Source organism: Phyllobates terribilis, unplaced genomic scaffold (genome assembly GCF_046119375.1).
Source record: "Phyllobates terribilis strain yellow unplaced genomic scaffold, ASM4611937v1 Scaffold_2__4_contigs__length_985480577, whole genome shotgun sequence".
Classification (NCBI taxonomy): domain Eukaryota; kingdom Metazoa; phylum Chordata; class Amphibia; order Anura; family Dendrobatidae; genus Phyllobates; species Phyllobates terribilis.
Genome location: NW_027362762.1, coordinates 131,525,675 through 131,597,763, shown reverse-complemented (window position 1 = coordinate 131,597,763; position 72,089 = coordinate 131,525,675). Strand labels below are relative to the sequence as shown.

At 46.4% G+C, this 72,089-nt stretch overlaps 1 protein-coding gene across 2 annotated transcripts; it reads left to right on the top strand.

Moving 5' to 3' along the window:
• The first annotated feature begins 39,458 nt into the window (after positions 1–39,458).
• On the top strand, positions 39,459–66,272 carry RNASEH2B (ribonuclease H2 subunit B). 2 transcript variants are annotated; one of them, XM_073662653.1, is made up of 11 exons: positions 39,462–39,823; positions 40,575–40,646; positions 48,462–48,569; positions 49,736–49,812; positions 52,892–53,009; positions 53,552–53,616; positions 54,409–54,514; positions 59,773–59,854; positions 63,793–63,835; positions 64,310–64,387; positions 66,098–66,272. In XM_073662653.1, the coding sequence occupies exons 1-11, from the start codon at positions 39,760–39,762 to the stop codon at positions 66,203–66,205; spliced, it is 921 nt and encodes a 306-aa protein (XP_073518754.1). In that variant the 5' UTR covers positions 39,462–39,759; the 3' UTR covers positions 66,206–66,272. The 2 variants fall into 2 exon arrangements, with proteins under 2 accessions (XP_073518762.1, XP_073518754.1); XM_073662661.1 differs by lacking the exon at positions 64,310–64,387 and having other exon boundaries at positions 39,459–39,823.
• Positions 66,273–72,089: the final 5,817 nt, after the last annotated feature.

Below are 72,089 nucleotides of genomic sequence, written 5' to 3'. Positions count from 1 at the left end.
TAAAAAAGAAAGACGGTACCATGAGAATGTGCGTGGACTATAGAAAAGTCAATCGTATCACCCATAAAGACGCATACCCATTGCCTAGAATAGAGGAGTCTTTGGCCGCACTAAAATCAGCTAATTTCTTCTCTACTTTGGACCTTACTAGCAGGTACTAGCAGGTTCCTGTGGCAGAGGCTGACAAGGAGAAGACCTCCTTCACCACCCCGATGGGATTAAGTGAATTCAACTGTATGCCATTCGGGCTCTGCAATGCACCCGGGACCTTCCAGAGGCTGATGGAATGCAGTCTAGGGCACCGAAACTTTGAGACGGTCCTACTTTACCTGGACGACGTGATTGTATATTCAAAGACCTACGAGGACCATCTGAAACACCTGGCAGAGGTGTTCGAAGCCCTGGCAGGCTTTGGCCTGAAGGTGAAGCCCTCAAAGTGTCACCTGTTGAAACCGAAGGTACAGTACCTAGAACACGTGGTGAGTGCAGAGGGAGTAGCCCCCGACCCCGACAAGGTTACAGTAATCAAGAGCTGGCCAAGCCCCTCTAACATCAAAGAAGTGAGGCAATTCCTCGGGTTGGTAGGCTACTAAAGCAGGTTCATCCCCGGGTTCACAAAGATGGCAGCCCCTATGCAGGACCTCCTGATAGGACAATCTAAGGCCAGAAGCCAAAAGCCACCCTTCAAGTGGGATAAGTTGGAAGAGGATTCCTTCCGCCAACTGAAGATGGCCCTCACGGGAGATGAAATTCTGGCCTACGCTGATTATGGCCAGCCTTTTATCCTCCACACCGATGCCAGTAATGTGGGGCTAGGAGCCGTACTGTCCCAAAATCAACAGGGCAGGGAACGAGTGATAGCGTATGCCAGCCGGAAGCTGAGGCCCCCCGAAAGAAACCCGGAGAATTACAGCTCCTTCAAGCTAGAGTTCTTGGCAGTGGTGTGGGCCGTAACAGAACGGTTTAAACATTACCTGGCCTCCGCAAAGTTCACTGTGTACACGGACAACAACCCGTTGACACATCTGGACAATGCTAGACTTGGTGCCCTAGAGCAGCGGTGGATGGCCCGGCTGTCAAATTATGACTTCACGATCAAATACCGAGCGGGCTGAACCAATGCCAATGCAGACGCCCTATCCAGAATGCCTCACTTACCCGACGGGGAAGAAGATCCAGAAGAGCTGGAGAAGGTGGAGCTCCCTGCATTTCACCGGTATGGGGCCACCCAATATTCCCACAGCGTAAGGGACAAGAACGTAACCACCGTCATGTTCAACCCCTTACCTCATCACGGCTGGGCTGAAACGCAGTATAGTGACCCTGCAGTCAGCCTGGTGAAAGAGATGCTGACCCAGGCAGACGCTTACCCTGATCCGGATGCTCCAGAGGAAGCTAAGCAGCTATGGAAGGAGAAGAGCAGACTATTCCTCTACGAAGGTAAGCTGTGCAGAAGACTTGTCAACCACCGGACGCACGAGCTGACCTGGCAAGTAGTGGTCCCAAGACGAGATGCGGCTATGGTTCTGCAGGCCTACCATGACAGAGCGGGACACTTCGGGTGGAAGAAACTAGAGTTACTACTGAGAGAACGGTTCTTCTGGATAGGTATGAGAGGGGCCATATAGAAGTGGTGCAGGGACTGTGGCCCATGTAACCTAAGAAGGAAGGACCATACCAGCCAGAAGACACCCTTGAGGCCCATAGTCACCAGGCAGCCTCTTGAGCTGGTAGCTCTGGATCATGCGAAATTGGCTCCAAGCCAGTCGGGCTACATCTATGCCCTGACAATAGTGGATCACTATTCCAGGTTCCTGGTGGTGGTCTCGGTTAAAGACTTGACAGCCCAAACGGCGGCCAGAGCCTTCCAGCAGCACTTCTGCCGCCCACACGGGTATCCGGAACAGGTACTGACAGACCAAGGTCCAGCGTTCGAGGCTGAAGTCTTCCAAGAGTTCTGCAACCTCTTCGGCTGTAAGAAGATTCGGACGACGCCTTACCACCCACAAACCAACGGGATGTGTGAGAAAATGAATCAGATAGTCATTGATCTCCTCAAGACGTTGCCCCTGGAAAAACGCAGCCTGTGGCCGGAAAAACTGCCGGACCTGATAGACTTATACAATCATATCCCGGTGAATGCTACCAACTGCACCCCGGCTTACCTGATGCGAGCAAGACCAGGTAAGCTGCCTATGGACCTGGAGATGGGAGTCCTGACACCCGAGGACACCTCCCCAGATGCGGACTGGGATACGGAACGGCGGCTACAGTACAAAAAAGTACAGGAGAGCGTGGAGAGGAGCCTGGCTCAAGCAAGAGAAAAGCAAGAGAGGCTCTTCAACCAATACGCCCCTGCTGGTCCCCTGGAACCTGGCGAGCAGGTCCTGAAGCGGAAGAGAAAGCTTCACAAGCTAGATGACCAGTGGGAGAGAGACCCGTACACAGTACTGCCGTCCAACCACGACAACTCGAAGGTATGTGTAATAAGCAAGGATGGAGGAGAGACCACGAACACTGTCTCCAGAGACCACCTAAAACGGTGCCCCGAGCAACTACAGAGTGCAAGTGAAGATCAAGATGACCGGGAGCCCGCAGTGGACAAGGAAGAAATGGTCAGCACCATTCTCGGAGAGTTCCCCTGGTCCTGGACTCGGATAAACGACGCAATAGTGGTACCCATCCTACACTTCCTTCAACCAACCCAGCAAGAACCTACAGGAGGGCAGGAAGAGCCAGAAGATCAAGCAGCCCCGGAGGCAGAAGAACCCATGCCAGCAGCCCAGGAGAGTCAACCCTCTGCTGACAGTGAGCCTGCCATGCCTGCGGTAAGCCAAAGGACCCGCAGACAGCTGCCTGAACTGCCTGTAAACCCATCTAGTAGCTGTACCCTAAATGCTAGTGGGGAAAGCCAGGTTAGACTGACTCACCCCCTGGGCCGTGGGGCACCCGTAACCGGGCTTCTATGCGATGCTGGGGGTAGTAGTGGCAACCCGATCCCGTGGCTCAGGGTGGTCAGACCAAATTGTGGCAGTCTATTTATCAGTGTTTTGAATGTCCGACTACGCCACCCGTGGATTGCGGTCAGAGATAACCGCCGCTGCGAGGCAGACCACTGAGGCTGGTGTTGGTGTGCAGCACAGGGGTAGGACAACTCCCCACGGGAAGAGTGTAGCCTCAGGGCAGTGTAGATGAATACTGGGGGTGATAGTGCAGGCCGCAATAGTAAGAGTTCAGAGCCCGCTTAAAACAGTCCAGGGTCTTTATTGCAGATGTTATAACTGACCCAACAGGAGTACCGGTTAGGAGTGGGCCTGGGTGTCTGAGAGCATTCGGGCGAGCCCCACTTGTCAGGGTGAGTGTGTAGGCCTACCGCTCTCTCTCTATGCTCTTGCTGACTATCCCCCTTTTTGTGGTGTAATAGCCCACGTCCCTGAGCTGGCCGTGTACTTTGCCTGTATGGCTTGCGACTCGGGCCTTGGGTACCTTTTGCTTCTCCTTGCTGTACTGGTCCCTCTGTGTGGCGGAGCCTCCAGGCTTCTTAGGCCAAGGGACCTGAAATCCCTCGCAGGTTGGTTCTCTGCTGCTGGGCTTGCAACCCTGACAGCCTCAGACCCCAATGTCCGGTTGTGTACTTCTCTCAGCCAGGAGCGACTCTCGTCGCCTCTGTCCCTGGCTCACAGTCTCTCCTGTCCCGTGATGGATTTCAGGTCCCTTGACCTAAGAAGTCTGGAGGCTCCGCCACACAGAGGGAACAGTACAGCGAGGAGAAAGCAAAAGGTACCCAAGGCCCGAGTCGCAAGCCATACAGGCGAGAAGTATGCGGCCTGCTCAGGGACGTGGGCTATTACACCACGAAGAGGGGGATAGTCAGAAAGAGCATAGAGAGAACGGTAGGCCTACACACTCACCCTGACCAGTGGGGTTCCCCGAATGCTCTCAGACACCCAGGCCCATTCCTAACCGGTACTACTGTTGGGTCATTAATAATATCTACAATAAAGACCCTGAACTGTTTGAAGCGGACTCTGAACTCTTACTATTGCGGCCTGCACTATCACCCCCAACATCCACCTACACTACCCTGGGGCTACACTCCTCCCGTTGGGATTTATCCTACCTCTGTGTTGCACACCAACACCAGCCCCAGTGGCCTGCACTGCTGCGGCGGTTATCCCTGACCGCAATCCACGGGTGGCGTAGTCGGACATTTAAAGCACTGATTGATAGACTGCCACAATCTGGTCTGACCACCCTGAGCCACGGGATCGGGTTGCCACTACTACCCCCAGCATCGTACAGAAGCCCGGTTCCGGGTACCCCACGGCCCAGGGGGCGAGTCAGATGCAGAAATGCTCAGGAAAAAATCCAGAGCATTTCTGCATCGTGGGCACATAGCCTTCCAGAGGCTTGGCGTCCAGGGGGCACCAAGCAAACTCCTCCTATCTGCTTACTATTCCCCTAAATCCCCGCCTCTGTGCTAAATTACCATATTTTTCCCCCTCCCCTGCACATCACAGGGCCCTGTGACATGCCCTGCTCTGCCTCCCCTCCCGCTCACGCGCAAAGCGCCGCTCCCATGGATAAAGCTTTGTTTCCTTCCGGCCCCGTTTGGCTGCGTACTGCCAGTGGAGTGGAAGTCTCAGTGACTCACCGTCGCTTGCGCAGTACAAGGCTGTGGTGCAGTACGCAGCCAAATGGGGCCGGAGGGAAACAAAGCGTGCTCCATGGTAGCGGCGCTTAGTGCATGCGCAGGAGGGGAGGCAGAGCAGGGCACGTCACAGGGACTGTCACAGGGCCCTGTGATGTGCAGGGGAGGGGGGAATATGGTAATTTAGCACAGAGGCAGCGATTTAGGGGAATAGTAAGCAGATAGGAGGGGTTTGCTTGGCGTCCCCCTCTGGAAAACAGACTTTATAAAACCAGATTTCTCTGCAATCAGACCTCTGCTATGGGCCATACAGGTAAGTATAGATCTACTTTTCTATCACCTGTATGGCCATAGTAGAGGTCTGATATCGCCCAGCGGGGTGACATATTCCCTTTAAGAAGTCATCCTACTCTGCACTCATTACCTGTATTAATTGCACCTGTTTGATTGAGTGTGTGGACAGGTGTCTTTTATACAGGTAATGAGTTCAATCACACTCCAACCTCTCCACCATGGCCAAAACCAAAGAGCTGTCTAAGGACACCAGGGACAAAATTGTAGCCCTGCACAAGGCTGGGATGGGCTACAGGACAATAGGCAAGCAGCTTGGTGAGAAGGCAACAACTGTTGGCGCAATTAATAGAAAATGGAAGAAACACAAGATGACTGTCAATCTTCCTCGGTCTGGGGCTCCATGCAAGATCTCGCCTCGTGGGGTAAGGATATTCTGAGAAAGGTCAGGAACTGGAGTAAGATTTTTGTTGTGGGGCACAGAGGCTCACACCACTGGTCAGATGCTCCTGATTTATTAAGAGGAATGCACTTCTTCATGAATCTGACTCCAACATGCTCCCACATCAAGACAAATGAGAAAATCACTGATCTTGAGGAATCGGACCCTATAACTATAAATTAGTACAGAAAATTCTGTAAACCCAAACAGTCTCATCTAATTTCTTATATAGGTCTTATAGTAGAAATTTAAGAACGTTTTCTAAACTACTTGTGATTTAAAGTTAGTCTGTACAGTTTGTCATTTTGGACACAATTCCATAAGGTGAAAAGACAAACCGATTGATTTATACAATGATCTTTGGACTTATTTGAACTTACATTAATGGGAGGCAAATTTGTGGCATAAATGAATTTTCACCGATAGCACCTAACAACAATGTAAAAAATGCAACATGTTAGATCTGCTTCTCATCAGATATCTGTCATCAAATGGCATCTATCACACGTTATGTCACAAAAATGCACTGCTGGAAAATGGCCCAAAATATTTAGAGCATGGCCAGCTTTAAGAAGTGATTGATGATTGTAATACTATATATTGCTATATATATTTACTTTCATCACATCTATCCAGTCCCTGTACTCTAAAAAAATAAATGTCTATGTATAAGTTACATATTCGTCATATATATTAGTTTTGCGACATCACCATTCCAGTTTCTGTAGGAGTGTCTCACATTTTGTAATATGCAGTCCCTCTCCGTTTGCTATTAATTATTATAGTTCTACATGTGTTGGGTTAATGATACACAATTAATGATGATATATATTTAAATATGCATAAACATAAAAATAGCTAATATGATAAAAACAAGATGAGTGTAATAGCAATGATTGTTATATGACAACACCCTGGGTGTGCACATGAAGTATGAGAATGATGACACAGGAATTTGCTTCCTAATAAAAATACAAACTGAGGTCACGCATTGAACGTTTCCACATTCCACAACGGATCCAGCTTGTGAAGCGAAACGCAGCAACATGGACTTCACTTTACAGTAAAAGCTAGAGAATCCTGCATACAGCCGGGCCTGAGGGTTATCCCTAATTTCTGGGCTATGAAACTGCAATGTAATCTTTCTAAAAATAAATGAACCTCTCCATTGACAATACAAGCTCCAAACTAACCCAACTATTTTGTTTCCAGCCTTCAGCAACCTCATGTGTTTCCCCCACCCAGCGCTCAAATCACTTGTTTCAATGGGGAAAAGAAATAAGCTTCTCACCTGCTCTGATGTTCTTGATGGTGTCTTTTTTCTCTCTCATCTTTTTTTAATAAATATCACCCCCCACTACCTGAGCTTTCCTACCAGACAGTTTTAAAGTTTATAACACAATAGTACTCCCTAATGTCCCTCATGTTGAACGTACTTGGCGGTCTTCCATCGTAGGGTGACCATCTCACAACTATTCTTATTTTTAAAGCTCCCATGAAGCTGACCTGTGCTTATGATACCAGAGCGTTAGAACCAAAGCTGGACTGGCCATCTGGCAATTCTGGCAAATGCCAGATGGTCTGGTCTGGCCATGGGCCTCATTGTCTGGAAAGGATGTTAATAGTATCGGCATCTTCAGGACACCGATACTGTTAACAGTTGTTAATGAGCACAGAGCCCCCGGCTCAGTCACTTACGACTAAGGTAATAAAGGGAATGGAGGGACTAGAATACCCAGAGAGGTTGTCAAAATTAGGCGTATTTACGTTGGAAAAGAGAAGGCTTAGGGGAGACCTCATAAACATGTATAAATACATCAGGGGGCAGTACAGCGATCTCTCCCATGACCTGTTTATACCAAGGATGGTGATAAAGACAAGGGGGCACACTATGCGTCTGGAGGAAAGGAGGTTCCTGCACCAGCATAGAAGGGGATTCTTTACGGTCAGAGCCGTGAGACTCTGGAACTCTCTGGGAGAGGAAGTGGTGATGTCCAACTCACTTAATGAGTTCAAGAGAGGCCTGAACGCCTTTCTTGAGAACAATAAAATTACATCTTATGCTTAGTGATAGTTAATTAATCCAGGGATTTAATCTGACTGCTAGATTGGAGTCAGGAAGTGAATTTTTCTTCAATGATGTAAATTGGCCTATACCGCATATTTTTTTTTTTTGCCTTCCCCTGGATCAACGCTGCGGAATAGCTGCAGTGCACAAGAAATAGGCTGAACTGGATGGACGCTTGTCTTTTTTCGGCCTTATAAACTATGTAACTTACTCGGGCTGGTTTCCATCTGCAGCCTGCCAGAGACACCGCATGTGTGTCACCCCAGGCCTGGATGCCACAAACTTGTAAGGCTGTGTCTGAGAGCAGGAAGGAGGTTCTCTGGTCATGGACCATTTGCATGCAGCACCTCCTGTCCCAGGCCAGTAGGGGGAGCAGGCTGCCCCTATAAAAACTGGTACTGAGGGCAGGGTTAGGGAGACCAGGACCCACTTCTGAAGTATCCAGAAGGGTTCCCAGAAGTGAGGGACAGGTCAGCCGCAGCTGAGGAGTCCAGGAGGCAAAGTAGGAGCAGAAATCCAGGGACAGAGGCGACGAGAGCCGGTCCTGGCAGAGAGAAACTACATACCGGACACTGGGGTCCGAGGCTGTCAGGGTTGCAAGCCCTGCAGCAGAAAACCAACCCGCAAGGGATTTCAGGTCCCTTGGCCAAGAAGCCTGGAGGTTCCGCCACACAGAAGGACCGGTACAGTACGGAGAAGCTACAGGTACCTAAGGCCCGAGTCGCAAGCCATACAGGCGTGGTACACGGCAAGCTCAGGGACATGGGCTATCATACCACTAAAGGGGGAGATAGTCAGCAAGGGCAGAGAGAGAAAGGTAGGCCTACCCATTCACCCTGACCAGCGGAGCTCGCCTGAATGCCCTCAGACACCCAGGTCCATTCCTACCCTGTACTCCTGTTGGGTCTATGATAAGGTCAGTAAAAGACCCTGGACTGCATTATTGGACTCTGTGTGGTTACTGCTGCGCCTGCACCACCACCCCCAGCATCCTATCACACTGCCCTGAGGCTACACTCCTCCCGTGGGGAGTTGTACTATTCCCTGCTGCATCCCCAACACCAGCCTCAGCGGTCTGCCTTGCAGCGGCGGTCCTCCCTGACAGCAATCCACGGGTGGCGTAGTCGGACATTACCTAAAACACATCATAGACTACCACTAGTCTGACCACCCTGAGCCACGGGACCGGGTCGCCACCACTACTCCCAGCATTGCCCTGAAGTCCGGTCTCGAGTGCCCCACGGCCCAGGGGGCGAGTCAGCTTTGGCGTAGTCGGCAGGATTGTGACCAACCCGCCGCAAACGGGTATTGCATGTCTGAAAAAGACTGTACATGTACCTTAAAAAGAAGTTTCCCGCCATCTTCAGCAGTTTCTCGCCATCTTCAGCCGTTTTCCCGCCATCGGACGCCATCTTCAGGACGCCGCGCGGGAAGAAGAGGGGCATGGACGTCCAAACCGCGCGAGACCTGAAGCTCCGCCCCACGCACCGACGCTGCGCAAGGTCCTGGAAGGGAGAGAGAGCGACGCTGACGTCACCAGGACGCGACGTAAGGTCCTCGTCCGGAGCAGCACCAGCGGAGCCGCGGCCTACAGAAGAGGATCGTCAGAAGGTAGGCCACGCTTAACTAGGGGGGAGGAAGATGACGGACACGGAGGGACCTTTTATAACCAGCGGGGCTGCAGCAGCGGTGATGCCGTTCTCTATACATCCCCGGAGCAGCCTGGCTACCCCAATACTCAGAGGACCCTCATACCTTAACTGACTTTAGGAAAAGACTGCACAGTTTATTCAAAGTTTATCCCCTGACAGAAGAACAGAAAGTGAGCATTCTGACGGGGCAGCTCACCGGTGCAGCCCAGCGGGAAGTGAAATCATGGTCAGATGAAGAGAAAAGGACAGTAAAGGACATTCTGACCCGGCTGCGGAGTACGTTTGATACCCGTACCTCAGCAGAAATCAAAATGCGGTTCTATGGCTGTAAGCAGCGGGCCCAGGATAGTATCAGAGACTATGCCTTGAACCTGCAAGAAGCCCTGAGAGCTATCAAACAAGCTGACCCTGGTAGCGTGCAGGACTCTGATAGACTGTTGACTGACCAGTTCATAGAAGGTCTGCTGTCCAGCTCCCACAGAACCCAGCTGCGCCTCATGGCCCTACAAAACCCCGATTTGACTTTTGCGCAGTTCAAGGATCGGGCCATCCGAGTGCTCAGAGAACCCGCAGCAGGTGGCGCTGTAGCTTCCCGGCACCCTGCCATCACTTACCACCAAGGGGCAGCGCCCTACTCTGCAGACCTTGTGGGGGCTGATGCACAGGCCCTAAATCCATCCCAGCCTGCAGACCTGCACCATCAGGTCCAGGAGCTAACAAAGAGTGTGGCCGCATTAACCAGGACCGTACAGTCGTTGCAGGTGGAACCGTCAAGACCAATCGAGCTGTCTTCCAGTCCGGAGGATGTCCCGTGGTGTCGACAGAGGAGGATCCCGCCGTTCAGAGGGAGGCCCGCCGACCGCTACACTGAGGATGGACAGCCGATTTGCCGCCGTTGCAGTCAGCCAGGACACATAGCAAGGTACTTTAAATGGGTCCGACCTGGGGCAGAGGGCCAACCCCCAGGTATAAGGTCATCAGGCCTGTCTAATTGGCGTGATAAGTACGTGGGAGGACGCCAGGTCTTACCCGTAGTGCTGGACGGTATCCCCATGAGTGCACTGCTGGACACCGGGTCTCAAGTGACTACCATCCCCTACGTACTTTTCAAGCGGTACTGGAGTGACGCGGACATAACCCGCTACCCAGACGATTACTTAAGCATCATTGCCAGCAATGGCCAACCCGTGCCGCAGGTGGGGTTCAGAGAGATGAACATCAAGATTGGTAAGGTGGAACTGCCGGCACAGGGAGTGATCATTGTGGACATTGACCGTCGTGAAAGTCACCCTAAAATAACTGTGGGTACTAATGTAATTGAAAACTGTCTTTCAGAAGTAATTGTGATTTTACAGCAGGTGGCGATGAATGCGAGCTCCAGCCAAAAGAGGGTCCTCCAGAAAGAGATAAGAGCCCTGATGAGACGGCAGCAGGTAGAACTGTCTGGTGGTGAGATCGGTAGCGTAAGAATGAGTGACCCATTCCCCATTTCCATGCCTCCCAAAAGTGAAATGATGATCTGGTGTCGGACTGCAATCGGGTTGAGATGCAGAGACTACCAAGCCATGGTAGAACCCGTGTACTCAGACAGCAGGCCCACCATTTTGACAGCCCGGGGCGTGGTTGATGCCCGTCATGGGAGGGTGCCCGTTCGCATTCTCAACATTGGGGAGAGGGAGGTACACCTACCCAGGTACGCTACACTTGCCAAACTGTTTTCTGTCAAGCACAAAGCTATCAGGGCCGTGGAACCGTTGCCTCCATCTCCACAGGCGGAGGGTAATGGCTCCCAGAAACAAAAGGAGGACTGGTGCCAGAAACGCCATGTGGGTGCTGACTCCACTCCCCTGCACCAAAAACAAGGAGTCTACCGGGTGGTTCAGGAGTACGAGAGAATTTTTAGTAAGCACCCGCTAGACTTCGGCAGAGTAAAAGGGATAGAACACCATATCCCCAAGGGGAGCCACCCACCAATAAAAGAGAGACACAGGCCTGTACCCCCTGCACATTATTAGAACGCTAAGGGTATGCTGAGAGAAATGAAAGAAGCTGGGGTCATTAGAGATAGCTGTAGCCCCTGGGCAGCTCCCTTAGTTTTGGTAAAAAAGAAAGATGGTACCATGAGAATGTGCGTGGACTATAAACAAATCAATCGTATCACCCATAAAGATGCGTACCCGTTACCTAGGATAGAGGAGTCTTTAGCAGCTCTAAAATCAGCTAATTTCTTCTCTACTTTGGACCTTACTAGCGGGTACTGGCAGGTTCCTGTGGCAGAGGCTGACAAGGAGAAGACCACATTCACTACCCCGATGGGACTGAGCGAGTTCAACTGTATGCCCTTCGGGCTCTGCAACGCACCAGGGACCTTCCAGAGGCTGATGGAATGCTGTCTAGGGCACCGAAACTTCGAGACGGTTCTCCTTTACCTGGACGATGTGATCGTCTACTCGAAGACTTACGAGGACCATCTAAAGCACCTGGCCGAGGTGTTCGAAGCCCTGGCAGGCTACAGCCTGAAAGTGAAGCCTACAAAGTGCCACCTGTTAAAACCGAAGGTCGAATACCTAGGACACGTGGTGAGTGCAGAGGGAGTAGCCCCCGACCCCGACAAGTTACAGCCATCAAGAGCTGGCCAAGCCCCTCTAACATCAAGGAAGTGAGGCAGGACCTCCTGATAGGGCAATCTAAATCCAGAAGTCACAAGCCACCCTTCAAGTGGGACAAGCCGGAAGAAGAGTTCTTCCCCCAGTTGAAGATGGCCCTCACGGGGGATGAGATACTGGCCTACCCCGATTATGGCCAGCCTTTTATCCTCCACACAGATGCCAGTAATGTGTGGCTGGGAGCCGTACTGTCACAGAACCAACAAGGCAGAGAAAGGGTGATCGCATATGCCAGCCGGAAGTTCAGGCCCACTGAAAGAAACCCGGAGAACTACAGCTCCTTCAAGCTAGAATTCTTGGCAGTGGTGTGGGCCATCACAGAACGGTTTAAGCATTACCTGGCCTCAGCAAAGTTCACCGTGTACACGGACAGCAACCCGTTGACACATCTGGACAATGCAAGACTAGGTGCCCTAGAACAGCGGTGGATGGCCCGGCTATCCAATTATGACTTCACAATCAAATACCGGGCAGGCAGAACCAACGCCAACGCAGACGCCCTATCAAGAATGCCCCACCTACCTGAAGGAGAAGACGACTCGGAAGAGCTGGAGGAAATAGAGCTCCCTGCGTTCCACCGGTATGGGGCCACTCAGCATTCTCACCGGGTAAGACACAAGGACTTAACCACCGTCATGTTCAATCCCTTACCCCACCACAGCAGGGCTGAAACGCAAGATAGCGACCCTGCAATACGCCTGGTGAAAGACATGTTAACCCAGGAAGACGCTAGCACTGGCCCGGATGCTCCAGAGGAAGCCAAGCAGATATGGAAGGAGAAAAGCAGGCTGTTCCTCTACGAGGGTAAGCTGTGCAGAAGGCTTGTCAACCACCGGACGCACGAGCTGACCTGGCAGATAGTGGTCCCAAGGCGAGATGCAGCAATGGTCCTGGAGGCCTACCATGACAGAGCAGGACACTTCGGGTGGAAGAAACTGGAGTTCCTACTGAGAGAGCAGTTCTACTGGGTCGGCATGAGAAGGGCCATCGAGAAGTGGAGCAGGGACTGCGGCCCATGTCACCTCAGAAGGAAGGACCGTACCAGCCAGCAGACACCCTTGAGGCCCATCGTCACCAGTCAGCCTCTTGAGCTGGTAGCTCTGGACCATGTGAAATTGGCTCCGAGCCGGTCGGGCTACGTCTATGCCCTGACAATTGTGGACCATTACTTTCGGTTCCTGGTGGTGGTTCCTGTTAAAGACCTGACAGCCCAGACAGCGGCCAGAGCCTTCCAGCAACACTTCTGCCGTCCACATGGGTTTCCGGAACAGGTCTTGACAGATCAAGGTCCAACGTTTGAGGCTGAAGTATTTCAGGAGTTCTGCAACCTCTACGGCTGTAGGAAGATTCGGACAACGCCTTACCACCCGCAAACAAACGGGCTGTGTGAGAAAATGAACAATATTATTCGGAAGAAAAAGACTCAGGATATATAACCATGCACACCCAATGTTGGAAAAGTGAAAAAAATCTTTATTACATGATTACATTTATAGTGAGAGACAGAAACTCAGATGCAAACAACACAGTGAAGATAAATCTAATCCCAATGAACCCATGTTATTGCATATAGGACTAATAAAGAGAACGGGCCATCATCTTGTAACAATAAAGATAAGGGGGGATTGTTCCTCTGTGAAGCAGAGAAACAAAAAGATGGCCACACAAGTTCAAAATTGTAAAGAAGTAAGAAAATTCCTTTATTAACACATGTAGTAAACACAAATTATAAAGATAAATGCGGACGACAGAGTAGACACAGAGTGCTGGATCCACATGAATAAAACAATGTTAAAAACTGTGACACAGCGCCCGAAAGGTCAGCCTATATAGCAAGTGGAAATATAAGGGGGACAGCGACAGGGTCACATGTATTAATAAATATATACCACCCATCATGAATACCTTTTACAAATAGTACCCCCAAAACAATAATATCCCATCACAATCAAAATACCCAGAAACAAAAGGGTTAAAACCCTTATACAGATGGAAGTAATACAACCAATTGGTCATAAATAAGCTAAAATAGCTATGTACCTGGGTAAGGCCACCAGACAGGCTCTGCTACCGTCACCCCGACGCACGTTTCGGTAGGAAAACCTTTTTCAAGGGGTAATACTGCACACCGACTATCCACCTTTTATACCCCCACATCCATATCTGCAGCGTGCACATGTTGCACAGTAAAGCGGAAGTGCCATGTAACTGACTTCCTGTTTCACTCACTGCATGTAACTGACTTCCTGCCTCACTCACAGCGTCTCCATGGAGAGGCGTCAACAGCCCTGTCATGTGGCTCCAGGCTCCACCCCCTCGCTTCACATGATCAAGCCCAAGTAACTGACTTCCTGTCTCACTCACTGCTTGTAACTGACTTCCTGCCACATTCACTACGTCTCCATGGCGAGGCATAAACAGCCCTATCATGTGGCTGCAAGTTCCACCCCCTCACTTCACATGATCAAGCCCGAGTAACTGGCTTCCTGTCTCACTCACTGCATGTGACTAACTTCCTGCCACATTCACTGCGTATCCATGGAGAGGCATCAACAGCCCTGTCATGTGGCTCCAAGTTCCGCCCCCTCGCTTCACATGATCAAGCCCAAGGTGCCACCCCCATGATCATGGGATATAAACACCACCGCTGCCCGGCCAAAAATGAAGCGGAAACTCCGCCGCACCACAGGCGCACAGCGGCGTCGGCATCACAAGGACGCCGAGAGCCACTGGGCGCATGCGCGAAGCGGAGGGACCGCGTACCGGCCAGACAGCGATGGCGTGCACCGGAGCCACCACCAAGGCACCTGACAGCTGGCAGAAGACAAAGAAAGGGAACGAAAGAAGAAAGATTTAAAGGAGAAGGAGGAGAGGACAAAATTGACTCAGGTGGAACATAGGAGGCAGACAAGAAAGGGAGCAAATAGGAAATGTGTATACAAATAAGTACTGCAATCAAAAGTATTACCATAATAGATGGAAGACATATGTATATCCAAAACTGTTAACCTATATCCATATCAGTACATACAATATAGAGTACATAAATATCAATCCCATTAGAGCATTGTGCAATACAATCTTCTGCAGATTCATCTCATTAGAAAAAATAATACATTGATGTAACAGCAAAAACCACATATATCTCTCAATATATGCTATATCAGTGAATTATGCAATCATCTTCTCATGGTGTCTGCAAGACTACATCATCACCATCCTCCATGGAATCCAGGTAGATAGCTGCATGATGTCAAACAATGGAGAACCGGGAGGTAAGGGCAACTCACTCATCACTGGTAACAGGGCAGACAATATGTCACGGGCAACAATCTAGTGGAGAGTCAATGTGCAGCATTAAAATAAGAACAATGATAAAATCTGAAATGCAAAAAAGAATATAAAAACAACTGAGGACATCACATGCAGACCGGAAATTAAAGAAATGGGACGAAGCTAATACTCTCGTTCAACCCCTTCGGTTGCAGGGTTTTAAGTGCCCATATCCATTTAGACTCCAGCTGGGCCAACCTCTGGGTCACTCGACCACCACGGATACCTACAACTATATTGTCTATACCTCTCACACTCAGCCCAGTGGAGTCGCATCCATGGTATAATTTGAAGTGGCGTGGGATGGTCTTGAGGGTGGATGCATCAGTGTGGCCAAGTGCCGCCTCTATGCCCAGTACGTGTTCCCTTACCCGTGTTTTAAACTGACGAGTAGTCATGCCCACATAGATGAGACCACACGGACAGGTTGCATGGTATATCACGTACCGTGTTTGGCAGGTGATGTAACTAGTGATCGGAAGTCTATTACCATCAGAGTCCCAAAATTCATTACTTCGATCAATGTTGGGACAGGCGACACACCGGCCACACGGACTACATCCACGCCGTACACCACCCACACCACTCAAAAAAGTCTGTCGGGGTACCCCCTCATAATGACTCCGCACGAGATGATCCCCTAAATTTTTAGCGCGTCTGAAAGTTATGCATGTTTTTTCAGACACATATCTCGTTAGAATCGGGTCATTCATGAGCACCGGCCATGCTTTCTCCAGTGCTCTCCTCATAGCCGGTGCTTGAGTGTGGTACTTAGTGATGAACCTAACGATCTCAGTGTTGGTATCATCTCTTGACCCATATAAGAGGTCATCTCGTGCAGAGTATTTAGCCCTATTAAAAACCTTTTTCACAGATCTACGGCTATAACCACGGGCATAAAACCTCTCCATTAACTCCCTGGACTGAGTGAGAAAATCACTGTCCGTTGAGCAGGGCCGTCTTAAACGCAGAAATTGGCCCACCGGAACCGACCTTATCATGTGTTGTGGGTGGGATGACGATGCATGCAGCAATGTATTGGTGGATGTGGATTTCCTGAATATATTGGTCTTAATGCTCTGATTCGCTTCTCTATTAAGAGTCACGTCCAGAAATTCTGCCCTGTTGGGATCACACTGATATGTAACGTGGATATTTACGTTATTGCAATTGAGTTTGTCCATAAATTCAATTAAGCATTGCTGTGAGCCCTGCCAGATCAGGAAGATGTCGTCGATGTAGCGTGCCCAAAAGAGGACACGGTCCATCGACGACCCTAGATCTGACAGGGAGAGGTCTCTCTCCCACAGCCCCAGGAAGAGGTTAGCATATGAAGGGGCGAAAGCCGCCCCCATCGCTGTCCCCTGGAGCTGTAGGTAGAAAGACCCCTTAAAAATAAAAAAATTGTGCGTCAGTGTGAAATCCAACAATTCCACCAGTAAGGACCTCATTTCTTCTGACAGGTTAGACCCCCCCAGGAAAAAAGCCACAGCCCGTAAACCGTCAGCATGCTTGATATTGGTATACAGGGATTCAATATCCACTGTTACCATCATAGTGTCATGATCTAAATAAAGGCCATCAACTCTCCTAAGGAGATCACCCGTATCACGTAGAAATGATGGGAGGTTCTCTACCAAAGGCTGCAATTTGGAATCAATCCAGCGGCTAACATTCTCGAGAAAGTTACCCCTTCCCGAAATTATCGGACGCCCAGGTGGTTTATTAATGTTTTTATGTAATTTCGGGAGTAGGTACATTGTAGGGATGGTAGGCTCAGTCACTCTCAATGCTGACGCTAGTTCACGGGTGATCACCCCCTCTCCACTCGCCCTATCCAAAATAGATTCCAATTGTACACAGAATGCCGACAAGGGGTTGAACGTAAGCTTCTTGTAGCAATTTTTATTGTGAAGCTGGCGGAATGCTTCGCATTCATACATATCAAGAGGCCAGATAACAACGTTTCCCCCCTTGTCGGCAGGCTTAATTACTACTCCTGGAAGTTCCCTAAGTACCTTTAATCTCCTCCTTTCATTCTTGGTCAGATTGTCACCAGATATGTATTTAGGAATTTTATGAAATTCTTTGCTGTCAATCTGAACAAACACGTCCACATTGGTACAGGAGGATAATGGAGGGAATTTCTTTGATCTAGGGCGGATGGAAGGGGGTATCTTACCGCTTTCAGATGTATTATGATCTACTGCCAGTTCCTCCAGTGCCTTTAATGCCATTTGTTCTTTTTCTGAAGGAAATAATTTACAGGTATTATCATTATGAAAATGGCGCTTGAACAGCAATGATCGTGCAAACATATGTAGGTCCTTCACCGCGGTGAACTCATCGAACCCAGCAGACGGCGAAAAGGAAAGGCCCCTGCTGAGAAGCGACAGGTCCTCCGCAGAGAGTAAATGACCACTAAGGTTAACCACCTTATTATCAGAATCACTGCCTATGCACGTATGATGTACAACAGCACTGGAGGAACTGTTTACCTTAGCATTCCCAGAATCAGATTGTTCAGGAGGTCCACCATTACGACGTTTATACGGATGAAAATTGCGGTACTTTCTGGTATACGTCCCAGATATGGATATATACTGATATGGATATAGGTTAACAGTTTTGGATATACATATGTCTTCCATCTATTATGGTAATACTTTTGATTGCAGTACTTATTTGTATACACATTTCCTATTTGCTCCCTTTCTTGTCTGCCTCCTATGTTCCACCTGAGTCAATTTTGTCCTCTCCTCCTTCTCCTTTAAATCTTTCTTCTTTCGTTCCCTTTCTTTGTCTTCTGCCAGCTGTCAGGTGCCTTGGTGGTGGCTCCGGTGCACGCCATCGCTGTCTGGCCGGTACGCGGTCCCTCCGCTTCGCGCATGCGCCCAGTGGCTCTCGGCGTCCTTGTGTTGCCGACGCCGCTGTGCGCCTGTGGTGCGGCGGAGTTTCCGCGTCATTTTTGGCCGGGCAGCGGTGGTGTTTATATCCCATGATCATGGGGGTGGCACCTTGGGCTTGATCATGTGAAGCGAGGGGGCGGAACTTGGAGCCACATGACAGGGCTGTTGATGCCTCTCCATGGATACGCAGTGAATGTGGCAGGAAGTTAGTCACATGCAGTGAGTGAGACAGGAAGCCAGTTACTCGGGCTTGATCATGTGAAGTGAGGGGGTGGAACTTGCAGCCACATGATAGGGCTGTTTATGCCTCGCCATGGAGACGTAGTGAATGTGGCAGGAAGTCAGTTACAAGCAGTGAGTGAGACAGGAAGTCAGTTACTTGGGCTTGATCATGTGAAGCGAGGGGGTGGAGCCTGGAGCCACATGACAGGGCTGTTGACGCCTCTCCATGGAGACGCTGTGAGTGAGGCAGGAAGTCAGTTACATGCAGTGAGTGAAACAGGAAGTCAGTTACATGGCACTTCCGCTTTACTGTGCAACATGTGCACGCTGCAGATATGGATGTGGGGGTATAAAAGGTGGATAGTTGGTGTGCAGTATTACCCCTTGAAAAAGGTTTTCCTACCGAAACGTGCGTCGGGGTGACGGTAGCAGAGCCTGTCTGGTGGCCTTACCCAGGTACATAGCTATTTTAGCTTATTTATGACCAATTGGTTGTATTACTTCCATCTGTATAAGGGTTTTAACCCTTTTGTTTCTGGGTATTTTGATTGTGATGGGATATTATTGTTTTGGGGGTACTATTTGTAAAAGGTATTCATGATGGGTGGTATATATTTATTAATACATGTGACCCTGTCGCTGTCCCCCTTATATTTCCACTTGCTATATAGGCTGACCTTTCGGGCGCTGTGTCACAGTTTTTAACATTGTTTTATTCATGTGGATCCAGCACTCTGTGTCTACTCTGTCGTCCGCATTTATCTTTATAATTTGTGTTTACTACATGTGTTAATAAAGGAATTTTCTTACTTCTTTACAATTTTGAACTTGTGTGGCCATCTTTTTGTTTCTCTGCTTCACAGAGGAACAATCCCCCCTTATCTTTATGATTACATTTAGACAACAAAAGAAAAAATTTTTAAAAGCGTTTAAAACAGACAAAAACATGTGCAATCTTCATATGGGGGAATTCATGATAATATGCATAAAAATAGCAATAAACCCCACTATGTTATGTGCCACAGGTATATTTTACATCACTTATATAACATTCGATTAATGTAGACCTACTAAGCAACCCTGGCTATAAATAGCACGACACAACCAGTCAAAATATGTGTTTATGACAAACCAAACCCCCCTAAATAATATAAGTGAATCAAGGAATGAGTAGGAGAGATGGTCTATTGGCAATGGGGGCCCATATTTTAGAGGTATTGGCCAGATTGTGTCACCAAAGTCATATATGACGTGGCACAGTTGATCACATATAAATAACAAGCCAGGCATTCCTGAGTGGTCAAGTCAAGAAAATAAGTAAATAAAAAATATATGGAAGAATAATGACCTGCTGGCACCAGAGACCCTACGCGTTACGCTGCTCAGACGCAGCTTCGTCAGGGGTATGTTGTCTAAGAGCACATGTGTGTGTTATATAGTTGATCCCAAATGGTGTGACTAGTTTCAGGTGAGTGTTTGTCTCCCTATGGTGTGTAGACAGGCCTGTTCTCATCAGAATGTGTTTCACCCAGTCCACGTGGAACGCAAACGGAAATGGGTTAAACGTCATATCCGGTCCAAAGCAGAGGGCGCCAAATATAGCCCTGAAGCTATTATTGTCAAAGGTGCGTCCCACCCGTACCATACGGTGGAACGGGGGTGGAAGTAAAGTAAACGTCATATCCAGTCAGAAGGGTAAACACGCAGAGCAATGAACTATGCACGCAGTCATAATAAAGAAGAGGCTTGCGTTCCACAATGGAACGCTAAAACCCCAGGAGCAGCGCGTCCGCTGCAGAGAATAATAGTGATCACACAAGAAAGTGCTAGCATTAATCAAAAAAAAAAAAAAGAAAGAAAGAATTGCAGTCCAAACCAGGAATACTAAGAAGTCAGTATATGATCTAAGGACAATCACCAAACATGCATAGATACAAAGATAGATACAAAGATGCATCACATAACAGAATACAGACCTGGACATATAAGACTCACTGACCAGACAGACATAAAACAAAAAAAAAAAAAAAAAAATCCCATTTAAAATAAAACTCTCTCCTTTCCCTCTTTTTCCTTTTTTCTCTTCCTTTCTTTCCACATGGGAGTCGGGTCTATCACAGTGCTCTAATATCCTCATCAACATGTTAATTCAGCATGACAGGGAATTATTTCAGACACTGAAAATCCGAATAAAATCATTGGAAACACAGATGTCTAAATTTGATCTTAATAAATTAGTAATGCCTTTCCAAATTAATTTGAGGGACACTATTGATCGTCTTGATAAGGACACCATGGAGAGAAAAAGAGCCAAACTTAATCGTGATAAGGCTGATTATGACAGGGGTCAAGCTTATAAATGGAAGCACAGGGGTAACCTGCGCAGATTTTCCTCTACAAAGTTTATAGAAGGGGGATCCTCATCAAGTGTAGGGCGTAGTGATCATTTTTTAAGCTCAGAAACGAGCGACACCGACGGCGGACGAGACGGGGAAAACGCAAGCAATGGCAGCAAAAAAACAAGTCTGAACTCTGCAAGGACCATGGCCACCAGGACGTACAGGAAGAGAAACAGGTTTTGAGCCAGAGCTCTGATCAATTGCAGATCATCAATCTCTCTACATATACTCTAAGTGACACTGAAAGGTCTGTATTACAAAAGGGTCTAACATTTTCTCCTATGGTGCCGGCGGACAAATTCACCTTGATAAAAGATTTGTATCTATTTTGTAGGAAAATCATTTTTAGGGTCATTTACAGCAAGTCTGATGTGCCATCAGATCTTTCTTCTCCTACGGATAGACAGGTCTTCTCTGATCTACTTGAACTCCTACGGGACAACCAGGCATACCAGGCATACCAAGGTAGGCAAAAATTTCCACACCGATTACCTTCTAAAATCTTACCGTCCCTGTCCATGGTTCCAGCAGTGTTTACCTTCTTTGAAGTCATGAAGGATGAGATCAGGAGATTACCCGCTAATAATTTATCCCATCAAAATCTAACAAACATGGAAAGACGTGCCCTCCTTTGTCTGCAAAAAAATCAGGAATTCCTTATTAAGGAAGCTGACAAGGGGGGTAACGTTGTCCTTTGGCCCCGGGACATGTATACCACTGAAGTATATAGGCAGTTGAATAATAGCAGATTTTATCTGAGGCTTCCCTCGGATCCGACTCAGATTTTCTCGGCGAAATTTGAACGATTGATACTTAAGGCCTTTTCCATGGGGATTATCAATAAACAGGAGAAGGACTTCATGATGGTGAGGAAACCAACTATTCCTACTTTCTACATATTGCCTAAAATGCATAAAGACCTGGTTTGTCCGCCCGGACGACCCATTGTGTCAGGCATAGGAAGTATCTGTGAAAAAGCATGCATTTATGTAGATTTTTTCTTGCAGCCACTTGCCACCAGCCTTCCTTCTTATCTCAGAGACTCTTCCCATCTAATACAGTCTCTCAACTCCCTAAGTTTACCTGACCAGTTCCTGCTCATTACTGTTGATGTTGAATCGCTGTATTCCAATATAGCTCACCAGGATGGCACTTTCTGAATAACACGAGTGGAGGTAATCGTCTGCATTACTCCTTTATTGTGGATCTTTTGAAATTTATCCTCACGCACAATTATTTTGTATTCGATCATGTGTTTTATCGGCAGGCCTCTGGGACCGCCATGGGCGCACGGTGTGCGCCCGCCTTCGCCAATCTATTCCTGGGTTGGTGGGAGGATACACACGTCTATCCCTTACGGGAATACAATTATGGGGTTTTCAAGTGGTTCCGCTTCATTGATGATATTTTAATTATTTGGACGGGCACGGAGGCGGAGGCAATTGATTTTGTTGATAGACTTAATGTTAATGACTTTAACATCCATCTTACCCATTGTATATCTTCTTCCGCAGTCTATTTTCTGGATTTGGAAATCAGGATAGTGGGCGGATCACTTGTTACTAAATTATACAGAAAATCGACTGCTACAAACAGTCTTCTACATTACCAAAGCTTTCATCCCAGAAATTTGAGAGACAGTATACCAGTGGGACAGTTTTCAAGGGCCAAGAGGAATTGTACAACACAGGATGACTTCAAAACTGAGGCCAGTAACCTAACTACACGCTTTCGTGAACGGGGCTATCCGAAATCCATAATCTCTAAAGCACATCAGAGGATCATCGCCAAACCACGGGAGGTTCTGTTGCAACCACGAGCTGACATGGAAGACACACAGATCAGATTTATTACTAGGTTTAACAATCAATGGAATGAAGTAGGTGGTCTATTCCGCAAACATTGGAATATACTGAAGACGGATCACCGTCTATCCAGTATATTATCAAACAAACCTTTGCTGACGGCTAGACGAGCCCCAAATTTAAGGGACAAACTCGTTCATAGCCATTACTTACGTCCGTTGTACAATACCTCTGGTGGTAATAGGCTCAAAGGCACTTTTCCCAGCGGCAATTGTTCTGCATGTCCATTTTTTTATCTGAAAAAATCTTTACTAACCCGACTGACAATCGTCAATTTCCTTTGAGGGACTACATTAACTGCAGGTCTACTAATGTTATTTATGCTTTGACCTGTCCCTGTCCCAAGGTCTATGTTGGTCAAACATCGCAGGAACTTCGGAGGCGGGTACAGCAACACGCTTCGAATATCCATCTTGCTGAACAGGATTTGAGAAAGGGCAGGACCATCTCCACGGTGGCCCTGCACTTTCTTCAATTCCATTCCAGCAGCACTAATAAATTGCGAGTTACAGGCCTCCAAAAAATGAAGCCTAACCCACGCAATTCAGATCATACTAGGGACCTTTTGAGGACAGAATCCAGGTGGATCTTTACACTTGACACAGTGGCCCCAAAGGGCATAAATGAGGATCTCTCATTTACTGGTTACTTGGCTTAAATTTCCATGGTGTCCTTATAAGCAGTACTCTGTTTATTTTGGGGGTGCATGTGCACCTCCTTTAAATTCCATTCCAGCAGCTTTAATATCAATATTTTTTTAGATTCTACCCAGTTCCCCGGGGTTAGTTTCTTATTGGACCCTAATGTTTGATGTAGTGGCTATGAGGGGCACGAATGAGTATTTTCCACTTCTGACTTTTCCAGACTCCCATGGTGTTCTTATATGTGGAATCTTGCCCACTATTGGGGTTTTGATTTTTTTTTTTTTTCCCTCCCATGGGGTCAACTTGTGCAGTTCCATTAGTTTATTGCTTATTTCTTGTATTTGTGATTGTTTAGCTGTGTGCATCTTTTCACATACTTGCACACAGTCTCATATGCATTTATATGTCTTGTCTTTTATCTTAGTAAAGGAAGGGGAGGGAAGGAGAGGGGAGGATGGAAAGGGGAAGGAAAAGAAGGGGAAGGGAAAGGAGAAGGAAGGGAAGGGAGAAAGAAAGGAAGAGAAAAAAGGAAAAAGAGGGAAAGGAGAGAGTTTTATTTTAAATGGGATTTTTTTGTTTTTTTTTTGTTTTATGTCTGTCTGGTCAGTGAGTCTTATATGTCCAGGTCTGTATTCTGTTATGTGATGCATCTTTGTATCTATCTTTGTATCTATGCATGTTTGGTGATTGTCCTTAGATCATATACTGACTTCTTAGTATTCCTGGTTTGGACTGCAATTCTTTCTTCTTTTTTTTTTTTGATTAATGCTAGCACTTTCTTGTGTGATCACTATTATTCTCTGCAGCGGACGCGCTGCTCCTGGGGTTTTTGCGTTCCATCGTGGAACGCAAGCCTCTTCTTTATTATGACTGCGTGCATAGTTCATTGCTCTGCGTGTTTACCCTTCTGACTGGATATGACGTTTACTTTACTTCCACCCCCGTTCCACCGTATGGTACGGGTGGAATGCACCTTTGACAATAATAGCTTCAGGGCTGTATTTGGCGCCCTCTGCTTTGGACCGGATATGACGTTTAACCCATTTCCGTTTGCGTTCCACGTGGACTGGGTGAAACACATTCTGATGAGAACAGGCCTGTCTACACACCATAGGGAGACAAACACTCACCTGAAACTAGTCACACCATTTGGGATCAACTATATAACACACACATGTGCTCTTAGACAACATACCCCTGACGAAGCTGCGTCTGAGCAGCGTAACGCGTAGGGTCTCTGGTGCCAGCAGGTAATTATTCTTCCATATATTTTTTATTTACTTATTTTTTTGACTTGACCACTCAGGAATGCCTGGCTTGTTATTTATATGTGGATCAACTGTACCACGTCATATATGACTTTGGTGACACAATCTGGCCAATACCTCTAAAATATGGGCCCCCATTGCCAATAGACCATCTCTCCTACTCATTCCTTGATTCACTTATATTATTTAGGGGGGGTTTGGTTTGTCATAAACACATATTTTGACTGGTTGTGTCGTGCTATTTATAGCCAGGGTTGCTTAGTAGGTCTACATTAATCGAATGTTATATAAGTGATGTAAAATATACCTGTGGCACATAACATAGTGGGGTTTATTGCTATTTTTATGCATATTATCATGAATTCCCCCATATGAAGATTGCACATGTTTTTGTCTGTTTTAAATGCTTTTAAAACATTTTTCTTTTGTTGTCTAAATGTAATCATGTAATAAAGATTTTTTTCACTTTTCCAACATTGGGTGTGCATGGTTATATATCCTGAGTCTTTTTCTTCCGAATAATTTTGTGTCTTTACATCAGGTTACTGTAGCACCCCTTTCTATTTGTGATTATTATTCCCCAGCAGTGCCCACTTTTTCTTTTTGAGAAAATGAACAATATCGTCATCGATCTCCTCAAGACGTTGCCCCTGGAAGAAAGCAGCCTGTGGCCGGAGAAGCTACCAGATCTGATTGACTTGTACAACCACATCCCGGTGAATGCTACAAATTGCACCCCGGCTTACCTGATGCGAGCAAGACCAGGTAAGCTGCCGGTCGACCTGGAGATGGGAGTCCTGACACCTGAGGACACCTCCCCAGACGCGGACTGGGATACGGAACGGCGGCTACAGTACAAGAAGGTACAGGAGAGTGTGGAGAGGAGTCTGGCTCAAGCGAGAGAAAAGCAAGAGAGGCTCTTCAACCAACACGCCCGCGCTGGTCCCCTGGAACCTGGTGAGCAGGTCCTGAAGCGGAAGAGAAGGCTTCACAAGCTGGATGACCAGTGGGAGAGAGACCCATACACAGTACTGCAGTCAGACCACGACAACCCGAAGGTATGTGTCATTACCAAGGATGGAGGAGAAACCACTAGCACCGTCTCCAGAGATCACCTAAAACGGTGCCCCGAGCAACTACAGAGTCCAAGTGAAGATCAAGATGACCTTGAACCCGCAGAGGACAAGGAAGAGATGATCAGCACAGTTCTCGGAGAGTTCCCCCGGACCTGGACTCAGATAAATGGCGCAATAGTGGTACCCGTCCTACACTTCCTTCAGCCTACCCAGCAGGAGCCTACAGGAGGACAGGAAGAACAAGAAGAGCAAGCGGCCCCAGAGGCAGAAGAACACACGCCAGCAGCCCAGGAGAGTCAACCCTCTGCTGACAGTGAGCCTGCCATGCCTGCGGTAAGCCAAAGGACCCGCAGACAGCTGCCTGCCCTGGCTGTACACCCAGCTAGTAGCTGTACCCTCAATGATAGTGGGGAAAGCCAGGTTGGTCCACCACCAGACAGTGGGTTAAGGAGGTTAACCAGGAGCACTAGGGGTCAAATGCCAGCTCGCTGGAAGATCTAAATGTATAATGTATATATTTAATGTGTTATGTTTGTACCCTGGTTATTAATACTGTTTTCCAGTTTTTCATAGTGACAAATGGACTAAAAAAATGTTATGAACTTTGAGTAACCGGGACTTCCTTGTAAATATGTTCAGAGCCTAACCAAAGGAAAGAATAAAGACTGTCAAGGACTCGGGGCAAGGACAGACCCCCACCTGGTTAAGGCTCCCGTTGTGTTGGTGATATGGACACCCGGTCACAGGCCATACTGTGACCTAAAGAACTCAATATGTGGTGTTGTTTGTTGTTCTCTGTTTGTTGTTCTCTGTTATGTTTATGTTGTAATTTCTACCCTGTATCGTGTTTCCTGTTCAGTCCCGGAGTACTAAGCTTTCCTAGGGGGGAATGTGTCACCCCAGGCCTGGATGCCACAAACTTGTAAGGCTGTGTCTGAGAGCAGGAGGGAGGTTCTCTGGTCATGGACCATTTGCATGCAGCACCTCCTGTCCCAGGCCAGTAGGGGGAGCAGGCTGCCCCTATAAAAACTGGTACTTAGGGCAGAGTTAGGGAGACCAGGACCCACTTCTGAAGTATCCAGGAGGGTTCCCAGAAGAGAGGGACAGGTCAGCCGCAGCGGAGGAGTCCAGGAGGCAAAGTAGGAGCAGAAAGCCAGGGACAGAGGCAACGAGAGCCGGTCCTGGCAGAGAGAAACTACATACCGGACACTGGGGTCCGAGGCTGTCAGGGTTGCAAGCCCTGCAGCAGAAAACCAACCCGAAAGGGATTTCAGGTCCCTTGGCCAAGAAGCCTGGAGGTTTCGCCACACAGAGGGACCGGTACAGTACGGAGAAGCTACAGGTACCTAAGGCCCGAGTCGCAAGCCATACAGGCGTGGTACACGGCAAGCTCAGGGACGTGGGCTATCATACCACTAAAGGGGGAGATAGTCAGCAAGGGCAGAGAGAGAACGGTAGGCCTACCCACTCACCCTGACCAGCGGAGCTTGCCTGAATGCCCTCAGACACCCAGGTCCATTCCTACCCTGTACTCCTGTTGGGTCTATGATAAGATCAGTAAAAGACCCTGGACTGCATTATTGGACTCTGTGTGGTTACTGCTGCGCCTGCACCACCACCCCCAGCATCCTATCACACTGCCCTGAGGCTACACTCCTCCCGTGGGGAGTTGTACTATTCCCTGCTGCATCCCCAACACCAGCCTCAGCGGTCTGCCTTGCAGCGGCGGTCCTCCCTGACCGCAATCCACGGGTGGCGTAGTCGGACATTACTTAAAACACATCATAGACTACCACTGGTCTGACCACCCTGAGCCACGGGACCGGGTCGCCACCACTACTCCCAGCATTGCCCTGAAGTCCGGTCTCGAGTGCGAGTCACATGCACTGTGACACCGATAGAAGACGAGACAGAGGCTGCAGAGGACAAGGAGTCTGGATTAGGTGAATATAAGGATTTTGTATTTTGGGGGGGCTGTGGGGGACCATTATACTATATAGGCGGCTGTGGGTTGGACCATATGTAATGTTATATCGCAATATTATTTTTGCAGTATTATTATTCAATTATTATTCAATCTCATAAAGCTGTATTATTGGTATTATTAGAAATAAACTGGTCTTGCAGTAAACCTTGATTTCCTCCAGGTAGGGTAATATTAGTAATAGATACTCCCATCTGGGGCTCAGGAATGGGTACAGTATGGACCTGTGTGAATTTCAGTCCCAGTCAATCCCTGGTTAGAACCATTGGTGTAAGATCTCTTACAAAAACAGTAACAAGTTTCCCAGAGGAGCCTTAAAGGTCCATTTACACTACATGATCACGGTAATTAAACAATCGTCTTACCAGCTGATTGGCGGTCATTAGGCAGAGCGACTGTACGTCTAATGTGGACAGAACGATCGGTAATTGAGTGTCCTGAGCACATACACTGTCACTGTTCTCGACAGCACATGTCCAGATTATACAAGACAAAGCAAGATTAAAAATCATTTCACCCGACGAATTATGAACTTGCTCATTTGACCAGTGATTACACCACATGGTTATCAGGAAACGAGCATTCCTAGGAATGATCATTCACAATAATCCGCTGGTGTAAATGCACCATTAGTTAGAACTTAGTATGTGTACTCTTCACAGATTTTCTGCCGGAGATAAACCTTCAGGGGTTCAGGATACCAAACCCAAGCCTAGAGAAGAATACACAGAGCAAGTAAATAACACTGCATTTTATAGTAAATCACACTGAAGTTTAATGTAGATAAATGTAAGGTGATGCACTTGGGCAGAGGAAATAAAATATATAATTATGTACTAAATAGTAAAGCACTGGGTAACACTGACAATGAAATAGACTCAGGCGTATGGGTGGACGGCAAACTCCACTTCAGTGACCAATGTCAGGCAGCTGCTGCCAAGGCAAATAAAATAATGGGATGCATTAAGAGGCAGAGATGCTTATGAGGAGAACATAGCTTTGCCTCTATATTAGTCACTAATGCGACCACAGTTAGAATACAGTGTATTTAGGTCTCTGGTGTATAAGAAGGACAGAGCTGAACTAGAGCGAGTGCAGAAGTAAGGGGATGTGACATAAAGAATGAGAATCCCCACTGCTGTGCGACATTTGTTCATGAGGACTGCCATCTACTGTCCAAACGGGACCCTGCGAAAACCGACCGGAAGAGGGAGAGTCCCAGGGGGACGAATTTAGATGTCAGGTGACTTGGATGACGCAGTTCCCTGGTATAAGAGGCCAGCGTGCCAGAACGGGAGCGGTTTTGGCGCCAAGACGAGGGACAGTCAGGAAGTGTGTCAAGGAACATGCAGAGGCCAGGGTGTCAGTCTGTAGTAGAGGCAAGAGAGCCTTTAAGAGAATTCTTACAGGATGCTTCAAAGATGGAGAGAGATCTGCTGGTCAGGCACAGTCAAGAGGAACCAAGATGTACAACGGAAGTTGAAGGGGGAGCAGATTTAGATGCTGGACCCAGTCAGGTGATTTCCAGGAAGGAGTTCCTGGGTATTAGAAGCCAGCGCGCCAAGCCTGAGCTGGTTTTGGCGCCGAGCAGCAGAGAGGAGCAGACGTGCGCCCTACGTGCTGAGAAGTCCCGCGTGGCAGGCCTAAGCCAGAGGCCTGCGAGGTGCCACAGCCGGACACCGGTGGATGAGCTCCGGATCCCTCACAGATGTACCCCGAGTGCTGTGCCTACTCAGGAGAGTCAGAACCTGCTTGCGGTGCTGAGTGAGTTCGCGGAACCCGACGTCACCCGCCGACAGACGAGGTCTGGACCCCCCTATCCACGGCTTGAGAGACTGCCTCCAACGGCCAGGAAGAGAGTAGTTGGGAGACGGCTGCGCCAGGAAAGTCATGCCAGTGAAAGAAGAGGATCTGCATATGTGAACAGGGCCGTCACTTCTACTGTTCACTCAGGTTGGGAGGGGAACGGTTGGGGCGGAAGAAGCTAAACGTGATTTAATTGACTTTTTCCGGAAAAGACTTTCGGCCTAGCGGAAATAACCGGTGACCCCCGCTAGGGCCATATACAGAGTTAAAGAACTGACGTGGTGACTCTCATGATTGGGTGCATCACACTACTTTGAGAGACTTCGCATTTTATTAATATTTCAAATTACCGTTCATTACCCCTGTTGCCATTCCCTTGTTTAGAATACCTGTTATATCTATATATAAACTGTTTATATTCATCTCTGACTGTCCTCGCCTTGTGTGTCTGTGTGTTGCATTCCGGCACCTGCATTACATTTGGCGCAGTCGGCAGGATGCAAGATTCAGACGCAAAGATGGCGGATCAGTCTGTGGCTGGGTCCGGCCGGAGCCATATACCCCTGGGGACTATGCTCAGCCATCTTCCCAAGTTCACGGGGGATGGCATGTCACTGTGGGACTGGGTAGAAAGACTGAGAAGTATGCTACGTATGTATCCCCTCGATCCCCTAGCCCAGGCGGAACTGGCCCTCCTAACCCTTGATGGAGAGGCCCGGCAAACTGTGATGTACCGCCCACCTGGGGACCGTGACACCGTGGACAAAGTGATAAAAATTCTAGAGGACATGCACGGTGACACCAAGGATCTGGGACACATGCGCCTACGGTTATTTCAGCGGGTCCAAGGGGAAAATGAGACCATAAATCAGTATGTTAATGCATTACAGGAATTGATGGCCCATATCGTTAAGAAGGCTCGAGATGAGAGCCGAGGACTGGGACCATTGGATGAAGTGTTGCATGACCTACTGATTGCTGGCTTGAAAGACCCTTCCCTGAGGAAGATCTTGAAGGAGCGGCTGCGTTTGAGCCCTGATCTGGGGTTCCTGGAGGTTGGGGCTGAAGCTAGAGTCCTGGAGAAAGAAGTTGCTGTTCTCAAGGCCACAGTTAGAAGTCATGAGGCAATTGCCCCTGGATTCACCCACAAAGAGCCTGATTGGGTACGGGAGATACGTCAGGAAATTCGAGATATTCGGGGTGAGCTGAACACTATTAGAAAGACCCCTGCAGCCCCCTTGCCGATGGACCATACTGCCCCACGTGGACGGAGACCAGAGCGAGAAAGACGTTCCTACCAGGCCCCAGAATGTCATGTACCCGACCTATCGGTAGAACGAGGACAAGAGTGTTGGACCTGCGGCAGTAGGGGGCATATCTCCAAAGACTGTCCAAACCGAGAAAAGAAGAGGCGGGGGAACCCGTTAAACTAAGATGCCCCACGGTTGTGGAGCATACCGCGGGGTCTCGAGCTTCAGAGAGTGGAAGAGGGAGCTCTGAAGACATTGTCTCCGAGAGGCCCATCATCTGGGCTGAATTTAATGGGCAGCGGATCCGCTGTCTAATGGACACTGGGTCTCAGGTGACCACTATGCCTGAGACGTATTTCCAAAGTCACTTTCCTGAAGGTGCTCATTCCTGGCGGGAACCCACTTTCAAACTGGTGGTGGCTAATCAACTAGCTATCACAGTAGCGGGAGTAGTATAGATATCTGTCCGGGCATGCGGAAAGGACCTCGGTCGGAAAGGGATAGTACTGACCACAGGGCCCAGAGGCGATGGGCCCATTGTAACCTTGGGCATGAATGTGCTGAAGGAGGTCGGACAGTTCCTGGCTGAGGGCTCTAACAAAAACAACTGAACCCACGCCACTCGTGACCCAGCTAACAATAGGGTAATCCAGCATCTTGTGCGAGTCAGTCAAATTCAATAATTGCCCGCTACCCTCTCAGTACCTTGGTAAGGTATCGATACCGCCCGAAGCCACAATGACACAGCCAGTGGGACAGACTGTATTCACTTTACTGGTACTGGCACATGTGTCCTTAGAGGGTGTGGACATTCAGATTGAACCAATGGAGGGAGAGGAAGCGCCCTCTGGACTTCTGGTTGCTCGGACCCTGGCCACCGTGCGGCAGGGCCGAGTGAACGTGCGTTGCATCAATCTAAGTGGCATGAGTTTACAGTTGTTGCCCCGACAAGAGGTGGCACGAGTTTGCATAATGCCAGAGGCCCTTACCAGAGCTGACGCTATAGGGCTGGCACATGTGGAAGGAGAGCCATGGACCCTGGAGGTGTCCCTCAACAGCCAAGAGAATGTAAGAGAACCGCTGGAGAAAATGGAGGCTAATCTTACTGAGTTTTCTGCTGGACAAGTCAGACAGATCGGACAACTTCTACAGCGGCATCAGGGAGTGTTTGCACAACATGAAGACGATTTCGGGTGCACTCGGGACATTCAGCACGAAATACCCACCGGAAATATTGCTCCCATTCGAGATAGATATCGGCAGATCCCACCTCAAATGTACCAGGAGGTGAAAGAACTGTTGGGCCACATGTTGCGGAACGGCGTGATCCGCGAAAGTCAGAGTCCTTGGGCGGCTCCTATCGTGCTGGTCCGGAAGAAGGATGGTACCCTGAGATTTTGTGTAGACTATCGGAAGCTGAATGCATATACAGTGCGGGACTCCTATCCACTCCCCCGAATTGACGAGTCGCCATCTGCACTAGGGAGCGCAAAGTTCTTCTCTTCCCTTGACGTGGCCAGTGGCTATTGGCAGGTTCCAGTAGCTGAGAAGGATCGTCCGAAGACAGCTTTTGTCCTCCTTATGGGCTTGTTTGAGTTCAATCGGATGCCGTTCGGGCTAACAAATGCACCGGGACCTTCCAAAGACTGATGGAGAGATGCTTGGGGGACCTCAACTTTGAAGCCACTTTAATATATCTGGACGATATAATTATCTATTCCGCTACGTTTGAAGATCATCTCCGCTGACGGGAACAAGTGTTAGAATGTCTTCAGAGGCACGGCCTGAAAATTAAGCCTCGTAAGTGTCGTCTCTTCAAGTGAGAAATTGAATATCTGGGGCACACTCTGTCCAGTGCGGGAGTGAACCCCACTGCGGAGAAAGTAGCTGCTGTGCAGAAGTGGCTCACACCCGCCAATCTAAGAGAACTGAGGGCATTCCTGGGGATAGCAGGATACTACCGCAGATTCATTAAAGACTTCTCTAAGATTGCAGTCCCGCTCAATGAATTGCTAAGAAGAACGGGTGGGGGAGCCAAGCGGCAGCCCATTCGGTGGGGCCCACGACAAGAAGAGGCGTTCCGAGCATTGAAAATGGTGCTAACAGATGCCCCAATTCTGGCCTACGCTGACTTTTCGCAGCCTTTCGTGTTGTACACTGACGTAAGCTTGCATGGACTGGGAGCAGTGCTGGTTCAAGTGCAAGGAGGAAAAGAGCGGGTGATCGTGTATGCCAGCAGGTCGCTCCGAGATACGGAGAAGAATCCGGACAACTACAGTTCATTCAAGCTGGAGCTACTGGCACTGGTGTGGGCCATGACCGATAAATTTGCTGAGTACCTGTCGGGGTCAGAAGTTCAAGTGCGGACAGATAACCCTTTGGCCCGCTTGGAGAACGCCAAGCTGGGCGCGTTAGGCGATTTTATACTGGTATTTGGACATCCTTGCAACCCACCGCTGCTCTAACGGTCCAAGGCCCTGAACACTCATGCAGATGCCCTGTCCCGGGTCACTCAGATGGGGCCGAAGAGGGACAGAGATGAGGAGCTCAAAAGCGACGAGATTCCGGATTTCAGCCAGTTCGCCGCTGCCGTGGTCGATGCCCAGGAGACCAGAGAGGAGCAGAGGCCCACTCAAATTCTGGGCAGCTCAAGAGACGAGTGGATACATCTGCAACAATCAGACCCAGAGCTGGCAAAGCTGAGAGAATGGGTCGCCCCTGGGTCAAAGACCCGACCCGGAAGCCAGGGCCGCTTCACTTCCAACTACCCTACAAATCCTAGGCCAGTGGGAGAGGCTCTTCCTGAAGGATGGCTTGCTATGCCGAAGAATCCAGCTACCTCGAGAGTTTGATGTTACCTGGCAAGTAGTAGTTCCAAAAGCGCTGGTAACACAGCTAGCCCAGGAAGCTCATAGAAGAGGTGCTCACTTCGGTGTGGAGAAGACCTTTCGGTGGTTACAAAGGCTGGTTTATTGGCCTCAACTGCGGCAAGATGTTGAAGGGGTCTGCCGAACATGTCGCCAGTGTGAGTTGAATAAGTCCCCGAAGCAAAGAGCTCCCATTCAGACTATCCGAACTTCTGCACCCTTGGAAGACCTGATGATTGACTGCCTGATGATCGGAACTTCATACAATGGTTATGGACACTGTTTGGTAATGACTGATCACTTCACCAAGTTAGCAGTGGTGACGCCTACCCGATACCAGACAGCAGAAGTAGCAGCTAAGGCCATCTGTCAGGCTTTCATCCAGATTTATGGGTGCCTGAAGCGAATACATTCTGACCAGGGGGCCTGCTTCCAAGAACGAGTGATGGATGAACTATACCGTATCTATGGGATTGACTGATCCCGAACAACTTCCTACCACCCTCAAGGGAACGGCGCATGCAAGCGCTTCAACCGACCCTGTTGCAAATGTTGCGAACGCTGGAAGCGGACAAAAAAATGAAGTGGCCCGAATTCGTGTCCGAGCTGGTGTGGGTGTATAGTAATCGAGTTCTGGCTACACCCCTTACATGTTGCTGTTTGGAAGGTGTGGGCGAGAAGTTACTGAACTAGAGCTAGACTCAGAAGACTCCGGCCCGGGCAGTAGCCTGAGTACCTGGATTCGAGAACATAAGCGCCTGCTACATACAGTGAGAAGATTGGTTGCGCAGAAGTTTCAGGAAGTAGAGCATGCAGATCGGCCCCCGACCTCGGGTGGATCACTCCAGCCAGGAGACCATGTGCTGGTAAGGGTCAAACGATTTGGGAGTACACTGGACCATCGTTGGGAGGCGATACCATATCGCGTGGTGAAGAAGATTCACCTAGACAACCCAGTCTACGAGGTTAGGCCCGAAGGGGATGACGCCGCAAAACCCAGGGTGTTGCACCGCAATATGCTGCGACCTTGCTCCTCTGAAGGAAAGGCCTTTAATGGAGTTGGGCCTTCAAACGAATTGGCTGAAGTGCCACATACAGGAACCTTGGGGGATGAAGAAGGATGGGCCACAATGCAGTTGGGCTCGTCAGAACCATTGATGCCAACCCCGAGTGGGACCCAGAATGAATTGAGAAGTGACTTGCACTCTCCAGTGGTTGATTCATCGGATATCCCGAAGTCACCTCCGCAGGAGGAGCCTCACAGAACAGAGCGAGCTAATGCCGAAATTCCTCCTAACCGGTATGCTCAAGAAGAGTTTATCTGGTCTCAGATCCAACAGAAAACGGAGGAGTGTGCCCAACTCCTGTCTGAACTTGCACTGCCTGGAAAGAGACATCAATCCTGCAAGAAATCCACTCGCCCGAGGACTGGCGAACAAAAACGAGGGAGGAATGTAGTAGAGGCAAGAGAGCCTTTAAGAGAATTCTTACAGGATGCTTCAAAGATGGAGAGAGATTGCCATCTGCTGGTCAGGCACAGTCAAGCGGAACCAAGATGTGCATGGGAAGTTGAAGGGGGAGCAGATTCAGATACTGGACCCAGTCAGGTGACTTCCAGGAAGGAGTTCCCGGGTATAAGAAGCCAGCGCGCCAAGCCTGAGCTGGTTTTGGCGCCGAGCAGCAGACGTGCGCCCTACGTGCTGAGAAGCCCGGCGTGGCAGGCCTAAGCCAGGGGCCTGCGAGGTGCCACAGCCGGACACCGGTGGATGAGCTCCGGATCCCTTACAGATGTGCCCTGAGTGCTGTGCCTACTGAGGAGAGTCAGAACCTGCTTGTGGTGCTGAATGAGTTCGCAGAACCCGACATCGCCCGCCGACAGACGAGGTCTGGAACCCCCTATCCACGGCTTGAGAGACTGCCTCGAGAGGCCAGGAAGACAGTAGTTGGGAGATGGCTGCGCCAGGAAAGTCACGCCAGTGAAAGCAGAGGAGCTGCATATGTGAACAGGGCCGTCACTTCTACTGTTCACTCACGGTACCGGGGCCAGTTGGGTTTAGGTACTCAGGTTGGGAGGGGAACGGTTGGGGCGGAAGAAGCTAAAGTGATTTAATTGACTTTGTCCGGAAAAGACTTTCGGCCTAGCAGAAATAACCGGTGACCCCCGCTAGGGCCATATACAGAGTTAAAGAACTGACGTGGTGACTCCCATGATTGGGTGCACCACACTACCTTGAGAGACTTCGCATTTTATTAATATTTCAAAATACCGTTCAATACCCCTGTTGCTATTCCCTTGTTTAGAATACCTGTTATATCTATATATAAACTGTTTATATTCATCTCTGACTGTCCTCGCCTTGTGTCTCTGTGTGTTGCATTCCGGCACCTGCATTACAAGTCCGTGCCAGGAAGCTTGAACCAGCGGGTTGTGGTGCTCCTGGAAGTAGGACCCAGACGGCGCCAGATAAGTCCGGAACTCAGACGACGCCGGTCTAGGACCAAAGACCAGACCTGCGCCGTTCAAGATCTGTGGGCAAGATGACACCAGTCAAGAGCCGAGGCCCAGTCATCATCCCACAGGGTAAGAGAGACATCCGTCATTGGTCAAGCAGCGTAGATTCGTGGGGAAGAACGCCTCCAGTGGTGAACGGGAGGAGCAACTGAGCGAGGCCGTTGCTTCCAGCACTGACGTACGGTACAGGGGTTGGCCTGGGATAGGACAGCAGACAAGACGGGGGCCGGATGATGCAAAGGAGGCCAAGCGAGCCTTGCTAGACTTTGGCAGAAGGACTTGCAACCTTGCGGGAAAAAACTGAGACCCCCACTAGGGCCAAAGCTACAGGAAGAACAGTACAGTGACTTTCATAGTACTTGGAGCATTACCCCTGTTAGAAAGTGATAACATTACATAACAAGAGACTATTATAATAGAATTCTGATAGATATAGTGAACCTGAGGATTTATTGTATACCTTATTTTGTATATTTCATGTTGTAATTACTCTGCTTTTCACCATCCACTGTTGCTACAGTCACTGCAATTTCCCACCATGCTAGAGAAATAAACAGTTTAATTGGTTACTTCCACCTTGACCCTGTCTGTGCGGTGCATCTGGTCATCTGCTTATACAGAGAAGAGCAACTAATGTTATTAAGGCAATGGGTGGACTGCAATACGAGGACAGGTAGTCAAGCTTGGGGTTATTCATGTTGGAAAAACGAAGGCTTAGCGGCCATCTTATTACAATGTACAATTATATGAGGGGACAGTACAGAGATCTTTCTAATGATCTTTTTACAACCATGCCTAAAATGGTGACACGGGGGCATCATTTATCTACAGGAAAGAAGGTTTATTCGCAATCACAGACGCAGATTCTTTACTCTAACAGCAGTGAGACTATGGAGCTCTCTGCACATGATGTTGTAATGGTTGATTCACTACAAAAGTTCACGTCAACGCCCTCCGTATACACGTCACCGCCCTCTCTGTACACATCAAGGCCCTCTCTGTACACATCACCGCCCTCTCTGTACACGTCACCGCCCTCTCTGTACACGTCACCGCCCTCTCTCTGTTCATGTCACCGCCCTCTCTGTACACGTCACCGCCCTCTCTCTTTACACGTTACCGCCCTCTAAATACACGTCACCGCCCTCTCTCTATATACGTCACCGCCCATTCTCTATATACGTCACCGCCCTCTCTGTACACGTCACCGCCCTGTCTCTGTTCACATCACCGCCCTCTAAATACACGTCACCGCCCATTCTCTATATACGTCACCACCATCTCTGTGCACGTCACCGCCCTCTCTCTCTCTACACATCACCGCTCTCTCTGTACACATCACAGCCCTCTCTATATACGCCACCGCCCTCTCTGTACACGTCACCGCCCTCTATATACAAGTCACCGCCCTCTCTCTATATACGTCACCGCCCTCTCTCTGTACACGTCACCGCCCTCTATATACAAGTCACCGCCCTCTCTCTGTACACGTCACCGCCCTCTCTCTGTACACGTCACCGCCCTCTATATACAAGTCACCGCCCTCTCTGTACACGTCACCGCCCTCTCTGTACACGTCACCGCCCTCTATATACAAGTCACCGCCCTCTCTCTATATACGTCACCGCCCTCTCTCTATATACGTCACCGCCCTCTCTCTTTACACATCACGCCCTCTCTGTACATGTCACCGCCCTCTCTCTGTACACGTCATCGCCCTCTCTCTGTACACGTCATCGCCCTCTCTCTGTACACGTCATCGCCCTCTCTCCGTACATGTTACCGCCCTCTCTCTGTAGACGTCACCGTCCTCTCTGTACATGTCACCGCCCTCTCTCTGTACACGTCACCGCCCTCTCTCTCTCACTCTACACGTCACTGCCCTCTCTCTGTACACGTCACCGCCCTCTCTCTGTACACGTCACCGCCCTCTCTCTATATACGTCACCACCCTCTTTTTCTACGTCACAGCCCTCTGTATACACGTCACCGCCCTCTCTCTCCACACGTCACCGCCCTCTCTCTCTACACGTCACAGCCCTCTCTATATACGTCACCGTCCTCTCTCTCTCTCTACACATCACCGCCCTCTCTCTCTCTACACATCACTGCCCTCTCTGTACATGTCACCGCCCTCTCTCTACACGTCACCGCCCTCTCTGTACACGTCACCGCCCCCTCTCTCTGTACACGTCACCGCCCTCTCTCTGTACACGTCACCGTCCTCTCTTTACACGTCACCGCCCTCTCTCTCTATATACACATCACCGCCCTCTCTCTATATACACGTCACCGCCCCCTCTCTCTGTACACGTCACCGCCCTCTCTCTGTACACGTCACCGTCCTCTCTTTACACATCACCGCCCTCTCTCTATATACACATCACCGCTCTCTCTGTACACGTCACCGCCCTCTCTCTGTACACGTCACTGCCCTCTCTCTCACTCTACACATCACCGCCCTCTCTCTGTACACGTCACCGCCCTCTCTCTGTACACGTCACCGCCCTCTCTGTACACGTCACCGCCCTCTCTGTACACGTCACCGCCCTCTCTCTGTACACGTCACCGACCTCTCTATATACGTCACCGTCCTCTCTCTCTACACATCACCGCCCTCTCTCTCTGTCTCTACACATCACTGCCCTCTCTGTACATGTCACCGCCCTCTCTCTCTACACGTCACCGCCCTCTCTGTACACGTCACCGCCTTCTCTCTCTGTACACGTCACCGCCCTCTCTCTCTATATACACATCACCGCCCTCTCTCTCTATATACACATCACCGCCCTCTCTCTATATACACATCACCGCTCTCTCTGTACACGTCACCGCCCTCTCTCTCTCTCACTCTACACGTCACCGCCCTCTCTGCACACGTCACCGCCCTCTCTCTACATACGTCACCGCCCTCTCTCTATATACGTCACCACCCTCTTTTTCTACGTCACAGCCCTCTGTATACACGTCACCGCCCTCTCTCTCTCTACACGTCACCGCCCACTCTCTCTCTCTCTCTACACGTCACCGCCCTCTCTCTTTCTCTACACGTCACCGCCCTCTCTCTCTCTACACGTCACCGCCCTCTCTCTCTCTACACGTCACCGCCCTTTCTCTCTCTCTCTCTACACGTCACCGCCCTCTCTCTCTCTCTACACGTCACCGCCCTTTCTCTCTCTCTCTCTACACGTCACCGCCCTCTCTCTCTCTCTACACGTCACCGCCCTCTCTCTCTCTACACGTCACCGCCCTTTCTCTCTCTCTCTCTCTCTACACGTCACCGCCCTTTCTCTCTCTCTACACGTCACCGCCCTTTCTCTCTCTCTCTCTCTACACGTCACCGCCCTTTCTCTCTCTACACGTCACCGCCCTTTCTCTCTCTCTACACGTCACCGCCCTTTCTCTACACGTCACCGCCCTTTCTCTACACGTCACCGCCCTTTCTCTCTCTACACGTCACCGCCCTTTCTCTCTCTCTCTCTCTCTCTCTCTATACGTCACCGCCCCCTGTATACACTTCCCGCCCATCTTCTTACTATTGCAGGCAGCCCGCTGGGCAGAAGCTTCGCACAGTAATAAACCGCTTCCGGACGCTACCATCTAGTCCTCCCATCGGGGGGCGCTTTGTGTTGTGCTGCGGGTATCACCTGACTTGAGATTATGCTCCGTTCTTGAGATACGCCCGTACGGTGTCGCGTACACACAGCTGGGACTGTTCCCCTCAGTTCTGCTCTGTGGACGGTCATTTACAGCATTAATCGATAAAAGAAGCTGTAGTCTCCCCCGTCTCTACTCAGTTGTGTGGACCCGCCAGGAGAGCGCCAAGTTTCTGCTGCCTATGTGCGGCTCGTAACATGGCGACAAGGAGGAAGAAGCCCGTGTATGTGCACAGCGACCAGTGGGTGCTCATAGCTCCAGGTACACGCGGCACGTGTTCGTTCATATTGTGCGTTTTTACTACAGTCTTCTCGAGCAGCTGCAGTAGTCAGGCGTGTCGGGACTGGCCCGGATGTAACTTTTCTTTACCCTATTAGCCGGACTGTGGTTTTGCGGCTCTTCCTTGATAATCACAAGTAGCCTGAGCGCCACTAAGGAGCTAGTGGTAAGGAGCAGCGGTTCTCCGTGTAAACCAATCGGGTCGCAGCTTTCATTTGGAAAGTACCCGTGAGCGCAGGACCTCTGAGCTGATTGGTTGCTCCGATTCCCTTAGGCTCGGGGTCACTCCCCTAAATAATATATCTATTATTACTGCCCCCCACCACTCCCAGGTATGAAGCTGCTGTGACCCCGAGCCTATCTATTATTACTGCCCCCCACTCCCATGTATGAAGCCTCTGTGACTCGAGCTGATTATTATTGCTGCCCCCCACTCCCAGGTATGAGGCACATGTGCCCTCATACCTGATAAGCTGAGGTTGTTTGCAATAACAAATATATATATATATATATATATATATATATATATATATATATATATATATATATATATATATATATATATATATATATATATATAATAATGATGGGATGAAATGAATCACTTGTTTAATTCATAAGAGAATACAATAGGTCTTGAGAACTTGCGTTGTCATTTTTCTCTATTTTATGTTCTTCATTGTGTAATGATTTAGTGCCGGCAGATTTGTCATTTCTTTATTTCTCATTACAGATTCTCTTAAAAAAGATGCAAAGAAGCCAAGTGATAAAACGCTGTTTGCTAAACTCCGCAGTCCCCTGACAGGTGATGGTGGCTTCTTATCTCTGCTCCTTGCTCTCTGTGTATCATTACAATGCCCCGACTGACACAGGTCTGGACCACCCAAATTCACAACCCCATAGACCACTAAAGGCCCCGTCACACTAAGCGACGCTACAGCGATCCCGACAATGATACGACCTGTCAGGGATCGTTGCTGCGTCGCTATGTGGTCACTGGTGAGATGTCAAGCAGTCAGATCTTCCCAACGACGCAGCAGCGATGCGGCGACCCGTAACGATCTGTATAAAGAAGCACGCCTATGTGTTTCTGTGTCTGAGTCGACAACAAGGTCGTTGGTAAGGTGTCAAACACACCGATACATGCTACCCAGCGGGACCTCAATGATCAAAGAAATGTCCAGACCATTCCGACACGACCAGCGATCTCACAACAGGGGCCTGGTCGCTGCTAAGGCCCCGTCACATTAAGCGAGATCGCTGCTGAGGTCGCTGTTGCGTCACAAAACTTGTGACTCAGCAGCGATCTCGCTTAATGTGACGGGGCCTTAAGCCCTGTGGCTAGTCTGGGCATTGTAGTCGATATAAAGGCCATGAAATACAACTGTCTGAACCCGGCCTCAGAAGAATCTACCATTGATGTTTGACCCTGCCATTACATACTAACCTCACTCCATCAGAAACTACCGTGCCACGTCGTGCGGGGGCACAGTGCTGAGGGATTGTCACAATGCCAGAGAAGATTGGCTGGTGGATCTGCTTGTGGCTTGGCCCCACTGTCATTTTATGGGGCTAATCATTGGCTTTTTCATGCAGAATCCATGCACATGACGCATGCTGTAGATTTATAAGTTTGCTACATTGTCATTTGTTTTCAGTTGATTCTTTCCCCCCTTCTTTTCCATTACATATAAATGGATAATACAATGCACCCTGCACTTGCATTAGATTAAAGTGGTTGTCCACTACTAGGACAACCCCTTCTTGATCTAAATATTTGGCCCCAATAAAATAAAGAAGCCTATGCTCCCCTCCCTTGCCGACACTGCCGTTCCGGCGCCGGCACGGTAGCAGTGTATATGATTTTTTATTTTATCGGGGCCAAGCATGGGGTATGAGAAGGAGTTGTCCAAGTAATGGACAACTTTAAGTGTTGGCTGATTCTGACAAGTTTTTAGAGTGGATCACACTATTGAAGGAGTTGTCCGTTACATCCATTTTGCTGACCTATTGAGTTATCAATATAAGATTGGTTGGGGTTGGACATGCTGCACCCACAGCGATCAGCGGCTAGAATACCTGGGGGTGCTCAGTGTCTAACACCCACCAATCTGATATTGATGTTTTATCTTAAAGGGGTTATACAGGACTATTTACATTTTATTTTACTACAGGCCTAATAACTAACAGGCAGGCAGTTGCTGTCGATGTCATGCTGATTGACAGAACGCTCCCTGCTGCTTAACTGCGGGGAGCCAGCAGTCAGTCAGCATGATGCCGGTAGTCACCCCCTGTCGACAGAGCAGCCCAGAAAAAAAGCTGCTGTGTTGACTGGCGCGGCTGAATCGCCGGCAGAAGCGTACGTTGTCTCGTATGTACAAACAAACAACAAAAAACAAAAAACGGACTGTTCATCAGTGTTTTGTATTTGCGTTTCATCAATGGTCCATGTGTCAGATTTCATCATCAGCTTCATTAGTAATTTTCACATACAAAAAAATAAATAAATTGCAAAGCTTCTCCTAAACATTATAATGTTACATCAATGCCAGCACACGGATTACACATGGATGGGGCCCCTGTGTTGTCTGATTTCCATGGCCCCATAAACTTGTATAAGTAATTTTCATCTGTGGCTCAAATCAAATACAGACATGTCCACAAAAAAAAAACAGGGACATGTGAACAACCCCATCGACTCTAAAGGGTACGTGTTATATCTGTGAAAACTAGAGTCATGGAGCATACAAGTCTATAGGTCTGAACATTAGGGAGCGCACACGGTGACATCAGAGTGCAAGTCGTGACCATGATTAACATTACAGGGGAGAGCAGAAGCTTTGTAATTCATTATTCCATATGAGAAAATCATTGATGAAAGACTGACCCTGACCGAACACTGATGAATGACAGTTATGAGTCCCCTATATATTAGTATTCTCCTTGTGGTAGAACGACTCGCTCAGCCACCTCCGGAAGTAGACTCAGGAACCCGGGTTTTCTTTGCAGGCTTTATTAACTGCATAAAGCTCTGCACTCCAGCAAAATAAACACAGCCTTACTTGGCTAAACAAAGCAAAAGATAAACTATAGCACAGTCCATATATGTGTGTGCGGTTTGCCCACACAGGTTATGTCCGGCCTTCAGCTCCCTCCTGAGCTATGGCTGTCCAGTCTGGGGACCTTGCCTCTCCAAACACAACAACACAGAGAAAAAAAAACAGGACTGAACATTTAAACGTTGCTCAGCCACACCTTGAGGTGGATGTATGGGGAATGACATCCCTCCCATCACTATGTCATTCCCCTAAAACAACGCTCTTTAAGTGAGATAACCCTCCAGCATATGACATGCTGGCAGAAAGTCCATTGGTTTCAGTTCACACAAGCTAGCAACCTGTGCGACACATACCTCCCCTCATATACCATACCAGTGACTTGTCACATCGTCCTGTGATGTCTAGCAATGCCCGGCAGCTTATAGAGGTTTCCCCATCATAAATGGCCTAGCATGAAAGCAACTGAGAATTCTTGTCTGACATTTTGCTACTGATCCCACCAGGGCAGTGGAGTCGGTATAAAATGGACCGACTCCTAAAATATATAATAAATTGGTACAGTAGTTCATTGCAGTTTGTGGGGAATATTTTTTCATAAGAATTTGGGAAAGTTATGAAATGTCCTATAAATGTCTGTCCTATTCCTAATCTAAGGGTTTAGACTTTTAGCTGAGATTAATCTGTGCTACAGTAAATTTATCACTTAAACATGAGCCATGTGTGAGGGAGTTGGAGTCATGGAAATTGAGGAGTCGGAGTTGGAGGTTTGACTGACCGACTCCTCAGCCCTGGATCCCACCCTGCTTGTGACCCTTTATAAAAGCAGAACTGCCTTCGTCATCGCTTTTGCTACTTTTACCAGAACAATGTTGCACAAGTTCCCGATCGAAGCAAAACAATAATGGGGATCTTTCTCCACACTGTTCCTCCTGCTATAAACCCCTGGGGGTTTTCCCTGATGTCTAATTCCTGCAAGTGATGAGCGAGCACTAAAATGCTCGGGTCGAGCACATTGGAATACTCGGGTGCTCGACCTGAGCAACGAGCCCAATGTAAGTCTATGGGAAACTCGAGCATTTTTCTGGTGGTCCCCCCCGGCGGTCTGCAGAAGGTCAAAAATTGCCCAAATCGATGGGAACGGTGCTCAATTAAACGTCAGACAGGCAGAATATATAGACAGGCAGGCAGGGTATATAGGAGGGTGCATGAAAAACATAGCAGGGCACTTGGAACACACTAGTGACCTCCGATTTTCATGCACCCGTCTCTTTAAAAAAAGCCGGCCGGCAATTCATCAGTGGCATACACCGGTACCCGACAATTTAGAACAGAAAGAATAGAGCATCACACACAGATTAGATAGATAGAAACATGTCAGTCCCATATATAAGTGCAGTGAGTGTTGATTACTGTACTTGTCATTTAGTGTTAAAATAAAGGATTTATTAAAAAAAAAATTGGCGTGGGGATCCCCGTAATTTTAGTCTCTAGCGGAGGTTAAGCAGACGGCTGGGGCAGATGTTTGAAGCCTGGGAAGGGGGTAATACCCACGGAGCTTCCCAGGCTACTAATATCAGCCCCCAGCTGAATACCTAGCCTTTACCAGCTATTAAAATGGGGGACCCCCAAAAAAATGACGTGGGGTACCCCCTATTTAATAGCTAGCAAAGGCTAGGCAAACAGCTGGGGGCTGATATTAATAGCCCAGGAAGGGTGCCATGAATATTGGCCTCCTCCCAGGCTAGAAACACCAGCCGTCAGCCGCCCCAGAAATGGCGCATTCATAGGATGCGCCAATTCTGGCACTTAGCCTCGCTCTTCCATGCTGCCCTGGTGCGGTGGCAGTGGGGTAATAGGGTTGGGGTTGATGTCAGCTTATAATGCCAGCTGACATCAAGCCCAGGTTAGTAATGGAGAGGCGTCTATAAGACACCCCTATTACTAACCCCATAGTCAAAGTTAAAAGAAAACACAAACACCCAGAATAAAGTCCTTTAATTGAAATAAACATACAATTCTTTAATGTTCTAAATTAAACCATACTTACCATCACGCCCATTCCAGCTGAAGCCAACGATCTCCTGCAAAAAATAAAATAATAAACCAACCTCATCCTTACCTTTCCATGGTTCCCAGGACGGCTCCAGCTCTGCTACATTCACATGACAGGCTGGATCGCAGCCGAAAGCTGTCATCCAGCTTGCCATGCCGCAGACACTGAGAAGCGCAGGCATGCTTCTGCTCCTCAGTGTCTGGCTGTGATGGCATCCAGATGAGCCGAGTTCATGTCCAATAAACTCAGCTCACCTCATGCACGTCACCGACAGCGTGGGAGAAATCTCCTGCGCTCAGCGCTTCAGCAGGAGAATTCTCCCATGCTGGGATGGCATTGAGATGACAGGCTGGATCGCAGCTGAGCGCTGCCATCCAGCATGCCATCCTTCATAGACACTGCAGAGCGCAGAGACTAAAATTACGGGGAACCCTACGCCAATTTTTTTTTTAATAAATCCTTTATTTTTACACTAAATAACAAGTACAGTAACCAACACTGTCACTCTACTTATTATATATGTGACTGACATGTTTCTATCTATCTAATCTATGTGTGATGCTCTATTCTTTCTGTTCTAAATTGTTGGGTACCGGTGTATGCCGCTGATGAATTGCCGGCTTTTCATGTTTCACTGTGAGCACTGTTCCCATCGATTTGGGCAATCACTGAAATGCCAGGACCACCATGGCTGTGACATTACAGTGAGTGGCAGACAATCCCTGCATGATTGGTGCTCTAAATAGCGCCAAACATGCAGGACAGGGACCCGAGCTCCCGCCCAAGCATCGCGCAAGTACTCGGCGAGCTCCGAGCATCTCGAGTACTGAGATGCTCGGGCGAGTACCGAGCAGTGGCGAGCATGCTCGCTCATCACTAGTTCCTGCCAATGGCTGCATAATGTCACTGATGTGAAGACATGTAGTGGCTACGGCATTGTACTGGAGGAGTCCATGTGCTCGCTGAGGTTTCTCAGGTGAGCCCGCCTCGGTAAAGCTTAGGAGGTGGTTTTCCTGAAGTCTTGCTGTCATTCTTGTGTCTTTCTCTTTATGCTGTGCAGTGTAGAGAGCAGGCAGCATACCAGCCGAAGCTAAACCAAGAATGAACATGTCCCTTTTTAACCACTTCATGGTTTTTGAACATAATACGGAACATGCACACAGCACGTTCTGACATTGCTATACACTATGTTCATATTATGGGGCACTTTTGCAGCTCTTTTTCAGGCGGATTCTGCCTAAAAATGACAATGCACAGAGCTTTAGGATGTCACATCACAGACTATTATGAGGGCTGCTATAGTGGATTGTCGGCCCCTGAGACTGCAGGCAAACCTCTGATATCGGCATGAGTCTTGATCAGACTTTTATGTACACGTGAATTACACTGGCTTGAAAAAGTATTCATACCCCGTGAACTTTTTCACATTACACCCACAAACTTAAATGTATTTTATGTGATACGCCAACACAAAGTACCAAGTATTTGTGAAGTGTAAAGGAAATGATACATGGTTTTCTAATTATTATAAAAAATATAAATCTGAAAATTGTGTTGTGCATTTGTGTTCAGCCCCCACCCTCCTTCTGAGTCAATACTTTGTAGGACCACCTTTCACTGCAATTACTATTATAAGTCTTTTGGGGAATGTCTCTACCAGCTTTGCTCATCTAGAGGCTGAAATTTTTGCTTGTTCTTTGCACGCTTGCACTGTGAACAGCAATTTCAAGGTCTTGCCACAGATTCTCAATGGGATTTAGGTCTGGACTTTGACATTCACACACATGAATATGCTTTGATCTAAACCATCCATTGTAGCTCTGGCAGGATGTTTAGGGTTGTTTTCCTGCTGGAAGGTGAACCTACGCCTCAGTCTCAAGTCTTTTGTAGCCTTTAACAGGTTTTCCTCCAGGATTGCCCTGTATTTAGTTTCATCCATCTTCCCATCAACTCTGACTTCCTTGTCCCTGCTGAAGTAAAGCCTCCCCACAGCATGATGCTGCCACCACCATGTGTGACAGCAGGGATGGTGTTTTCAGGGTTATGTGCAATGTTAATTTACCACTATAAATAGCGTTTTGCATATAGCACAAAAAGTTTTACCTTGGGTCAGAGCATCTTCTTCCTCATTCTAATGGTGTCCTCTACATTGCTTTTAACAAACTGCAAATGAGACTCCTTATGTCTTGCTTTCAAAAATGGCTTTCCTTTTGCCACTCTTCCATAAAGGCCAGGTTTGTGGAGTGTATGACCAATAGTTGTCCTATGAACAGATTCTCACATGAGCTGTGGATCTCGGCAGCTCCTCCAAAGTGACCATGGGCCAAATTGCTGCTTCTCTAATTTCTGCTCTCCTTGCTTGCGATGTCAGTTTGGGTGGACGGCCATGTCTTGGTAAGTTTGCAGTTGTGCCATACTCTTTGCATTTTTGGATGATGGACTGAACAGTGCTTCGTGAGATGTTCAGAGCTTGGGCTATTTTTTTTTTTTATAATAACCTAACCCTGCTTTACTCTTTTCCACAACGTTATCCCTGACCTTTCTGGTGTGTTCCCTGGTTTTCTTGAGTGTTTGATCCCTAATGTTCTCAAACAAACCTCTGAAGCCTTCACAGAACAGCTGTAGTTACACTGAGAATAAATTACACACAGGTGGATGCAATTTACTAATTATGTGACTTCTGGGGGCAACTGGTCACTCAGGATTTTATTTAAGGGAATCAGACTACAGGGGGCGGAATACATATGTACGTCACAATTTTCAGATTTATATTTTTAAAATAATTAGATAACCATGTATCATTTCCCTTACACTTCACAAATACTTGCTACTTTGTGTTGGTATATCACATTAAATCCCAATAAAAGTAATGTGAGTGTAACATGAAAAATGTGCAAAAGATCACGGGGTGTGAATACTTTTTTTAAAGCACTGTGCATGGCAGGCATAGAAATAAATATTTAATACACAGATGGATTGAGTCCCTTATCTTATTAGCTTTCTTCTCTGGCTCATAAAGGGGCATGTGGACATGGGATCCCCTGGTTGAACTACACCTTTAACAGCAATCAAACATGGCTGAGTGGACAGTGGATAATTAATAGTCCCTGATGTCACAACCTTTAATAAATAAAATTCTAACTGTTGCGCTAGGACCAAACTGTTATAATACCCTGAGCTTAAAATCATCATGACTTGTGCTTCCACAATTCTGTATTTCTATGGACTGCAATTTCCGCATGTCATCAGACAGGTTAGATTTCATTTTATTTCATTCTCTAAGATGAGCAATGGCTAAATGCTGTGTAAATGCCCCTTAAGTTTCAAAGTTGAACGTAAACAAAGTCTATAACCCAACATGCTGATCAGAGACATGTTGGTGTGACAACTAGGTTCGGTCAGCAATGGTTGAACGATTGACGTCGTATCGGTGATCCCAATGGTGTGATTTAGTGCCTGTACTCTCACTGCGCAGGGTGGCTAACTATGATCCCTTCTGTTTTTATAGGTAAAGGAGCCATGTTTTTATTTATCAACTCTGGACAACAGGTCTGCGAAGTGAAAGCTTTCCAGGAAGAATTTCGGTCATGGTTTATTGGTCAGACAGTTCAAGAAGGTGATAGAAGAATAAAATTCACTTTTTTTTTTAAATCATATTAATGCCGTAAATTCAATAACTATGATAAGCAGAATTAATATTGGACTCTATAATTTTAGATTTCCAAACTAAAAAGGATTAGTCAGGCAAAATATATAGAAAACCATTCAGACCCAGAGACCCCGTGCCGCTTTGGTCTCCATTACTTTTCAGGTTACTTGCCAGTCTCCACTACCTGCTAAAGCAATGGTATCCTGGATATGCTACTGCTGCAGACAAGCGGTGGTTGTAGTCATCACTGTGACCAACGATTGGCTGCAGCTGTCCTATGTCCAGGTCAGGGAAATCATCGCTGATCAAGAAATGGAGACTGGCAGTGACCTGTAAACCTCAAGCATAGTGACAATGTATCAGTAAGGCAATAGTAGCTTATTTTGGTATTTTCACCAATTTAGAACTGTCTTAAAAATAATTTTGCTAAACTGGACAATTTATCTCAAAACAGTCCTCAAGAATAAAAAAAAAATCTCCTTTCAGAGACATAAATAAGCCATCCATGCCGCCAAACTGCTTCATAAGAACTTCTTGCTTGGTCCACTTTGAAGGAGACAAATAAGCCAAGAATCTCTCGCTCAAATACATCATTACCCCAAGGCAGGAGGACGGAGATACTCGTAAACATTTATCAAGCAATTTACCAAAGTTTTTGGCATAAACAAAATTCTAAAAACTTGCAAAAAGTCTCACATTTCTGCACAATGCTTGAAAAAAGTTGAAGAAGTGGGCATGGAGTATCGGGAGGGGTGCGCCTACCAAGTTTTTGATAGTTGATAAAACTATTGCAAACAAGTCTCAGACTTTGGCACAAATCTGCACCTGTTCAGAGGTGCGCAATGAAATCTTGTCAATTAATTTTTTTATAAAACACCAGTCTTGATAAATGTGGCCCGCTGTCTTCCTAACTGGGTGTATGTAGTACAGATTGAGAATCTAAGATCTATAGGGAAAGAAAAGTAGAGTCTTTTAGTTTTTGCATGCGTGCGCCAGTTGGGACATTTTTTCATATTCTTACTTAATCTACAAAAATTATACTTGGATTAGTCATTTTATTTTTTGCAGTAATTTTCTTATGCAATTTTGACTTAAGAATAATCATTCTCACAGTTCTTTCTGTTCATTTCTAGATGGTAGATTACTGTATGCAACCCCGGTGGATCCTCTGTATTTGGTGTTGTACTATCTGATCAAGGCTGACAAAGAGGTACAGTGTCATCCAGCTTTTTGTTATCACTGAAATTTTAGCAAAAAGAAAAAAAGGTTTATGCTCTGTTATTAGCCATGTGAAAGTTGGTGCAAAGTAAAATGGAGTAATAGCCTCTTGCTGCTTTAATTTCTCCATTGACCTCTGAAAAATGATTGGTGTATACTGCCATGAACAGATGCATCACTTCTTGTATACAGTCTGTATGAACACATCTTGTCCATAGACTGCTGCTTATGAGCCGCACACACATAAATAATATCTAGGTGAGCAAATTTAGGAATTTTCAGTTGTAAATACATAAGTTATTAAAGGGGTTGTTTCAACAAGAAAATCTGAATTTGTGTATTTTTTGGACATATGTAGGTGTGCCCCACTTTGATTAGTAGAGAATCGCTAAGAAAACATTTTCTTGTTATGGCTGACTTTTCTCAATTTTATCTTATATGGTGGACCATTTATATGTTCTGATTCATTCACATCTTCATTGCATTAATTTAAAGGGGTGTTTTAGTATCCGAAAACCCCTGTCTCCGGGCACAGTTTTAGTAACACAAACTGCTCTACTTCTCCTCCCCATGCCCAGTGCTGATTCTCCACAGCTGTTCTCTGTGTCTGTTAATATTGTCTGTAGCACTCACAGCATTTTGATAGCGCTGCAGCCAATCGATGAGCTCAGCAGCTTGTGCCGACTACTCAAGCAGAGTCGCTAAGTGCACTGATTAGATGTAGCGCAGCCTTGAAGTGCTGTCCTTTCAGCTGACAAGCCCTGTGATATACTTTCTAATGATCAGCACCCCGTGATATACTTTCTAATGATCAGCATATTGCAGAGCTTGTCAGCTGAACGGGCGGCACTTCAAAGCAGGATTCAAGCAGAGAGGAGAGTGAAGTCTGATCTGAGCATGCGTGCTCAGACTTCTGTCACTCACCGAGACGTACCCCCGCCCCCACCAGTGACATACCCTGCTCTGTTCGTCCAATTTCGGTCCCCACACCAGAAGTAGCAGAGCCAGAATCAAAAAAGAAGGACCCACAGAGAGATGAGCTTACAGGAACCCTCTCGTGAACTTTTTTTTTTTTGTTCTAAATCTGTGTGCATTTTATGTAGTGTCAATGTGTTAATATAGTCACCTACCGCCACCTTCTCTGGGATCCAGCGCCCGTCCGCTCCTCATTGACGTCACCGTTCTTTATACTTTCCGGGTCACACTGAGCTCTGCTTGACCCGGAAGTGGCTTTTACAATGTTAGTTTATGGAGTGTCATAGACCTACATTGTAAAAGAGACTTCTGGTTCATGGATAGAGTGATCCAGAGAGTCCAATGGGTGGTGACGTCACTGAAAAGGGGAGCGGACCGGCGCTGGCCAAATTCACACGTTCATGATATACGGTCCGTGATCAGGTCGCAGTACCTGACCGGTAGGTCGACTAATCTGAACTGACTGCCTCATGGTCCTATATCAGGCAGCTAGTTCAGGTCAGGAGAGCTGTTGCGCAGGCCGGGTATTTGAATCTGGTTTGGGATATTGGAAACCTGAGTTTACCCCTATTTTTTCCTGTGCAAAAGTCTAGTCCTGCCTTCTGTAACTGACGAGATGTGTTATGTATTAACTACATTTAAAAAAATATTTATATATGTTATATCTAGAATATAATCGGCTAAGCGTGTCTCTCTGAGGCCTTTATAGACTGCGCATGCGTGACACGCAGTCTGGCTCCAGACAGAAGACCGCATCCAGCCGTTAAAGGTAAGAGGAGTGTATGGCGCCGGAGATCGCGGTATGCATAGACACTGAACGCATACTGCAATCTCTGGCACCATACTTATATACTTACCTGACCGGGAAGAGCGTTGCCGCGGCGCCTCTCTTCGCCGGAGACCGGGGCAGGAGTGAGGCGTCGGATCGGCGCATGCGCATAGCGCTATTTGGCGCCATTTTACTGAAGACACATTTGCAGTGTGTCTTCAGCAAAATGGCGCCGGACAGCCCTGTGCTCCGGTGCTGCACTCCTTCCCCGGCCTCCGGCAGAACAGGACACAGAAGCGCTGGAGCACAGGGAAGAGAGGTGAGTATAACGGTTTTATTTTTTTTGTATGTGTGTACAGCGTGAAAGGGATGAGGGGGCCACATATACCAGGATTGTGGGGTGAGGGGACCATGCATACCAGGATTGTGGGGTGAGGGGACCATGCATACCAGGATTGTGGGGTGAGGGGACCATGCATACCAGGATTGTGGGGTGAGGGGACCATGCATACCGGGATTGTGGGGTGAGGGGACCATGCTTACCGGGATTGTGGGGTGAGGGGACCACGCATACCGGGATTGGGGGATGAGGCGTGCCACGCATACCGGGATTGGGGGATGAGGCGTGCCACGCATACCGGGATTGGGGGATGAGGCGTGCCACGCATACCGGGATTGGGGGATGAGGCGTGCCACGCATACCGGGATTTGGGGATGAGGCGTGGCACGCATACCGGGATTGGGGGATGAGGCGTGGCACGCATACCGGGATTGGGGGATGAGGCGTGGCACGCATACTGGGATTGGGGGATGAGGCGTGGCACGCATACCGGGATTGGGGGATGAGGCGTGGCACGCATACCGGGATTGGGGGATGAGGCGTGGCACGCATACCGGGATTGGGGGATGAGGCGTGGCACGCATACCGGGATTGGGGGATGAGGCGTGGCACGCATACCGGGATTGGGGGATGAGGCGTGGCACGCATACCGGGATTGGGGGATGAGGCGTGCCACGCATACCGGGATTGGGGGATGAGGCGTGGCACGCATACCGGGATTGGGGGATGAGGCGTGGCACGCATACCGGGATTGGGGGATGAGGCGTGCCACGCATACCGGGATTGGATGGTGGGGACAGGAGGGGAGCAGCACAAATACCAGGATGGGGGCAACACATACCAGCATGGGAGACCATATACCATTAAAAATGCTCGCCACCCGGGCGTAGAACTGGTTCAATAGCTTGTAAATATTATGTTTATATTATTTTTATATAACATTTTAGATAAACAATCATTATTACTATTTTTATTTTATTTTCAAAGCAAGGAAAATTTCAGCCGGCAGAACAGATCGTGGTAGATGAAGACTTTCCATCATGTAACTTGTTACTGCAGTGCACACAGGTAGCACAATCCCTCCATCATGTCACAGAAGGAAAAGGTAACGACATCTGACCAGCTAAAGCTAATTTACAAAGTCATGGAAATCTGCATCTCAGTATCTGAAAACCAAAGTTACTTCACACTGAACCACAGGCATGTGTCAAGTGCCAGTTTTGGGTTTTTTTTTCATTGTTTTTTTTTTCCATGTGCGAAAAAAATAAACAATTTTTTTTTTGTTGCAGTTTTACAATCATTTTTTTTCTACGGGAAATGCTCTAAACTGGAAATAATTACATGTGCTGTTTTTCTGGCATTTTTATGCTGTGATTTGCACACACAAAATGCAATAATTATGTAAAATTTAGCTAGAAGTGCCTCTGTTCTTCAAAAAGCCGCTTCTTTTCAGCTTGATTTGATGTAGCCGCAGTTTTTTATGCTTATTACACAGTCTTGTGTGAGTGCAGCTCCTGAGCTGTTGTAGGAAACACTGGAGTATAGATGATAGATTATGTCTGCTATCTATTGTATATGGAGTCTGTACTTTCACCTTTCTCCACAAACTAAGAAAAATACTTTTTATTTATTTTTTTTTTTTACTAGAAATTGGCAGCAAGAAATTTTACAGGTACAGCAAAGAAAAGACACTTGCATGGCTGAAGAAAAAGGTGACTATGTTTTTAAAAAAAATAATTCTGACTTAAAGGAAACCTGTCATCAGGTTTTCCCTATTTAAACTAAAGCCACAACCTAAATTTAGCAGGTTTATTACTGTACTCCATCAACCTGTATATAATCCCCAACTCCCTCTGCATATTGTAAAAATACCTTTTATAAGTCTCCCACGCCGGTGCTGTCCATTGAATGTGGGTGGTCTGGAGTCTGCACCTCCTCTATCCGCAGAATCGCCATCCTCCTGCCTTGATTGATGTGGATGATACATGTATGTCATCCCTGCGAATCTTGCGCCTACGCAGCTTAAACACAGTCGCACTTTGTTTCGCTCTAAGGGCAGAGCAAACTTCTGTCATGCACAGACTTGGCTTTCGGTTAATAGGTGTCAGCGCATTATAAGACTTTTCTCTGCCCTTTAACAGGGAACAGACATTGAGCTGACAGTCCCTTCAACATTATCCCACCCAGGGAACAGACATTGAGCTGACAGTCCCTTCAACATTATCTCACCCAGGGAACAGACATTGAGCTGACAGTCCCTTCAACATTATCTCACCCAGGGAACAGACATTGAGCTGACAGTCCATTTAACATCTCACCCTGTATCAGTACGCTTGACCAACCTTAGTCTAAGGTGTATAAGACTCCTTTATTCCACCTTCTTGCAAGGAAGGACTTTCAATAATCATTATGGAATCGCCAAGTAACTTGAATTCTAAGCTTCTTTCTCAGACCAAGACAACGTTTTCTGTGCATTAATATTTTTTGTAATTCTGTTTCTTTAGGTTGATCAGACTGTTAAAGTAGTAAAGGGCAGTGACGTATGTGTGGGGGGCAGCGCGCAGTCTGCCAGCTACATCCGGATTAAACAAGAATCTGACATAAAAGAAGGTGCATGCGTGTTACTATAATGTCCTAACTGAGCTTTTGTACAATGACACATCTTGTATTCATGAATGGCGAAATGTACGGAAAGTGACAGTATACATCATTGTGTTGCACTGATAGATTTTAAGCGTTACATTTTTGGGAGTTTTCATCTATAAGCTTCTTGTTTATTGAGGGAACCGGTCATTTCTGATGACAATCGTTTAAATTTGGCCCCCAGGCCTTATACTTTCTGTTCTTTCAGTATAGCAACATGGATATTAGCAGCAATAGACTGGCGGCTCAGACCTTACTTAGTTATATTGAATTATGTAATGAGCATGCTCTGATTAGGACAAAGATCATTGTGAAGGGAGGGGGAGGAGGTGATCTGTGACATCACCTATTGTGGATCCTGTGTTAACAGCTGTGTATAGAATTGTTATTTCATTGCACTCCTATCTATGATGATAATGAGACTGCTGAAAAGTCATGTAGAAAGCAGGAAGAATGTGTCTGGTATAAGGAAAATTGGCCAGTATTAAAATAGTAAGATTTCTGCCGATTCGTCCGCTGCTGTTACTGGAAGATAAGTGCTGTCATACACAGCAGACCTCTCCCACATATGGTGCAAACTCAAATCCTGAGCCTGCTCCATATAGAAGTACCCCGACATGTAAAGTACCAGTATGTCATATCAGTAAGGAGTTAAAGACCTATCACCAAATTTATTATTTATATGCAGTATGTTTAGGTGTTTTATCTAGATAGATGGTGACTTTGAAATTAATAGTTATCAAAATACTTTATTTTTATTTCACCTGTTTTCTACATATGCGCACCGCCATCTTGTGGTTGGCACTGCTTCTCCACATCACCTCTGCGTTTCACATGCTTTTGGTCCTGAGAAGAAAGGGCATGGCTTCTGTAGAGCGTAACACTGGAAGCCACTAGTTGCAGGCATGTGATCGTAAAAGAATGAAGGATCGTGGTGGGACATTCTAGGGGAACTTGTATGAAGTGTACTCTACTATTAATAATAAAGCTGCTAAGAACATGTCTTTTCCATGAGCAGATAGATCACGCCATTTATGGCAGGTAACATGGGGGAATGAATAAAGTTGAATCCCAAAATGTAAGGCCAGTAAATTGATTTGATCATTGAGCCGCTTGCTGCCGCTCTCCTGTGCACACCCTGCCATTGGCAGTAAAGCTGATGGAGATATTCCTCTGTTTACTGCTGGCTGATAGACATGTCTTCAACAGGTTTACTGTTAATAGCAGAGTGTGCACAGCAGCGCGGCAGTGACGGCTGCTGAAACAAAGAATAAAGGTTTCTGCCACAGTGTCCCAATCTATAGACATGCCGAGAGTTTTGCTTTTGCAGATCATGCACACAGACATCTCCTACGCATATGACTTCACCTTTTAAATCACATTTTGCAAAGTTTTATTTATTTATTTTTTTTTTTATTTCTAAGACAAAATAAAGATGTGGGGTTTTTTTTTGTTTTTTTTTTTTGGTGATCATGAAGTACTCTCTGCACCAGTGCCCAGATAATACAAAGATATTTGAAGATTAAAAAAGGAAGCATTGATCCCATCCCAACGCAGATATATTCCTGCTTCTCCTTCCCATCTGATTTATGCTGACATGCTGTGATCACTATATAATAAGGACGTTTTTCATTATGTTGGATCATGATTGTACAAAATAACAGTGATTATATTAACATCAAAGAGAATTGATCATTCGCCTTTTTTCAATTTCCTGGAGTAAAAAAGTTGCAGATTTGATTGCACAATAATTTTCCCACCACTCATAGGATATTTCTAAAGCATAGGTGGAGTTTAGTTGAGATGTGGCCATCCACAGCCAGACATGTTGGTTTTTTTTTTGTTTTTTTTTATAATTTACACCAAGCATTTAGACTTGATTCCCTGACGCTTGGACAACTTGGCTCGGGACTCCTAATATATAAGACTTTTTATTAAAGGGAAGCTATGATCAGAAAGTCTCCTATTGTCTAAATAAGGTTTTGGTGTTTAATGTAATAAAAAAAAAAAAAATGTGAAAAAATTGCCAATTTTTTTTTTTTTTATCTTTTTCCATTGGAGCTTTTTTAGACTCTCTGTCCTTCTAAGAAGCGTTTTATAGGAGATTTCTCAGCAGAGGCAGGATTACAATGACAGGTCAGGGCTTGTTTACACACTGCGTTTTTTTTTCAAGTTTCTTTCTGCGCTTTTTTTTTTTGTCATGGAAAAAACACACTGTTGTACAGTAAGAGCAAAGTGAATGAGATTTCTGAAATCTCATGCACATGCTGCTTCTAATTTTCTTGCAGATTTGAACCATCAAAGTGGTTTTTCATATCTGCAGCATGTCAATTCTTTCAGCGTTTTTCACCCATTCAAATGAATGGGAAAAGATTGCATGAAAAAAAAAATATTTTGCACAGTATTTTTCCTGCCAGCATTTGACTCGAATATTTACAGCAGATTTTTCTGCAGCAAAAAACAAAAATCTGCACATAGCCTAACACCTCATACACAGCTGATATCCCAAGCTCCACAAATCACAGTAGAGGATGTCACTTCTCCCCCTCTCTTCATGATGACCTTTGCACACGCTCATTAGATGCTTCAATACAAAAGATGGAGCTGAGATTCAATAATTGTGGCTAATGTACATGTTATTTCCTGAGGCCAAAGTAGGAGTCTAAAAAAGCGCTAAGTGGCCAGTATGAAAATTTCTTATTTCTGGGTTTTTGTTTGTTGTTGTTTTTTTTTTAAGAAAAATTGAGCTATGTAAATAAAAATTGCCAAAATGAAAAAAAAATAAAACCTTTGAAACAAAAACCTGATTTAACCAATAGGTGATTTTTCTGATGATGGCCTCCTTTTAAGACCGGCATGGAAAATACAAGTCTTTGTAGATTCTCCCCATAGTGTTTCAATGTATTAGTCAAGTCATAGTCACAAGCCTGCTGCATATGTTGAATATAGTTTTGCGTTATGTTGATGATATTTATGGTATTTCTTATTACTAGATCCTTTGTTTCATTGCTTGCAGGTAAAAAAAATGATATAAAGAGACATCTGCTCGGTTATATAATCAGACATTTGTGTCAATTCAGAAAATATTGTCTAAAACTCTTCGCACTAGTCTGACATTCCCCAAAGCTTCATAAACTGAATCATGTTATGTTTGCACTGCTACAATCCACCCTGTGTAAGAATGCCAGGTCAGGCAGAGGTTCAGAAGACTCCTTCTTTCTTTAACACCAGGTCAATTCCTGGTGCAAAAGCTCCATCACTACTTCAGCTTAGATGGAATTTAGAAAAGTCCATGTTATTTACCATATATCAAGGTTTTAATAAGATCATTTTTATTAAAATATTACATGTGAGAACTGCAACTATCAGATATTTATGGCATTATATATATTAACCCCTTAAGGACCCTGGGATTTTCCGTTTTTGCATTTTCGTTTTTTGCTCCCCTTGTACCCAGAGCCATAGCGTTTTTATTTTTTGGTCAATATGGCCATGTGAGGGCTTATTTTTTGTCGGACGAGTTGTACTTTTGAACATTACTGGTTTTACCATATCATGTACGGGGCAAAAAAATTCCAAGTGCGGTGAAATTGCAAAAAAAAGTGCAATACCACAGTTGTTTTCTTTTAATTTTTTTTTTTACCATGTTCACTGAATGCTAAAACTGACCCGCCATTATTATTCTCCAGGTCATTTCGAGTTTGTAGACTCCAAGCATGTATAGGTTCTTTCTTTATTTAAGTGTTAAAAAAAATAATCCAAAGTTTGCTAAATAAAAAAATAAATAATGGTGCCATTTTCCAAGACCCGTAGCATCTCCATTTTTCGGGATCTGGGGCCGGGTGAGAGCTTATTTTTTGCGCGACGAGCTGAAGTTTTTATTGATACCATTTTGGGGTAGATCCGATATATTGATCGCCCGTTATTGCAATGTTGCGGCGACCAAAAAACATAATTCTGGCGTTTAGATTTTTTTTCTCATTACGCCTTTTACCGATCGGATTAATTCTTTTTTTATATTGATAGATCGGGCGATTCTGAACGCGGCAATACCAAATATGTGTATCTGGTTTTTTTTTTAATTATTTTATTTTGAATGTGGCGAAAGGGGGGTGATTTAAACTTTTATATATTTTTTTAAAAAACATTTTTTTTACACTTTTTGCTTGCTTCTATAGTCTCCATAGGCGACTAGAAGCAGCAACTGTCCGATCGCCTCTGCTACATAGAGGTGATCTGTTCATCACCTCTATGTAGCAGAAATGCTCCTATACTATGAGCGTCAACCACTAGGTGGCGCTCATAGTAATCTTTACATGACAACCACTGGAGTCTGCTGCAGACCCAGGGTTGTCATGCCGACCCATCGGTGACCCGCGATCACATGACGGGGTCACCGATGGGCGGGGTAAGCGAAGCACTTCCGGCGCGGCGATGTTAAATGCCGCTGTCAGAGATTGACAGCAGCATTTAACATGTTAACAGCCGCGGGTGGATCGCGATTCCACCCGCGGCTGTTGGGGGCACGTGTCAGCTGTATAAATCAGCTGACGTGCCTGGTTCAGTGCGGGCTCAGCGCCGCAGCCCGCGCTGTGCAGGGGGTGATATCCTGGTGCGTACTATTGCGCCCCAGGCTCTAAAGGGGTTAAAGAAGCACTCCTCCTCCCATCAAAGTTTTCATCCTCTTAATATATTGCAATCATATTATATAGCACTGTATACTTACAATTGCTCATTTTGTCTTTCTACCCAGCTAATTCTTCTTTTTCATTACATCTATGACATCACATGATTAAAAACTGACAAACTGAATCCTCTAAGCTCTATGTAGAATCAGGAGGTCAATTTTCCCTGTATGAGTCATAAGTCACAGCTAAAGTCCCTGGCAGATTGAGGAGATGATGGGTCAGGATTTGAAGAGGGAATGATTTCTGCAGGGACAAGAGACCTCCTGTTTCTACGTAGAGCAGAGAAAAGAGAAGAATTAGCTGGGCAGAAAGGCAAAATGAGCAATTGTTAGTACACAGTGTTATATAATATGATGACTGCAATATATTAAGAGGATAAAAACTTTGATGGGAGGTGGAGGAGGAGTGCTTCTTTAAATATCCCCGATGGGACAACTCAATAAAGGTTGTGCTCGTTCTTCATATATAGGAGATTCACATAGAAACTACTTGCATCATTTTAGTGTCTCTTTGAACATTTCTTTTCTTTTTTTCCAGAGGACTATGTGCGCTATGCTCATGGACTGATTTCAGAATACATTCCTGAAGATCTTCGCAACGAGCTGTCTGCGCATTTAAAGTAAGGTGACATCAATGTAAAGGAACAGTATGTATGAAGCCTACTCCACTAGGAAGGAGGTTTTGTATTCAATGTTCACAAAAGCTTTTTTTTTTTTTTTTTTTTAAATAGATGGCCCTCTATTTTATTAAAGAGAACCTGTCACCACATTTGCCGCATATGAGATACGGCCACCACCTGTCAGCCCTGATATACAGCATTCTATAATGCTTTATATAAGCCCATGATCTGAACTGCAGGAGGAGAAATAGTTTTATTATACTCACCTAGGGGGTGGTCCGGTCCGAGGGGGTGTCGCTCGTCCTGGTCTGGCGCCTCCCTTCTTACAATGCCGTCCTTCTTCCTTCGTGTGGATGACGCGTCCCTACGTCATCCACAGTCATCCTGGCATCGCGCTCCTGCGCAGGTGTACTTCTGTGCCTTAACCAGGGCAGAGTAAAGTGCTGCAGTGCGCAGACGCCGGGGCTCTTTGACCTTTACTGGCGCCTGCACACTGCAGTAGTTTACTCTACCCTAGTCAGGGCATAGAAGTACACCTGCGCAGGAGTGTGATGCCAGGCAGACTGTGTAGATGACATAGGGACGCGTCATCTACACAAAGCAAGAAGGGAGGCGCCAGAACAAGACACCCCTCGGACCGGATCGCCCCCAGGTGAGTATAATAAAAGGGTTTTTTCTTATCTTGCAGGTCGGATCGGGGGCTTATATACAGCATTATAGAATGCTGTATATCAGGGATGAAAGGTGCTGACTGTATCTCATGAGTCAAACCTGGTGACAGGTTCTCTTTAAGGCCCGGTTCATACTGTGCACCTTACTGATGGTTTTAGACTTTATTTTTTTATGTAAAATACCCGCCAGTCAGATGTTAAATTTGGGTTTTGGGTGGGTGTTTTTTTTTTTCGAACACAGTACCCCTCAGCTATTATTTTATGTAAAGAATAGAACTTCATAGTATGGCAGACTTGCCTTATCTAAGCATGCCAATATTGTATTATAACCCTCTGTGAATCTGCAGCAAGATCCTCCTGTAATACGCGGAGTTTGATAAATTGACCTAATAAGAGTTAGCTGCTATTTTTAAAGCATAGAAGCACATTGTACCTGCGTACCTCACCATTATCATCCTAATTGCACCTCTAAATCCGTAGTTTGACTCCTGAATTGTTTCAAAAAACTGTTCCCACTACCTACTTCCCACTACTACACACAACACAGTAATAGAATAATATCCTATACACTTTTTTTCCCTTTTTTTTTTTCTTTTCTGGTAGATGCTTTAGGCTACGTTCCCACGATCAGTTTTTGGTGAGCTTTGTTGTTTTGGTTTTTTTTTTGTTACGCCTCGTATTTTAGAAAAAAGGTAAGTAACCTATTTTAGTTAATGGGTTCGGAAAATCTGCAACATGAAAAACTCACCAGTCGCTCGTCGTGGGAACGTAGCCTTAAAAAAAATCTTACAACATTTTTATGTTAAACTTTAGGCTTAGTGCCCACGATGCAGAAATTTTCCTGAGCATTTCTGCATCTCCTTGGCAGAGAAACGCGTGCGGTTTTTGACGCTTTTTTTGCATGCGTATTTGCCATGCATTTTTCCAATGCATTGTATAGGCAAATATGCATGCAAAAACGCACAATAATTGGTCATGTCCGTATTTTTTCTGCGAGTAAAATCTGCGCAGAAAAAATCCTGACCATGTGCACAGAACTTGCAGAATGTCATAGGAAGTCATGGGATAAGGTATGCAATGCGTTTCTGGAGCGTTTACAGCCTTAGGCTATGTGCCAACGATGCAGAAATGCTCCGGATTTTTTCCTGAGCATTTCTGCATCTCCCTAGCAGAAAAAACGCATGCGGATTGTACATCATACAGAAGCGTTTGTCACGCGTTCTTCACATGCATTTCCGCATGCGGGTTGTCAAGCGCTTTCCAGGCGATTTTAGCATGACTTGGAAAGTGCTTGACAACTTGGTCACACTATATAAATCCATCCAAATGGCATGGATTTATATAGTGTGACCTTAAAGAATGGTAAAAAATAAATCTATACTTTACCTTCTGATGGCCCCCGGAGTCTTTATTCGCTCCATCTTGGCTGCCGGCAGCGGTACACTGAAGGACCTGCCGACGTCAGCGTCGCGTGACCCGTCACATGACTAGATGACGTCAGCACAGGTCCTTCAGTCCACCGCGATCTGCCGGCAAGCGAAGACAAGGAGACTGCGGGCCATCAGAAGGTAAGTATAATATTTTTTTATTTTTTTTTGCAGGTTCTATGGTACCCAGGTCCTGAGGAGAGTCTCCTGTCCTCCACACCCGGGTACCATCCGCACATTGAAACGCATGGATTCCGCATGTACAGATCCAGTGATGCGGATTCCATGCTTTCTAATGCAAGTCATTGGCGGCAAAAACGCAGCGCTTCCGCAAAATAATTGGTAGTGCTGCTTTTTTTTCCACAATGATAATCCGCAGCGGAAATTTCCGCAGCATGTGCATAGCACATGCGGATTATCATTGGGGGACATGGCAGGCTTTCTACCATGCGTTTTTAAGCGTTTCTGCAGCATTTTTACCGCTGCGGAAACGCTTAAATGCATCGTGGGCACACAGCCTTAGCCTTAAGCTGTGTGCCCACAATGCGTTTTTGGTGCGTATTTGCAGCGCGTAAATGCTCCAGAAACGCATTGCATACCTTATCCCATGACTTCCTATGACATTCTGCAAGTTCTGTGCACATGGTCAGGATTTTTTCTGCGCAGATTTCACTCGCAGAAAAAATACGGACATGACCAATTCTTGTGTGTTTCTGCATGCGTATTTGCCTATACAATGCATTGGAAAAACGCATGCAAATACGCATCAAAAACTGGTAAAAAAGAAAAAGCATGTAAAAACCGCATGTGTTTTTCTGCCAAGGAGATGCAGAAATGCTCAGGAAAATTTCGGCTTCATTTCTGCATCGTGGGCACGAAGCCTTACACCCGATGTAATAGTGGCTGCAGAGCAGAAAAAGATAGGGCCTTATCTGAAAGGTGTTAAGGCCCCGTCACACTTAGCGACGCTGCAATGATCCCGACAACGATACGACCTGTCAGGGATCGTTGCTGCGTCGCTATGTGGTCGCTGGTGAGTTGTCAAACAGGCAGGCTCACCAACGATCAGGGGAGCAGCGACATCGTGGAAAGAATCTTTCCACGATGTCCTGCTCCTGGTTACCAGCCTGCTGAAGCAGGAGCAGGCTGGTAACTATGGTAAACATCGGGTTACTAGGGGCACGCGTGCTCCTAGTAACCCGTTGTTTATCATGGTTACCACTCTGCTACAGTGAGCGGGAGGTTACCGCTCACTTTAGCAGGCTCGTAACCATGATAAACAGCGGGTTACTAAGTGCTCGTGTGCCCCTAGTAACCCGATGTTTACCATAGTTACCAGCCTGATCGCTGCTCCCGTTGGTCACACACAGCGATGTGTGCTGACCAGCGGGAGGGCAACGACCAAAAAATGGTCCAGGACACTTTGCAGCGATCAACGACCTCACAGCAGGAGCCTGATCGCTGCAAAGTGTCACACATAGCGAGATCGCTAGTGAGGTCGCTGTTGCGTCACCAAAACCGTGACACAGCAGCGATCTCGCTATGTGAGATGGGGGCTTTAGTCATCTGTGTTGTATACCAAGCACTGTCTGATTATGAAGGGTACATCCTGTTATCAGCTGTGTACAAAGGTGTAATCAGTTATTGTATTCCTGCCTCTGAGTGTTTCTGAAAACTCTTCCTGAAAGGACAAGAAGTTAAGAGTCTAAAAAAATCCCCAGTGGTGCACTCCTGTTCAACACCATGAGACACCCCTTTAATTTTTTTGACAAATCAGCCACTGTTTGAGGTGTGAGCAAGGTATTGATCCCTATTTTTTTTATGTCCTTGTTCTTTTCAGTCTGCCAGATGTCTCCAGTCCAACCCCAGAGCCACCAACAAAGGTATCTGCTTGTGCGCGGCATCGGCCTGCTTTGTTGCTGCTAGCATTTCCATTAATCAAAACTAACTCTTTCCTAGTAATTTGCAGTAATACCTCTATGCCAAAGTTTCTTTTTGAGTTTTAATAGTATAACACCTAAAGCTAGTTTGCATTTAGTTGCCAATGGATAAACTGGGAAGCGGGAGGGGAATGTGTCTGACGAGCATCTCTGGTCGGTGGATTCCTCTGTATTCATAAATCTCATGATGGAAGCATCTCAAGTAAAATGAGGCCTCTTGCATATCTTCACAGAGAAAATAACAGTTTTGTGTAATTTCATGATATATTACGTTTTTCTGATTGCTAAACGTACTCCTTCCCCGGATGTGGACCAGAACTTAGTCCAGTCATGTTGCCAACTTAATGGATTTTTCCCCCCCCTTCTGGACCTTCATGTAAAAATGTACTGAGTACGTCCCCCCATCTAAATTTGCAGAAAAGGAAAGTGTCTGACAAGCCCGTGGAAGCAGAAGAGGACTACTCAAAATATTTCTCAAATGACAAAGGCAAAAAGGTGGGCAATGTTTTCCCTAACACTTCTAGTTTGTCATTTGCTTCTTTTTTTACCAACGTATACGGGAAGATTTAAAGTGTAATACTCTTTTCTCACAGACCTGATCTGGGCAGCTACATTTATTTTCTTCCATAGTTATGGCGCTTTTCTATCTGTGATTATCTTTTGCTTCTTACCGCCTATCTTATGTCCGTCCAATGTGAGGGTCCTTTTTTGTATTAATAAGTTTATATAGCCATTGTGTAAGAACGTAAAATAAAAGCACATATGGAATTTAGAATTTTATTAAACTGTTGGGGATTTTTTGTTTTTGTTTATGAACTTCGGAGAAAAAGAAATCAGCTGATTATATAACTCAAGATATAACTAGAGCTATAAACAAAAAAAGTGTATTTCCAGTGATAGAAAACTTCTGAAATGTCCGGTGCTCTCCCACTTGGACCTCATTCAGACATCTGTGTATCACATATGAGTTCTATCCTTGTTTTTCTCATAGTAGAACATGTACTCATTATAGTCTGTGTGACGCTGAGTCACTACTCCCGGGTAAGCCGTGAGACAGTTTAGTCAGGAGGTCCGAGGTCAGATACCAGGAGAGCTTGTAGTACAGAGGGTTAAGGTAAAGGCATGTTCAGGAAACAGTCCAGGGTCAAAACCAGGGAATTTAACAAACAGTCAGAGGCCAAGTCCAGGGTCAGATACCTAAAGTCAGAGCGTCCAAAGCAGAAGGGATAATCCATGAGAATTCTCACAACAGATCCACAATCGTAAACCAGATCAGAAGTCAAACACAGCTAAGCGCACACACCTAAAGCAAAGCTACAACTGACAATCTGCTGCTCACAGCAAGCCAGCTAAATACTTAGAAAATCATCTGAGGACGGAAGGCCCCTGGTCAGACACCCGCAGACCAGACCATATTGACAGCACTGCTGCTCAATCAAAATGTTGACAGCCAAGTACACAACCGGATCATATTGGATGACTGGACTGTCACTCACAAATCCGACAGTCCAGTACACTCCAGATGCAATTGTGCAGCCAACCTGTCACTCACAGCGTCCCTAGACCACAGTCAGTTATGAAACCATGTTGTTTTTTTTGGGGTCGTAGACACGTGTCCATTTTTTTTTATTACTTTTATTTTTTTTTTACTCTTCAATTTCCCTGACTCCACGACTCTGACCCACAGCACGGCCTCACTACTGAGCATGTACATAAAGTGCAGCACAGATTCATCTCAACTAAAAGCCGAGATCCTTACATGAGAAACAGAACAGACATTTATAGGACATTTCATCACTTTCCCAAATTCTTATGAAAACATTTACAGGACATCCTACATTGTACTACTGTACCCCATTTATTAAGTATTTTCGGAGTCAGTCCATTTTGTCAATGGACTCGGATTCTGAAGCCCTGTTTACCATCGAGCTCTGCGGTGGCCGTTTTTGGACATGATGAGAAATGGAGCCAGAAGGAGGCATCTGCAGAACGGTGACCAGCAGGTATAGTGACTACACAGTAGTTGTGTAAAAGTCAAATTCACTTAATGTGAGTAGGAAACCAAATGTTGCTGCTCTGAAACAAGTTGGGGTTGTCAGGTCTTCTATTGTTCATCGACGAAGCATAATTTGTGGTCCGTTTTATGGACCCGACATAATACCTAATGTGGGAAAACTAACTTTGTTCACTGTTTTCCATTCACAGACTAATAGTAAGATGACCGCAGCTCAGAAATCCCTCGCTAAAGTGGACAAAAGTGGAATGAAAAACATATCTTCTTTTTTTGGTCCAAAAGCCAAAACCGCAAAATAATAAGAATAAGACTGTTAAATGGAAATTCAATGTTTTTTATTTAATAAAAAAAAATATTGTTTTGTTACATGTTGTTTATTTACTTGGATGAAGACATGAGATTTATATGTTCTAGTTTCTACATTTTATATTAAGGCACTGATCACACTAGTGTCATGTCTTCTGCTTATAATGGCGCTGTGGATTACATTTCAAATAGACACTGGTGAATCCTGACAGTCGACCCTCCACCATTCCCAGCAAAAGCAGCATCCTTTTAGAAAGATAAAACTTTGTATTTTAAAATGAAAAGTTTCTACATGTCATTCACGTTCAGCCTAGTTGTCTATTTCAGTTGAAGGAAGATGTAGAAAAAAGTGAAATGTGAATTTGGCCAACAGTAAACATCTGTGAGGAGGATCAGCCCTCCTAAGTAGTGTATATGGGCATGCAGGCCTTATCAAGGTATCATTTGATTACATTTTCCATCTGAAATCCACATTTTTCAAATATGTAAATGAGCTGAAAAGATCGCTAGGGGCACAGTACAATACAATACACTTTATTGATCCCGAGGGAAATTACAGAAGATCCTACTCTGTAAATTAGCTGAAAAAATGGATTCCATATTTGAAATATCCATATCCAAGGGAGATAACCAATCATATAAGTGAAGTCTATAAAAAAAATATAGACCCTCTCTGAGGAAAAAAAAAAAAAGTTGTAAACCATAAAAGAATTCCTGTTTGTACTCTTGTTGGTGCTTTTTTGTGGGAGTTGCCTTTTTATTTTGTGCTCTTTGCTTCCCGTCCAGTGATGGGGCGAATCCCACTCTCATGTGCTGTCATGGGTTTCAGATAAATCAAATTACCAGTAAGTAATTAGCATTTTCTCTGACCTGTATGTCCATATAGATGGCTTAAGAGAGGGTTGATTCTACTGAGAGATGCCCTTGAAAAGGAATCTGTTAGGAGATTTTGCAACCTCATCTGAGAGCAGCATAATGTATGAGCAGAGACCCTGATTCCAGTGATGTATCACTTACTGGGCTCTTTGCTGTAGTTTTGATAAAATCACAGGAGGTAATGATTAGAGGACTAGTAAACCTGCTGCTAGGTAGTCAAGCATATTAATGAGCTCTGTATCACCCCGCCCCCACCACAGCTTCTTGTGTACACTGCATGGGCAGAAAGCTGCCAATCAGTGGTGTGGGCGGAGTTATGCAGAGCTCAGCATTCAGAAAACTGCTAGATCTGCAGCAGAGAAAATGGCTATTTCTATCAAAATGATAGCAAGCAGCTCAGTAAGTGACACATTGCTGGAATCAGGGTCTCTGCCCCTACATTCTGCTACTCTCAGATTACATAACAAAATCCTTTAAGTGAATGCAACTGAGCTGCATTACCACATATACGTATTTTTCGGACCATAAGATGCACTCTCTCCCCTCCCCCCCCCCCCCTCCCAAATTTTGGGGGAAAATGGTGGGTGCGTCTTATGGTCCGAATGTAACTTACCGGATAGTTGCGGTGGTGGTGGAGTGGGATAGCAGGGCCCTCCGGAACCCGGAGGGGGTGGCAGTAGAAGAAGAGGTGAGATGCTCTGGTGTCTGGCTGTTAGCGGTGAGCCAGAGCGCCGTGTGCAGTTTTCCGGTGTCCGCTGCCATCTTCTTAAAACTTTGAACTGCAGGAAAATGGCCGGTGCATGCGCAGACTGCGAGCTCGGGCAGCCATTTTCCTGTAGTTCACAGCTTCAGGAAGATGGCCACCGGAAAACCGCAGACAGCGCACCGGCCCCTGCCAGGCAGACAGCGCACCGGCCCCTGCCAGGCAGACAGCGCACCGGCCCCTGCCAGGCAGACAGCGCACCGGCCCCTGCCAGGCAGACAGCGCACCGGCCCCTGCCAGGCAGACAGCGCACCGGCCCCTGCCAGGCAGACAGCGCACCGGCCCCTGCCAGGCAGACGGTGGCCCCGCAGCATCTCGCCTCTTCTGCTGCAGCCTACGATCCTGCTCCACGCCAACTCCCCGCTGCTGGAGCACCCCCTTCTCGCACCCAGGATCTGCAGCAGTCCTCCACACACGCAGTCTTCCTGAAGGACCCTGCCTCCTGTGACCCCCCACTCCACCACCCCAGGGAAGATGCCATACCTATTCAGACTATGAGATGGACCCCCATCTTATAAAAAATATTTTTTTCCCTATTTTCCTCCCCAAAATTTGGGGTGCGTCTTATGGCCCGAAAAATACGGTAATCCGTGGACAAGTGGGAATCGATTTATAAAAAGGGAATTGTTTTTGTTAGTGTCCAATAACCTCTCTAAGGAGAGAATATCCTCTTTAATTTTAACTTCATTAATTTACATGTAAATATACTTTTTCAGAAGATTTCAGGATTTTATTTTTTTTCTAGGAGTGGTCATAAACTACACTTTTTACACATGTTTATAATGAAAACCTGTGCACTTTTTTTAATAGGTGGTTTTATCCTTCCTTCATCTGCACAGTGAATGTTCCATTAGGATATTATCTATTGTTTAATTTTTTTATAATATTTTCTGAAATCGTGCAGTTTTTTTTGACCGCTGACCTTCAGAGTAGACTGTCACTTATGTAGATTTTATTTTTCTGTAGCCCTCTCGGACAGGATTACTGTTGTAGATAACTCCGGATTCACAATAGGTGATGGTCACAGTTCACCTCCTCCCCTCCCTGCACAATGACTACGTATTTCCAGTCTTTTATTTTCTATAGATGCTGTAAAGTATATCTCTAAAAGCTGTTAGCTTTCCCATAATCCCATACCAACAATTTACAATAAGAAAATAAAAGATTAGAAGATTGTTTTAGAATTTGGTTATTAAGAAATGTAGAAGTAGCCTCTTCAGAGAGCGGAAGAGGGCAGGAACTCTGTATTATCTGTATCTATTAGAAGTAGCAATCCTACATCCATATCGACCCTTTATAGGGCTTAGGATAAGAAGTCAAACCAGATTCCCAATCTCCAGAGAAATGTTTCAGGGTATTTGCCTCTCATTAGTGTAAAGTAGGAAAACTCATTTGCCTTGGGGAGAGGCCTCTGATGGAGGGTCTAAGGCAGTGTTTCCCAAACTCCATCCTCACCGACCCCCACAGGTCATGTTTTCAGGATCTCCTTAGTATTACACAGGTGATTGAAGTATCATCAAGGCATCAGGAATTCTCTCACATGTTCAATACTAAGGAGATCCTGAAAACATGACCGTGAGGGTTTGGGAAACACTGGTCTAAGGGGATAAAGTTTCTCCTTTTGAAGAGCGGTAAGTTGTCCTAGCGAGACATATAGGCCATGCAGCGATAGCCTGAGAATTTAAATATGCAAGTAGCCTTGTAAGAGAGGAAGAGGACAGGAACTCAGTGCCACCTATTGGAAGTAGAAATCCTAAAAGTCATTATTGACCCTTTAACTGGAACCTGTCATGAGGATTTTTATATCTCAAACTAATGGCAATAGGTACTGGTGCTTTAATGCTGATAATATCTATACCTTGACTGTAAAAATCTGTATTGCTGTTTCTGAGCAATTCAACTATATTCATCTTTGAATTCTTATGTAAATGAGCTGCAAGTGCTTGGAAGATGGACATTGCACTTGCAGCTCTCCTGCCCTTCCTCCTTTTTCCCCACCCCCCACCTGTGTCTGACAGGTTACGTGAGGCTGGTCTCTGAAACCCTTAGACCTGTTTTGTATTGATGAGGAGCATACAGCCAAAAACACATTTTCAAATGAAGTTTCTGATTTGGCTTCTTATTCTAAGTCACATCAAGGGTCAAAATTGACTTTTAGAATTGCTACATCCAGTAGGTGGCGCTAGAGTTGCTGTCCTCTTTGTCTCTGAAGAGACTACTTGCATATTTAAATTCCCAGGGGAGCATTGCATGGCCTATTAGTCTCTTTACGCCAACATGGAGCTCTCTAAAAGGAAACACTTTAACTCTAGAAAAGTATAGGTGATACAGTCCCTTTAATACCACAGAAGTATTGCTATGGTCTATGTTCTCCCGATGTATAGTGAGGTAAATAATATAAAACTACCGTCTGTCTGTGGACAATGTACAAAGTTCTTTTTATAATAGAACATTTAAACCTTTAGGTCGATGTTGATGAAGTGTAAAGTGACCATTGAATGTTTTCTACCCTGAGCAATATTTACAATTAAAGAGTATTCACAACTCCTAGACTCATAAGTGTGTGAGTCCTAGAGGAGCTTTCATAGGGATTATTGTATTCCCTGCTCACCATAACCAATTATCACTTGCTTAGTGATGAGACCAGTCAGTCATGATTACTGAGCCACAACGAGACACTGGAGAGCATGTGCACTCAATAAAGTGACACCTAAACAGGTGGGGATTCAGGAGACTCACAAAATACCACATGTTTTTCCAGGCTGTATTCTAAGCAGATAATGATCTACTAGTCAAACACCTTCCTATTATCTTGTTAAAACTTGAGATGGAGAAGTGTGTAACAGGGTTTCATGCTACCAATAGACACACAATCCCAGTTATATTACATTGTCTATGCCACACGGCCATTAGAAGCTTTTCACACCAATTTGCAGCATTTTTACTTTATTTTGTTTTCTAGGTTTTTGACGGCATTTTTTTTTTCTTTTGGTGCATTTTTTAATGTAGATTTATTAAGCTAAATCTGCCAGAAATGTAGTATACTTTGTGCCAAAAAACTTGTCTTTACTGAGTTGACTTTCTGTTCCTTGTTTGACAAGAGGATGTCCCTTAACTGAAAAGGGTGGAACTTGTTTAAATGGGGTGTAGTTAACCTAAGAAGGTAGGCGGGGATTTTTTGGCGTCTGGGGGAAGCCAAGCCTGTGCAAAACACAGTTGATAAAAAAACATTTCTCTGCAGTCAAACCTCTGCTATGGGCCATACTGGTAAGTATAGATTTACTTTTCTATCACCTGTATGCCCATAGTAGAGGTCTGATATCGTCCAGGGGGTGACAGATTCTCTTTAAGTATTTGATACAATAGAAAAACAACGTAATATTTGGTACAGAAACCTTTGTTTGCAATTACAGAGGTCAGACCAAGTTTGCACACACTGCAGCAGGGATTTTAGACCACTCCTCCATACAGATTGAGTTTCAGCTCCCTCCAAAGATTTTCTATTGGGTTCAGGTCTGGAGACTGGCTAGGCCACTCCAGGACCTTGAAATGCTTCTTATGGAGCCACTCCTTAGTTGCCCTGGCTGTGTGTTTCTTGTCATTGTCATGCTGGAAGACCCAGCTACGACCCATCTCCAATGCTCTTACTGAGGGAAGGAGGTTGTTGGCCAAAATCTCGCGATACATGATTACTCCATCCATGCTGCTGTCAATACGGTGCAGTCGTCCTGTCCCCTTTGCAGAAAATCACCCCCAAAGTATGTTTCACCCGCCATGCTTCACAGTTGGGATGGTGTTCTTGGGGTTGTACTCATCCTTCTTCCTCCAAACACGGCGAGTGGAGTTGATGCCAAAAAGTTCTATTTTTGGCTCATCTGAACCTATGAACTTCTCCCATGCCTCGTCTGGATCATCCAGATGGTCATTGGCGAACTTCAAACAGGTTTGGGCATGTGGTGGCGTGAGCATTGGGACCTTGCGTGCTGTGCAGAATTTTAAGCCATGACGGCGTAGTGTTTTACTAACGGTAATGTTTGAGACTATGGTTCCATCTCTCTTCAGGTCATTGGCCAGTTCCTCCCGTGTAGTTCTGGGCTGGTTCCTGACCTTTCTCAGAATCATCCTTACCCCACGAGGCGAGATCTTGCATGGAGCTCCAGACCGAGGCAGTCATCTTGTGTTTCTTCCATTTTCTAATAATTGTGCCAACAGTTGTTGCCTTTTCACCAAGCTGCTTG

Excerpts from the sequence above, each read along its gene's own strand:
- RNASEH2B (XM_073662653.1), top strand. The coding sequence starts at position 39,760 with ATGGCGACAAGGAGGAAGAAGCCCGTGTATGTGCACAGCGACCAGTGG. Across the intron at positions 49,813-52,891 it reads TGATCAAGGCTGACAAAGAG|CAAGGAAAATTTCAGCCGGC; the intron begins GTACAGTGTCAT and ends TTATTTTCAAAG. Across the intron at positions 59,855-63,792 it reads GAGCTGTCTGCGCATTTAAA|TCTGCCAGATGTCTCCAGTC; the intron begins GTAAGGTGACAT and ends TGTTCTTTTCAG.